Consider the following 72,089-nt stretch of genomic DNA (forward strand, 5'->3'; position numbering starts at 1 on the left):
GGTCCCCTGGAGAAGGGAATTGCAACCCACTCCAATATTCTTGCCTGGAAAATTCCATGGACAGAGGAGTCTGGCTGGCTATAGTCTATAGTGTTGCAAAGAGTCAGATGCTACTGAGCAACTAAGACACACATTGAATATGTATATATATATATATATATATATAACTGAACCACTTTGCTGTGTACATGTAACTTTATAAATCAATTATGCTTGTTAGTAAAAAAAAGAACACAGTAAAGAGATGGGTTTGGGCATAATGATGATCAGTTCAGTTTTGAACCATTTGAATTAAAATTTTGTTAAACCCAATTTATGATAGTCTTTGAAAATCAGGTTCAAAAGATTTAACTTTGATACTGTAATTAGACAAGGACAGTTGAGCAAAATTATGGAATTATAAAGATGGTATTAAAATATAATTGATTGTATATCCATGTATCACTTTTAAGAAAAAAATAGATTAAGAGAAATCTATCTTTGAGAAACTAACGATATAATCATGGTGATAGCAATAGAAAAATTTAGGAAGAGACCACAGAAGGCAGATTTGACATCATGTCATGTAAGGAAGACAGAGTCTGGGACCTATGTAACATCTCTACCTGAGTAAGAAGAAGGCCATTTCTCCAGGTAAAGCAAGTCCTTCAGGTAGAAAGTTTGGCAAGTGGACCTAATTGGCGGGGTTGGGGGCAGGGCCGGGAGGTGGGGAGGTGCCTGCCTGTGTAGTCGCTCAGCTGTGTCAGACTCTTTGCAACTCCATGGACTGTGGCCCACCAGGCTTCTCTGTCCATGAAATTCTCCAGGCAAGAATACTAGCGTGGGTTACTATGCCCTCCTCCAGGGCATCTTCCTGACCCGGATGTGGAACCTGTGTCTTCTGAATTGCAGGCGGATTCTTTACCTGAGCCATCAGGGAAGCCCTAATGCGGTGGGGGAGGGCTTCATGACAATTATAAAAGACACCCCTCCTGTGGCTGTCCACAGCTCCACGTTGGAGCTCAACACCTAGCACCGAGCCTGAAATTCAGCCTGAAATTTCAGGTTTTACTCACCTGTTTGACCTAACTACCCTTTGCAGAGCAGGTGTTGGTGCTGGAGTGAGGGTAGGTAAGCCTGGAGGCATTTGATGAGATAAGAGAAAGGGAAGGGAGCCAAGTTTTGTTTTTATTTTAAGTAGATAAAAGGAACTTCCCTGGTGGTTTAGACAGTAAAGAATCTGCCTGCAATGCTGGACACCAGAGTTTGATCCCTGCTTTGGGAAGATTCCCTGGAGAAGGAAATGGCTACCCACTCCAGTATTCTCTCCTGGAGAAGTCCATGGACAGAGGAGCCTAGAATGCTACAGTCCATCAGGTTGCAGAGTTGGACACGACTGAGCAACTAACACTTACTTAGATAAAAGACACTCTTGGGGAAGGAAGATTAGACTTTGTCAATTGGGTTTCCTGGATGTAATCATGACCAGGAGACCACTATTTTGAAATAGCAGGTAAACATTTTAAGTAAATAAAACTGCTCAGAAGCATGACTACATTTCTTTAGAGACAGTGAATTCAGTCATCGGAAGTAATAAAATGGACTCTGGATACCTAATTGATAAATATTTTATAGAGGAATTCTTCAAGAAAATTCTTTCAAGCCTGTGATTTGATGATTACTTGGGTGTTATGACCAATAAATCTGTGACCACAGAGGAAAGCTAACTGGCTGGAATGGGGGAAACCGAACTTGGTTTGGCCCTTGTAAGAGGAATATTTTCTCAAATACAAAGATTCGGGGAAGAAATAGAAGAGCCCCTTCCCCCACTCCCCAGTTATTTTGTTCATATTTGTATAGCTACATAATGTTTGCTACAGTTGACTATAATTTAACCGATCAGCTTCATCCTGAAAGTCCTGGATTGGATTGATGGATTATTCTAGTAGAAGCTGGTGTGGATGAAATCTGGATTTGGCTTTGGTTAGATTATGTGTCTGCATCCCCAGACTTTCTAATGTAGATAATTGGATAGCTAATTTTTTTTTTTTTTTTTGCTTTCTGTTTCTGTGTTCAGTTGCTTTTGTGGTATATCTCACATCTAGAGCATTAATTTTATTTCAAAAGGGAGGTCTTCATTATGATCCAGGTGTAAATAAGTATATAGGTATCATGTATTTGTATTTAACTGAAATAAGAAAGTAAGAATAATAAGTATCAAAGATTTAGTTTTCATTGAATATTAAATTAATTGACAAACTAACTTAGGGGAAATTAACTGATTTTGGGAAAAAAGTATAAGCTAATAAAAATCGAGTTTGGGGACTTTCCTAGCAGTTTGGTGGTTAAGATTCCATGCTTTCACTGCAGGGGCCAAGAGTTTGATCCCTGGTCAGGGAAATAAGATCCCACTTGCCAAACAGTATGGCCAAAAAGAAAAAAAAAAAAAAAAACTGAAAAAAATTGAGTTCTGTTCAGACTTCAGCAGTAAAGAAAGTTGAAAGAAAATAGGGAAAGGAACACAACTCACTAAGAAGGAAAACGAGGAATCTGAACCAGCAGGTTAGTTTCACAGCTAATGTTTCTGTCATTTTAAAGGATAAATAGAAGGTCAGGAAGACAAATACACAGTTTCCTGATTCAGGGGGTTACTGTACATCTTGGAACATAGTCTAACTTCCAAATAACAGTTCTCACTGGAGATTAGAAACAGGTTCTAACAGATCATTGTGTCTAAGAGTTAATAGTTTCAGTAGAGTGGAACATTGGGTCTAGTAGTTATGTAAACCAGTACTTGGATGGCATCATCCTGGTGTTTCTGTGAAGGTGCTTTGGATGAGATTAATACTTAAACTGGAGGACTCTGAGTAAAGCAGACTTCCCTCCCTGATGTAGGTAGGCCTCATCTATTTAGTTGAAGACCTGAATAGAACAAAAAGATCAGCCCACCCAGAGTAAGACAGAATTCTCCAGCTTGCTGGCTTTCAGATTGGAAAAGTGGCATTGGCTACAGTGAGTCAACAGCATACCTGTGTACCTGCAGAGTTTGAATTTTCCACCCACTACTATATAAGTCGATTATAATAAATCTCTTCATATATATTTAAATATATTTATATCTGTATCCATATTTATATACACACATCCTACTGGTTCTATTTTGCTGCAGAATACTGACTAATACACAGGTCATACTTATTTCATGAGGGTGGGCAGAACACAGAACACTGTGCCATTCTTTCTCTCACCTTGGCTCCAGGGCATAAATCCTCTCCATTCTCTTCTTGGTCTCAGTTAAACTCCTCAAGTGATTCAATATGCACATTCCTAAAGTTTATTCCTAGCTGAAGCTGAAACTCCAGGACTGTGGCCATGTGATGTGAAAAGCCAGCTCATTGAACAAGATTCTGATGATGGGAAGGCTTGAAGGCAAAGGGAGAAAGGGGTGGCAGAGGGTAAGATGGTTAGATAGCATCACCAACTCAATGGACACGAGTTTGATAGTGACGATGATCACTATCATCACCAGTAGAGAGTGAAAGACAGGGGAGCCTGGTGTGCGGTAGTCCATGGGGTTGCAGAGTCAGACACGACTTAGTGATTGAACAATGACAATAACAAAAATTCAGTATGACTGGTGTCCTTATAAAAAGTGGAAATTTGGAGAGATGTACACAGTGGAACACCATGTGAAGATGGAGACAGAAATCAGAGTGATGCTTCTCCAAGCCAAGGAATGCATGAGGTTGCCAGCAAACCACCAGAAGTCAGGTGAGAGGCGGGAAACATAATTCACTGCCTTTGGAAGGAATCAACTAGACTGACACTTTCTGATTTCTGGCTTCCAGAGCTGTGAGACAACACATTTCTGTTGTGTCACCCAGTCTGTGGTGCTTTTTGGAGGCAACCCTGGCAAAAAGGAAAAAAGACAAATATACAAAGGACAGTTGACATTGACATTGACTTTTCATTTCAAATATTCATGCATCTCAAGGATATACTGAACCTCCTCTATTTCTCAATTTTGGTATAGGTACTCAAACAGGACATTTTGAACAGCATCTGCCCTATTATGGCCAATACTCTAAAGGATAGTTCCATCTGAGTAACTTTTTATTCTGATATGTTCTTAATTTTTGTTGAGATTCATGTGATACAGGAAGCATGGGCAAGCCAATTGAACAATGAGTCTCTGGGAGAAGCTAAAAGAAAATTGAAAGGCAGTTTCACATATAAAGAGAATAGATTTTGAGTAAGAAAGATATTGGGGCTTACCTGGTGACTCGGTGGTAAAGAATCCACCCGCCAGAACAGGAGGTGTGGGTTTAATCTCTGGGTTGGGAAGATCCCTTGGAGAAGGAAATGGTAACTCACTCTAGGGTTCTTGCTTGGGAAATCCCATGGACAGAAGAGCCTGGAAGGCCACAGTCCATGAAGTCGCAAGAGTTGGACATGACTTACTGATTAAACCATCATCACCAAGAAAGATACAAATTCTAACACCTGCACTGTAACTTTGGGCAAATTAGTCACCAAACTTTGTTACTTGGGATGTTTTCTTTCACTAATCTCATCTCTAGTTTTGCTGCCCTGTATCTTCTGAGAAATCCTTAACCCACTCTGCTGGCCCTATAAATTGTGGGTCTCCACTTGAGATTATTCACCTGTGTTTTCTTCTCTAGATGATGTCTTATGTTGCAAACCTGTCTTCACCTTGCTCATATGCAAACCCCTGTTCTGACCAGAATCTATTTTCCACAGAGATAAAATAGTTTCAGGGAAACCTATGAGCTCCTTACGGGCAGAAAACATGTCCTGTGGTTTCATCCTCACTGCTTACCTTGCACAGTATCTGGCACCCTACAGGTCCTTGATGATTACCTGCTGAATGACTATTCATCTGAACTTGGACATGAGGGGTTCATGTGTTAAATCTCAAGAGTAATTTATTTTTCTCATTTCAGTGTTCTTCATTTGTTTCATTTGAAGAGACCCTACTTACCCATTAAGACTGAACCCCTATGTCACCCTTCCTGGGAGGCCTTGCACAGGTCCCTGATGAAACAAATTATTCATTTCTTCATGCTCACCAAGCACTTTGGCTATTTACTCTCATCATCTTCTCCTGAGGTATACTATGATCTCCTATTCATCATTGGATTTCCAGTGCTCAACAGATTGAAGAAAGTGTTCAATAATTGTTGAACACTTTCTTCAACAATCGAGTTGAATGGGAAGGGAGGCTATATTTAATTATTCCTATGACTTTCAGTTTCAGATTGTTTTAAGGAGAAGCTGATTTAAATAAACTTGAAGCACAGTAAGTAAAATAGGCAATGTGCAATAATTAGGGCACACAGGGGATGAAGAGAGAGACTAGGTTTGATTGGTGGTTTTGCCAACTTTTCCCTTTCTTGGCTGCCTCTGGTTTCTGCCTGGTACCAGCAGGAAAGCCACTAGAGATGGCAGCACATTCCATAAAAGTTAGCAAATTAGAAATCATGTTCTAACTTTAGAGACATCCATTGATGATGGAATTCCAGGCCGCATGGCCGACTTACGGCAGATATTTATAACTTTTCAAAACACACTTGGAAGCCTCTGAGTGGAACGGTCCTGCTGAGACAAGTCCATGGGCCTTCCTTATGTAACTCATTAAAGGAAATATGTGAGTAACCAGAGCTGCAGTGGAAGGCAGAGGGGTAAATAAGGACCAGCTTCAGAATCAAATTGGTTATCTTGAAAATCTGTCACTTCACCCTTGCAATACCTCATAACTTTCGGTTATTCGTAAATTTAATTATCATGCTTTTGATTCCACTTCTCAATCCAAAGATTGAGGTGTTTTTAAAAACACTGAACTTTAGTTTCCTAAGTTTTTTTTGGAGATATTTAACCTTTTCCTTTTCAGCATTTCTAAGAAATGTTTCATTGATCATATATGGTCTTAAACCATCACGGAATTTGCAGGCATTTTTTTCCCTTTTCACTCCTTATTTTATACTTGAATACTCTAGTGGTAAAGAATCCATCTGGCAATACAGGAGACATAAGAGACACGGGTTCTATCCCTGGGTTGGGAAGATCTCCTGGAGAAGGAAATGGCAGCCCACTCCAGTATTCTTTCTTTTTTTTCCAGTATTCTTTCTTACCTGGGAAATCTCATGGACAGAGGAGCCTGGCAGGCTATAGTCCATGGGGTTGCAAAGAGTTGAACACAAGTGATTTAGCAAGCCCGCATGCACCCATTTTCTAGTTTCTACTCTGAAACGTTGAACAAAACTAGACTCAAGAATTGGTGGATACGGTTTTTACAAGGATCACTGTCAAGAATTTCATTTTTTAAAAAAATTTATTGATTGATATTTATTTTGGCTGCATTGGATCTTAGTTGTGGTTAGTGAGACTTCTTAGCTGGGTATGTGGGATCTAGTTCTCCCATGAGGGATGGAACCTGAGCCCCCTGCGTTGAGAGCAGGAAGTCTTACCCACTGGACCACCAGAGAAGTCCCCAGGAGTTCCATTGTTAATAGAAAGACCCCTAAACTCCTCCTTCACTGTGGGGTTGAAAAGAGAAAGTAAACATTGTTGAGGAAAAAAGGATTTAGCCTTGGAAAAATTTTGTTTCTCTCTGTATGTCTGGTTTGACCTCGGGAAAAGGAGTAAATGTTATTGTTTTCAGACGTCAAGTAATCTGTGGGTTTTGAATTTTCTACCAGTGACCTATCCATGTGTGGAATCAACATATGCAGGAAAGGGAAGAATAGGAGACTGAATATTTAATTTTTTAAAATAAAACTGATGAGACAGCAAATGATATTCAACCCTATTAAAGAGACTAAGCACAGACCTTAACAAAAAAAATCCTTACATTCCTTGCATTGGGATTGTGTGATATGGTTCCACAATTCAGGGGGATTGGAAATTACAGAGCATCTGCAATGAAATTGGTTTTCTGTGGAAAACTGATGAATCACTTACTGCCAATGACTAGAAGGAAAAGCACTTGTTTATGCCCTTATGTAATGAATTTTTATGAGGTGAAGTTTGCTGTTTATAAAAAATACACTTTAAGCTGCTGTAGATGTAAAATAATAGAATTCAAAATTCGGAGCAATGCATTACTGCAAAGACAGTCACTAGCAGAATATTATCTGCTTACAAAACACCAAAACAGGGCTATTACTTCTATAATGGAATTAAAAAAAAAAAAATCTCATCTACCCAGTTGGATTCTAGAAGAAAAAGTATTTAAAGAGACATAGCTGAAATTGACAGCTCCAAAATTGCATGCATTTTCAAAGAAAAGTTATTCTCTTATTGTGCTCTTGAATTCCAACTGTTTTCCCTCAAAGCAAGAATACCACAGATTATTTTAAATTAAAAATGGTACTCCTAAGATTCACCGCAAAGACAAACTGGGGGTGCTGGCTTCTCTATGGTGTTATAGAAATGCATGTAGAAATCTTCTCACAATAATACCATTAGTTGTTCAGCTCCATGCTTGTGAAAAGCTTCATGATCCAACCCCAAAGTCTCCTGCCTCATATACTCTTCTCCCTCCTCATATACTGAGCATTTGCAACGTGCCAGTCACTATTTTTGGCTGCAGTGTCACAAAACAATGAGCAAGATACAGTCTCTATCTTCACAGCCTATCTGGACATTTGAGAGAGTCATCTGACTGAAATTGAGGACTATTCTGGTCGCTTTGAGAAGCGGTACTAAGAAATATTGCATACAATATTAGATGGGGGCTTTCCTGGTGGCTCAGATGGTAAATAACCTGCCCACAATGCAAGAGATCTGGGTTCAATCCCTGGTTTCAAAGATCCCCTGGAGGAGGACATAGCAACCCATTCCAGTATTCTTGCCTGGAAAATCCCATGGACAGAGGAACCTGGTGGGCTACAGTCCATGGGGGTCTCAAAGAGTCAGACATGACTGAGTGACTTCCACTTCTTGCTCTCAAAGAATTTATCTGCCTTTTGTATTTGGTCTGGAGCTAAGCATTTTTAAAGCAATTAACTATAATTTCCACAAGTGGAAAACAATTGTATTTTAGAATTTTGTTGACTAAAAAGGCACTCTTACAAATTGTTAGGGGTTTGAAAGAAAAGAGGCTGTTAGGAAAAGATGTTATTTCCTGAATGCTTAGGGAATATGTTTACCAGGGAACCATCCTCGACACCTTACAAGACAGTAAAGCCTCTGGGTCCACTAATTCAGGACTGTGACTATTTAGATAAAGTATCAGCTGCAGTTCATTTGTATTATTGGCAACCAGATCATAAAAATATCTTAGAAATGTCAGGATTTCTGTGTCCACATTTGGAAGGAATACAAAATCCTGGGTCAGACTCTGTCTTGACTTTTAGTTGAGGACATATGGTCATCTTCCAGGCTTAGGTGAATTGCTAATATATTTATGTCATTTGTTTTGATCTGCTGTACTAGTTCTAGATATTTTAAAGTAACTAAACCACTTTCATTTACGTTACATGAATTTATAAGTATCATACAAATACTTTTGGAAAAGGGTGTGGGGAACTTTTTACCTTTTTGTTGCCTACATATTTCTAAGTGGTTGAAAAAAAGGTATATGCTATGAGTCAGAGATTTAATATGTAATTTAAAATGCATGAAATAATTCAGACTATTTTAAGAGTTGTGGGCGGTTGGCCATAAAAAAAAAAGACTTTATTTATTGTAATGCAAAAATAGGTACTCTAAGGTTTTTAGGATCTTATATCTCCTAAATTCATATTGTTCAAGGATTTGTTTACAAGCTGTGCAGATGTTTACCTTTGAATTGAACTGAAGCAAAGCTGGCCAGGAGATTTTAAAGAAATAAGTAACTTATTTTGGTGTGATTAAAAAGTATTACATGCTCCTTGTAGAAAATATAGGAATACAGAAAAGAATTTTTAAAAAAAGGAAAACTGAATTACTTAGACACTGATTGTAAGATATATGTGCATGTTTATCTCAAAATTGAGATCACATTGTACTTTATATCCTCCTTCTTTCATTTTAATAGTATATTGTAAACATGTTCCCGTTATAAAATTATTTGTGTATATTTTTACATAAACTTTTTTCCATGGTATTTATAACACTGACTTATTAAACAGCTATACCATTTTACTCATTTCCTTATTTTTGAACATTTGTATTATTATTATCAATAGTGCTATATTGAACATCATTTCAATAAATCTCCATCTAAAATCTTACTGTTTCCTTGAGACAAATTCTTAAGGTCAATCGTATAAACATATCCACATCCATTTGATTTTAAATCCAGCTTTACTTCAATAGATTTATGTTTTATTGGTTTGGGGATTTCAGCAGTGGCATGACCCAAAACCTGTTAATGTGAAGTTACTTCACTGCTAATGAGAAGGAAAGAGTACTACCCACTGAATACTGTACACTTGGATTTCCTGGCTTCAGGAGTGACTTGGTTTAACCTCATTTGACTTGTTTTAATTGCCAGAATAACAATTCGAAGACAGGTTTCCATGAAGGCCCTTGCTCAAAATGGTGCTTCTTTTTTTAAAAATGACATTTTAAAAACCATAAGATTTTTTTTAAAAATATCAAGAAAAAATGAGATGACCTGCAAACATAAAGGCCTATTCTGTCTTGTTACATGATTTATATACTCTTTGAAGGAAAAAAAAATACACTCGAAATATTTGCCAACTTACTGGTGGCGATGAATATAAATTTACTCTTCACACTAATTTTAGCTGCAGAGAACCATGGAACATCAGTTCTATAGACAATATGGCCTATTGGCTTGGCTAAAAATCTGTTTGGAATTGTTCTGTTGCTGAAAATGTCTTTTCTTAATAGAGTAACGCTTCACTTAGGGAGTGCTGTTGGGAAAAACAGCTTTTTAAAAAGCAAATGTTTCAAATGAATCAAGTTTTTGCTTTGAGTACCAACACATTTTGAAGGCTTCCTCAAATAAAACAATGCTAATGTCACTGCCTCCTTCATCAAATGATACAGATTATATGGTAGTTTTTATTGATGAGCCAAGGTCATTTTTAAGCCACAATTTTGCCATTGTTGTCATTTAGTCTCTAAGTCATGTCCTACTCTTTTGTAAGCCCATGGACCAGGCCGCCAGGCTCCTCTGTCCATGTAATTCTGCAGGCAAGAATATTGGTGTGAGTTGCCATTCCCCTCTTCAGGTGGTCTTCCCAAACCAGGGATAGAACCCAGGTCTCCCATATTGCAGGCAGATCCTTTACTGAGCCACCAGAAAAACCACATACTTGGAATAAATTCAGGTACTTTTTCACCGTGGCCTGCATGCGCTGGCCTGGCAACCCCCCATCTCATTGCCTCATATCCCAGTCTTGTTTGCTCTGATTTCTTGCTTTCTCAGAACAGGTGATGGATGCTCATTTGAGACCTGGGACACTTGCCATTTTCTCATCCTGGCACCCCTCCTCTGCTTGGCTTTCTCTCTCTTTTCTTTCAGATCTCTAAACTTCAGCTTCTCAGAGAGGACTTCCAGGAGCATGTAATTCAATACAGCATCCCTTGTCACTCTCCATTCTCTTAGTCTATTTTATTTTTCTCAGAGTATTCTAACATTGAAACGATCTTACAACATTTGTTTATTGTCTATCACCCCTTCAAGAATGTAAACTCCATGAAAGCCAGGGTTTTGTTTTATTCATGAATGCATCTCTGAGTACCGAAGAATGCCTGTAGGGCCTCAAGAAATAAGTTTTGAAAGAATGAAATGCTATTTAATTCCCCATTACAGTCTTAGTGGAGTCACTCAGTCGTGTCTGACTCTGTGACCCCACGGACTGTAGCCCATCAGGCTCCTCCATCCATGGGATTTTCCAGACAAGGGTACTGGAGTGGGTTGCCATCACCTTCACCAGAGGATCTTCCCGACGCAGGGGTTGAACCCAGGTCTCCCGCATTTCAGGCGGACGCTTTACCGTCTGAGCCACCAGGGAAGCCTCAGTTACAGGCTTAAGAGGTCAACATTACTAAATGTCCATTTCATAGGTTGGGCAAATTGAAACTCAGGGAAGTTAAACTTGTCCAAACCCCATGGACACTAAGTACTGAAGGCAGGGGAGCTGGGAATAAGGGAACAGGTCATGGCTTGTGTTCACCTAGACTGATGTCTTTTAGACATGGTCACTGAAGCCACTTGGACACACTAAATACACAAGAAGCAAACCTGACTTGAGAACCAGGTGCACAGGAGGGAGAAGAAAAATGTTAGTGTAGAAGTTATTTTCCCAAAGGAGGACACTCAGGGTTCTGAATGCCAAAGTGGAAACATATGATGTAGCTAGATACAACCCAGTGGTCATGAACTTGGAGCCCTGCAGCCACTGGGGAGTGGGAACAGAAGCACCAGGGTTCAACCAAGTTCCCTGGCAGCCCTGGGGCAGCAGGGACTAGGTGTCGTCTGGGCCTGTCATTGCAGCTTGGCCAGCAGGCCCGTCTCTGGGCTGAGGTGAAGCTCCCTTAGGCGGCACTCAATGTTCATGTCACCCACTGATGAGAAGCTGCACACCAGCTGCCCTCAGTGTGCTCTTTGCCAAGAATCCTTACAAGCAGGAAAAACAAATGTGGAAAACTATGAAGAAAAAGAATGGAGAGACAGGGTCAGGTGTGATACCCAGCTGGCCCTTCCTTTAGGAATGGCTTTGCAGCCCAGCTGTGGGGGTAGGGGGTAGGGGATCAGGGCAGCAGGCTGCCTCAGGAACAGAGCTGCCAGGCCTGAGGTCGTGCCCTCCTGAGTGGCCACCGCCAGCATCTGACAGGTGGCGGTCAAAAGCCTGACTGCTCTGGCTCCACCTAGGACATTGGGGCCTTCAAAATGCTCCAGGGCTCTCCTCTGGGTTAGACAAGTTCCTTCAACTTATTCCTGCTTCTTCACCATTTGCTTTCACAGGCATGGGATTCCCTAATGAGTATCTTGCACTTCAAACCCTTTCCCACCACAGAACCCAATCTGTGAAGGTTTTGCCACTGGCTCACAAGCTGTCTGTGAGCAAGAGGCGGCAGGGTCTGACTATCCAGCGATGGGCAGAAGAGCTATAGTCTCTGACTCATGGGGGGATATCACTTAGTGGAGGTGGCAGATATTAAATTTAAAAATATATATTTTGTACTAAGTGCCATGAGGGTTGGTAGAAAGTATCCACCCCCATCCATAATACTGACATGTTAGCATTCGTATTGTGTTTTCATGTTAAAATTATGATAATGTGGGCACCTGCTCAGAAACTGCTATCAAAATAACACTGTAAAAAAATTGTTGGTAGAACAAAATCTTGTTGACCTTATTTCATCCTTTCAAATCTGCAATCTAAGATGACCATTCAGTTGCTAACGTACTTGTCAGACTAGATGACTGGTAAAATCAGAGGCGGGTGTAGACCTCCCGGATAGAGGGCAAACGGAGACTGGTCAAGATCTACTGCTTCTCCCTTGCCCAGTGGCCACCATGCTCCTAACTAGCGCCTGAGGCCAACTGCTTCCTGTCCTGTATTAGGTTCCTGGGGTGTTTGTGATGGTGCATCGTCCACAGTTGACGGATTGGGAACAGTATTTCTCCAGCATGGTTTAGGAATGTGCACACAATTTCAGGCTGACCAATGACTGTGGGCTCCTGGACTCTGCCAGACTATTAGGTGAGAAGCTCTTTGGCCAGTGGGATCAGGAAGATGGTAGGATGGAAATCTTGGCCTCTGGTGTTTGTCATTAGCTCTGAGAATGAAGCAGACAGAACCCCTTAAAAGCTGGCTTCAGAGAAAAGCTTACAATTACAATCGGGACATTGGGTCTGAAAGTTTCAAACAACAGGTCTTACTCTTTGTTATTGTATAATTTTCTGGTGTCATTTCTGAAAAAAAAATGTACAATCAACCTAGAGTCTCCATCTTTTATTTTTAGTCTCACTTCTTTCCAGGAAGTGGCAGAATGAAGGCACAGTCTTAGTGGTCATTTGTTTAAAAAAAAAAAAAAAAAAAAAAAACCCAAAAAACTGCCCATTATTCTTGACATTAAAAATTAAACACAATGATAAAAAAAATAGCATGTAACCATTTATATCACATATTTAGGATCATGTGGTTTCCAGTGTGAGTAGAATGTAGTTGTGCCTGCGAAGGAACAGAAGGCAGTGGCTGAGAAGCACATGTCCTCATAAAACATATCTAAGTAGTACACTCAGGATGACTCATGCTAAGGATTTAGACATAATACCCCAGTCCAGTACTCTTGCCTGGAAAATCCCATGGATGGAAGAGCCTAGTAGGCTGTAGTCCATGGGGTTACGAAGAGTCGGACACGACTGGGTGACTTCACTTTCACTTTTCACTTTCATGCATTGGAGAAGGAAATGGCAGCCCACTCCAGTGTTTTTGCCTGGAGAATCCCAGGGACGGGGGAGCCTGGTGGGCTGGCGTCTACGGGGTCGCAGAGAGTCAGACACGACTGAAGTGACTTAGCAGCAGCAGTTCTTCTCAGAGGAAACAATTTTAGTTTCTAAGGGACACTCACTTCTGCCATCTCAATGCCTGATTTCAAAGGTTGCAGGCTATGGACTTCTGTGCCACACTTAGGACAGGTGAAGGACACATCAAATAAGAAGCTACTTTTCACGCAGTAGTAACAAAAGACATGCTCGCAGCCAATGGTGTGAGGCATGGTGGGCCACTCCCCACACAGAGAACACTGTCTGCCACTGGTTGCCAGCGTGCTGTCACTGCCTGGGGCTCCGGTCAGCGGGACACACCATGAAGAGAGCTTGGCTCTCAACTTCTGGACATTGATTAGGGGGAGGAGAAAAATTAGAAACTCGGCAAAGCCGTGCCAGAGGAGTTCCCTATTCATATAATCAAAGCCCACTTCTCGGACACTTTGGGGCTTGTGAAAGACAGAATGGATGCCCAGCAGACGTTCAGTCAAAGTTGCAAACTTGCCCCTTTGGAGGAAGATCAAGAAATTAATCAACCCGCCTAACTTCAGAAGTCCGACCACCAGATTCACGCACTGCCTGGCTTTCCTGAAGGATGCGATGTGACGGTTCCGAAACAAATCGTAGCATCGTTCTTCTAACCACTTGCCACCAATTGTACAGACAGCATACCAGAGCTTCTGATTTCTGCTTGGTGGCTGGTAGCTCAGGTTTGGGGAAAGATCGTTCTGGTACTGAATATTCAACACTGACTGTCCCACTGTGGCATTTTTAGAGTAGATGGTGAATCTCCACAAGAAAAGCCACAAGAATGCTTTCACCTCTGGTTCAAAGTGGGCTAACAGCCCTGGCTTAAATCCATGAAAGCACTGAGTAAACTGGGACCAAACGAGCTGCTCCAGGGCCTTGTTTAGTTCAAGTGCATCCAACTGGCTGATTCTTAGCACTCTGTTTGTCCGCTCTGCATTCTCGTCTCTGGAAGCCATGTCTTCTCTGAAGGTCTCTAGGAAGAAGTACAATAAGAAACCATCACTGACGGAGCAGTTTCTCAGAGCTATCTAAAATGCTGTCTCCCCGGCTGCAATCCTCATTTTGCCCCAAAACTCCACCACCCACCCCCCCGCCACACACACACAAAGAAAACATCATCAAACAGTCGCAATCTTGTACTGTCTTCCCAACTTAGAGCTGGAAAACTGTGACACACAAGTGACAATGGACAGAGGAGACAGGAATTCTGTGAAATCCTTGCCTCACGCTAGCCAAGAGCTGTAGGGAAAGGAATGGGTCAGGACAGAGTTCCCCTTCTTTTATCCATTCATGACTCTATCCCCTCCCAGCCTTTTCTCATTCTGGCTGCTCTGAGCTCCCCACTGGATGGTATCTAATGTTTGTCTTCCCTTCTGCCTCCTTCAGTGCCTATCCCACACTGCAATACTGTGAAAACACGAGCTTTCCCAAGTGGACCCCCAAGGCTGCTTTCCTCATGCTTCACCCTCTAGTTACAAAGTGCTCCCTTCTCTTGTTCACTCCTGGACATTTGTTGTCTGTTCCCTTCATCTGGAACAATCTGCTCCCATTCTCTAAATGGAAAACTCACATTGCCTGGAAACCCCATAGACAGAGGAGTCTGGTGGGCTATAGTCCATGGGGCTGCAAAAGAGGCGGCGGATATGACTTAGTGACTAAACCACTAAGGTTTTGAGTACTAGCTTAGGGACCACTTCTTCTAATTTAGTTGCCTCTCTAGCTGTTTTTTTAGCTCTCTGTCCTTCCTCTTTCATGACGTCCCTACTGTATATAAACTACTTTTCAATTGTCTATTTCCTCCACTGAAGGATAAACCCTATAGCAAAGACTGAGTCTTCTTACAGTTGATTCTTAGCAAATAGTCCAGTGCTTGGTATAGAGAATGCTTCCCACAAATTCAAGATGAGTGGAACAAGAAACAGGATGAAAGTCTGGAGTGGGGGAGTGGTAGAAAATACAAATTTCCACCCAATAACGTTTCAAACGATTTTGAGTTACCATATCTCGACTGCTGATTGCCACATCTTTCAACATATGTTTGTTGCTCACCAGCTTTTTCCCAATGAATGTGTCAGAAGCCCATGATAAAACAGGAGAACACAGTCCCAACCCTTGTGGAGATCATAATCAAGTGACTGGGAAGAGGGATGAAGCAAGAGTGTACTGCAGAAAATAATAAATAGGCAATTACAAGATGTGAAAGGTGATGTGCAAGGGGAACTTAAGAACATCGTGCTTACAACTAGACCGCAGAAGGGCCAAGAAGGCTTCATGGAAGAGGCAAGATCTTCTGAAGGTAGGCACCTGAAGGATTGGCAGTGTCAGGAGGGTAAAGATAGGCAAGAAAACCACTCCTACAGAGGGAACAGAGGGTGCTAAGGATGGGAGGAGCCAGGACAAAAGATCAGGCTGGAAAGGAAAGACCGATGCTAAGAGCCACCTTTGAGGAGGCTGCATTTTATCAAGAAGGTAATGGGGAGACACCACATAGCTGTAAGGAAAGAATTGATCAACTCTGCATTTTAAACAGCGTGTTCTGGCCACACAGAGAATGGATTACAGGCTGAAAGACTGGAGGCAGAGAGACCAATTAAGATGACTGTTAACATGATTTAGTGAGAAACTAATGATAGTCTAAATTAGAAGGGTATCAGTGGGGATGGAGAAAAATAGGTACCTTTGAAAGCTACGAAGTGGAAGGATGCACACGACTCAGTGAGAAGTAAGCCAAGAATAACTGACTTGAGTAATGGAGTGGATGGTAGTCCAATTCTCTGAAATAGGAAACATATGTAGAGATATAGGCTTGAAGAGAAGATAATAAATCTGGGCAGTTTTAGAGAGCTGAGGCCCCTATGAGACAGCCAAGTGGAAAAGCTCAGTAGGAAGTTCCGAGGATATATGGGAGAGAGATTTGGGGAGGAGATTTTGTGTGAGCCCCTCTGATGGGACTGATCTATTTTAAATCTACTTGATCTATTTAAATGCTAAGATCAGGAAGACAGTCGTCTAAAGATACGGTAGGTCCTGCCCATTCACAGCACATCCAACTTTTTTTGTACAATATAAGCTTATTCCCTTGGTTTCCTTCTCCAGTCACTGTAGCGTTTCATGGGTCACGATCACTGCCATCACCAACCTTTGGCCTTTCAAAGCTTTCTCTGCTGGGGTCTGTGTATCACAGTCCTGTTGTCTCTCTGCTTGTAGTCTAGTGGCCTTCACACCTGAGCACTAATCACCATCACATGCAGGACTTGTCAGACCTGTCGCCCACACGGCTCAATGCTGCATGCCAGTCCTTCTGTCTTTTTTGCTTGGTTTTTGTCCACAGATCTGCAGAGGCTCTTACAGATCTCACTCTGATTCAGTTTTCTCTTTCTGCTACTATGTAGTCCTTGTGAGACTGAGACCACTCACAGATTTCACAAAGTCTATGAGCATCAATGTATCCTAGCTAGCTCTGCAGGTGCTTGGGATGCAAATGAAGACGCCAACCTGAGTCTGCACAAGGAAGCAGGCAAATCGATGGACAAGTCGGGCAGCAGCAGAATTACATGGTATTGCAAGATTCTTAAAGACAACTGCATAAAATCTCAGAACTGTCTCAACAGAAAAAGACTTTCAATCTTTATGCAAAAAAATCATTAGTGATTATTTTTCTCACATTTTATGCAATTTAAAATCTTCTTTAAATATGTCATTTATGTAATTAAATAAAGGTCCATACAGTCAAAGCTACATTTTTACCAGTAGTCATGTACAGATGTGAGAGCTGGATCATAATCAAGGCTGAGCACCAAAGAACTGACACTTTCGAAACTGTGGTGCTGGAGAAGACTCCTGAGAGTTCCCTAAACAGCAAGGAGATCAAACCAGTCAATTCTAAAGGAAATCAACCCAGAATATTCATCGGAAGGACTGATGCTGAAGCTGAAGCTCCAGTACTTTGGCTACCTGATGCAAAGAGCCAACTTACTGAAAGAAACCCTGATGTATTTAAGAAATATAATTAAGAAAAAAAGAAAAAAAAAAACACTAAAACATTATTTAAAAAAACCTCATAGGCAAATCAAAATCTAGAAAATTTTTTGTTCAGATTTACCAAATCATTTCTTACCTCACTGACCCCAGGATAAAGTACAAACTTTTTAGATTCTAGCCCTCTGTGTCCTTCTTTTTAAACAGTTATTCACTGAAGAGTCTTTATTTTACTTTTAAAAGACTTTTTTGATGTGGACAATTTTTTAAAGTCTTTATTGAGTTTGTTACATTATTGCTTCTGTTTTATGTTTTTTGTTTTGTTTTTGTTTTTTTTTTTTGCTGAGAGGCCTGTGGGATCTTAGCTTCCTGACCAGGGATGGAACTGCACTGTCTGGGTTGGACAACAGCAAAGTTTTAACCACTGGATCACCAGGGAAAACCAAAGAAATTTTAACTGACTCTCTTTTGGTCCTGCCTCTATGCCTTTTCTCACGTACCCGGAATACTTACCTTCTCTACCATCTCCTCCTGCCACCCTTAAGTACACTGCAACCCTATTTCAACATTCTGCTTCACAATTCTCTCTCCAATTCCCACTGTCACCATCTTTAACTAGCACAGCAACTGTCTGTGCCGTGTGCTTGGGTCCTCACTCCAGTCGTCTGAATACACCTTTCCCTAACTTAACCATAAACTAGTCAAGGGAAACTGCCTCATAGCTGCTTCTCAAGGTACCTGCCATCCACAGAGACTGATACCTAACTCACTTTTCCTCATGCAAAATTCTATAATCGCTCAGGATAGGTGAAAATATGGTATATACAATCCCTCTACTGTGACAGTCTGGACAACTTGGCATGTTTCCCAGGTTTTGTATCCTGTGGTAAACAAGATAAAGGAAGTTTTCTTATTTGTCAAAGTACTCTTGAAAAGCTCAGGTTGTACTGGACATCAACTCCAGCACTTTAGCCTTCTTCCGTCACGCCAGCCCTGCCCCCAGTACTGAACCGGATGGACTGGTAATTTTTTTCAGTTGCGTGCTCAGTTTCTCAGTAGTGTTCGACTCTTTGCGAGCCCATGGACTCCCATCGGGCTCTTCTGTGGAATTTTCCAGGCAGGAATACTAGAGTGGGCTGCCATTTCCTTCATTTCAGTTGAGTAGCAGATGAAATTTATGGCATGTGTTAAGAGGGCCTGTTGTGCCAACTTACGTATCTTCAGATATTAGAGTCACAATCAGTTCTTGGTAATCTTTACAGAACTTACTGCAAAGATGGGCCAGCTGTAGTAGTTGCTCAGTAAAGATCTGTTGAACTCATACGTGGTGGAGTGAGCAGTTTGGTAGTCAATCAATGTTCAGATTGAACACTGCTGATAAACTGGAGTCTGAGGGCAGCTCTCTCTTCTCAGGTTCCTTACTTGTATGCAGGAAGAAACTGGTCAGAGACTGGCTTCTGACAGGAATCACTGATCTCAAATCCCTCATTTCTGGAGGAATCATACTTAAGTACAGTTAGTAAAGACAGGAATTTTTAATGGCTGCCAGGAAAGAAGACTTAACACACTCTCTAACCAATCCAATATTCAACAATCCTTATCATCAGAAAATTCTTTCTTATACCTTCTGTTACAGTTTAACTTTTCTCTTGTTTCTTTCCTCTTCTTCACCCCAGGCCTGGCTTCAGTGAAGATTAAGAACAGCTGGGCCCGATCTCCTCTCTACAGAAGACTTTACTAGAGCAAAAGACTATTATTAAACTGTTCTTCCAGATGAATAATTTGTTTCTTTTTTTTTGTTTTGTTTTAGGTTTCAGTATCCAACATTTTAGTCATTTTTGTGACTTTGTTTAATTGTAAACATAGAACAGGTATTGTCTATTATGCATCACAGTGTGTTAAAGTAGGAGCTGCTGCTGCTAGGTCACTTCAGTCGTGTCCGACTCTGTGCGACCCCATAGACAGCAGCCCACCAGGCTCCCCCGTCCCTGGGATTCTCCAGGCAAGAACACTGGAGTGGGCTGCCATTTCCTTCTCCAATGCATGAAAGTGAAAAGTGAGAGTGAAGTCACTCAGTCATGTCTGACTCTTACGACCCTATGGACTGCAGCCCACCAGGCTCCTCTGCCCAAGGGATTTTCCAGGCAAGAGTACTGGAGTGGGTTGCCATTGCCTTTCTATTGCTCTGTCATCCTGTTCAGGTGACTGGGACAGAGTAGAAAGACCAGGTTTAAAATCTGATAGACTCAGGCTCAACCTCCAGCTTGGTCTCTTGGCTGCTAAGTCATCTTAAAAAAATCACTAGCAGCAGATTCTTCTAAGAGTTGGAAATGAATGGCTACCTCAAGATGTTGCTGAGATTAAAGCAGACAATGTTGTGTAAGTGGTTTGGAAACGGGCAGGCAGTATTACTATTACATTACTGCTACTTTGGCTAGGGATGAGCTTTAGAAGAAAAAGACTCAGCTGATTTTGCCAAATCTCATTTTAAAAGACTGAAATCTTCATTATTATTCATCTAATGCCTCAAGCTGGGCTGGAAGAAGCACAAGCTGGAATCAAGATTGCCGGGAGAAATATCAATAACCTCAGATATGCAGATGACACCACCCTTAAGGCAGAAAGTGAAGAGGAACTAAAAAGTCTCTTGATGAAAGTGAAACAGGGGAGTGAAAAAGTTGGCTTAAAGTTCAACATTCAGAAAACTAAGATCATGGCATCTGGTCCCATCACTTCATGGGAAATTGATGGGGAAACAGTGGAAACAGTGTCAGACTTTATTTTGGGGGGCTCCAAAATCACTGCAGGTAGTGATTGAAGCCATGAAATTAAAAGATGCTTACTCCTTGGAAGGAAAGTTATGACCAACCTAGATAGCATTCAAAAAAAGAGACATTACTTTGCCAACAAAGGTCCGTCTAGTCAAGGCTATGGTTTTCCCAGTGGTCATGTATGGATGTGAGAGTTGGACTGTGAAGAAAGCTGAGTGCTGAAGACTTGATGCTTTAGAACTGCGGTGTTGGAGAAGACTCTTGAGAGTCCCTTGGACTGCAAGGAGATCCAACCAGTCCATTCTAAAGGAGATCAGTCCTGGGTGTTCTTTGGAAGCAGTGATGCTGAAGCTGAAACTCCAGTACTTTGGCCATCTCATATGAAGAGTTGACTCATTGGAAAAGACTCTGATGCTGGGAGGGATTGGGGGCAGGAGGAGAAGGGGACGACCGAGGATGAGATGGCTGGATGGCATCACCGACTTGATGCACATGAGTTTGTGTGAATTCTGGGAGTTGGTGATGGACAGGGAGGCCTGGCATGCTGCAATTCATGGGGTCGCAAAGAGTCGGACACAAATGAGCAACTGAACTGAACTGAACTGAATGCCTCAACCAACCTGCGGTAAAAGGATTCCCACCACCGTCCCTCCAGGAAATACTGACTACACCATTAAAATATAAACTGTGGCAGTTACACAGTGAACATTATGTCACCGTGATGTGGGCATGTGTGGGGGTCAGATAAGAAGGGGCAGAAACGTGGTCCAGTGGAACTCATGAATCATATCAGAGGAGATGCTGGGGTGAGAATCCTGAGAGGATGGGGGGTCCCAGCGTGACCTGCTCTCTCGGTTGTCTCACCTCCATCCACATGGCTGTGCCTGTTTATCTGGAAGCAAAGAAACCTCTCCGGAATGCACACTGACAGCATCTAACTCGAGGGTGCTTCACCAAACAGGGCCTGGTACAGGCAGTCCAAGATAAGCATCCAACCTTGGTTTATCATCAACACGCTCCGTTCAGTTCCTCCTCCTCTCCCCTCCTCTTTCTAGAAGGTACAGTTATTCTAGGATATTGGCTTTAGAGAAGGGCACTGCTCAGGAGTAGAAGAAACTGATGAGATTAAAAAAAAACTACAAGTTTAATTCATCTGATTATGGAACTTTTCCCCTCCACTGCTGGACAATAATATCTGGCTGAAGTAGGTGTAGGACACAGAAAAAAATGCCATAAGTGCCTTTAGATCACATAAAGTTATTCTCAATCTAACGGAGAAGTTTGTGTTTCGGTGAATTCTAAATCTCTGACAAATTGCTACTCAATATTTATTGAGCGCCCACAAAATGCCAGGCATTCTCCTACATTTCAGGGGTTCGATCCAAATAGTTAACTCTTAGTTAACTTCCTTTTAGTAAGGCATTTCTGAAGAAATAGGACGTTGCAATAATCAAGACTAGCCACTTATCTCTGAAGAAAAGAATGGATCTCAAAATATGAAAACACTACGAAGGATTACAAAACTCCTGGGGCTGAAAAGAGAAAACTTGGATTTTACTGTACAAATTGCAGAAATATGCAAGCACTGACCCCAGCCATGGTCCACCTGGGAAACACGGGGAGATGGGTTTCAGCGGGAGCCACATCCTTATGAATCCCCACTAACCTGGCTGCACTTGTTTGGAAGTAAAGAAAGAAGTTGTCTGCTGTGACCAGAGCACAACGGCTTGGCAGGAAAGACTGGCTGAAGAGTTGCTGCTGTAAAGTCGCTTCAGTTGAGTTAACCCCCTGCAAAAAAGACTCAGTTTTAAGGAAACTGCATTGGTTTTGTAGCCATGAGTAATCACTGAACAGAAGGGACTTAACAGGATATAAATTTTAAAAGATTAACCTGATTGCAGAGTTTAAGAAAAGGAAAACTGCAATTCTGAAGGACCAGTTCCAGCAGTTGGCCCCCAACCTTTCTGGCACAAAGGACCAGTTATGTAGAAGAGAGTTTTTCCATGGATGGGAGTGAGGATGGTTCAGGTGGTAATGCAAGTGATGGGGAAGGATGAGGAGCAGCGGCAGATGAAGCCTCACTGTTCACCCCTCTGCTCACCTCTTGCTGTGCAGCTGGGTTCCTAACAGGCCACAGACTGGTACCAGTTGGTGGCCTTGGAACTGGGGACTCCTGAGTCATACGACTCCTGCGACCGTTCAAGGACCTTAACTGAGGTGCTGATTAATAACATTCTGAACAAGTCTTAGTAAGTTGACCTGCTTCACTGACAACTATGAAATTAAGAAAGATTACAGCATGCTCATGTTTTTGAATCAAAAATCTCCAACTCTTCTGGAAACCAGTGCTTTCCTGACTCTGCTACACTTATTGCTATCCAAGGCCTACTACTGGTTGGTCTACTTCTACTTTCAAAAATTTTAATATTAAAAATTGTATTATTATTGGTTCTTGTAGGTTGGTATCTAGTTTCACAAATGCAGCTCAAACTTAAATGGTTTAAAAAAATACAAACTAATTTTTTTTTAAAGCTGGGATTGTTTTGAATTGAAACAAATACCATCGGACTTAATTCAAATTGATTTTTCCAGAAAGACAAAATCTGGTGATGCTTTATCCTGTTCTGCAATGAGATCTCCTTCTTTTAATGCACAATCCTATCAACCTCTCCCTCTCCATCCCCCGTTTGCCAAACTATACTAAGATTCTGAAAAGCTAACCCAGGTAAAACATTTATGGCCATGCAAAGAGACTTATAAAAACAATTAAAAGTACAATTGGCACTAAGTTAATTCACGTTCAGTGAAGGATACTACTATGTTAAGGACATGTGAAGAAGATCCTTAAGGCAAAATCAAGACCAGATAAAAAGTATAGCATCTACGAGGGTTACTGTGATTAACTTGTCACATAAATATGTTTAAGACAAAATGATTGAGCACTATAAAACTATTAAAAAGGTCTCCTGCTGACATTTTATCACTAGACATGTCACACTGCTTTTCTTTCACAGGGCAAAAACAACTGAAAATTCGTTTACTGAGAGCAGCAATATATAACCTTATCCCTTAAATAACTCATGCTTTTCTTTTAAGCTTTTCATTCCCCAAATAAAACTTTGTCATCTATATTGCATTCCAAAATGAAGGACTTTTTATCTCACTACAGTGGGAAGAATTTCTCAGGACGTCTTCCAGCGCTTTTATTGAGTATCGTGCAAATTATGAATGAATATATTTTATTTAAAAACATGTTATTGACAGAAATCTATCAATAATAATGTGGGTATTGTCAAGGGCCTGTCAATATTAATGTAATTATGATTAAGGGCATAACATGGATTTTTAGCTATAATACCAAGTAACATCTCCAGCATTACTGCTATCAATAAACACATTATTATTGACCTGTTTCAAGATGCTCAGTACTAGATGTATTACCATTAGGCATGTTTGTCAATGCATACTGCTGACAAAAATTCTACATTTAAATTTACAGTCTTTGCAAACTTTGTCAGCAGAAACATGTGATTCCCAAGCAATCACTAAGGTTTCAAATCCATCCACACACTCTCTGCCAGGCTATTCTTTTCCAGACCCACAATCATCGACTGATTTTCAGTATGACAATGTTGCTGCCTCACTGTCTTAAGGGTTCTGGTGATGTAAATGGATGAGACCACTTCTGCCTTTTTTTTTTTTTTTTTTAATCTTAACTGGCTTTTCACATTAGGAGGTTATATGAATAAAGTTCTACAACCTGAGATCTTAAGCTTTGAACCTCTACCCTATTATTTTACTTCCTTTGTGTAGTCAGATAGATTTACTGTCCATTGTATTGAAATCAATAATAATAAATGGGACATGCATCAAAGAAAGATTTTAACAGGGCGTTGATTCCCAGAACGCACTGCAAACATGAGCAAAAGAGGAAAAAACCTATGGCTGGGACCCATTACACCCTTGTGACCTCTGGCACTGTGAACAGGCCTAGAAATCAACAACTATAAGTTCAAATCCCACTTCTGCCACAGCCTTGCTAAGTGACATGTCACTGCTGTTTCGTTCATCAAATATAAATGAAGTCCTGATAGCTTATAGCTATCTGATGATAAAAACTCCAACTGCGCTCATTTGACGGAGAAGGCAATGGCACCCCACTCTTGTACTCTTGCCTGAAAAATCGCATGGATGGAGGAGCCTGGTAGGCTGCAGTCCATGTGGTCGCTGAGTCGGGCACGACTGAGCAACTTCACTTTCACTTTTCACTTTCATGCATTGGAGAAGGAAATGGCAACCCACTCCAGTGTTCTTGCCTGGAAAATCCCAGGGGTGGGGGAGCGTGGTGGGCTGCTGTCTCTGGGGTCGCACAGAGTCGGACAGGACTGAAGCGACTTAGCAGCAGCAGCAGCAGTGGGTATGTAACAGAATGTCTCTACAATGTATCTGAAGGATAAACTTCCAAATAGCACACATTTTTCAAACACATGAACGATAAGTTATTCTTTTTATTTGGAGAGAATTGGGAATTCAACTCAAAGACTAAAATTTTTACCACTATAATCAGTCTTACACAACTGAGCACCTTACCTATTTCACTTATGATATATTTACTCAAGTATCTAAAAGTAACACAAACTTTTTTTCTTAAACCTGGGGACAAATCTCCCATTACTTTGGCCTTTCTTCACAAATACATTTTAAGCATGGCACTCAACTTTTCTCTCAGAAAACTGATACTTCTGAGTCTTTGAGGGAGAAAGCACACTGTGGAAATAAAGAGCCAATGTCTGGGTGAACACGGTGCAGGAGACTTAAACTGGTTCTGATTAGTTCTGTATTCTAGCCCAGGTTCACCAACAGGCTGTGTGACTCTGGACAAGTCATTTCACCATACTATACTCTACAGCAGTTAAAAAAAAGTCTTATAAAAAGTCTACCTCTCTAGAATCATCATGGGAATTATTTTAGAAAACCCTGGAAGAGAAGATAAAAAGTAAAAGTACAGTCATTTCCAACTGTAGTAAGGGTTAATGTCAAACATGAGTAAGGAAAAGGCTAAAGTAGAGAAATCAGAACAGTAACACCCCTGAGACAGACTCAATCCTCACAGAAAAAATACAGTGAAGCCTGATGGAAGACAAACCAAAACGATTTGCGAGTTTACAACTGAAGTAAACCTATACTACTTACTTCCTGGATATGGAGTTGCTAATAAGTGACCACTACAGCTAAGTGCCCTTTGCAAAAAAATCAAATATTAAATTATTTAATCTTACAATATTATGAAAGAGGTTCTTTTGGTATTTTGTTTTAAAGCAAGACAATTGAAGCACAGGGAGATAACTTGTGTGAAATAACACGAGGAGGAATGGTGGGGCCTGCACCAGACAAGGTGATGGCTGACCTAATAGCTGAACATAAACACCTTAGGATGTCACTGCAGGACATGCAGATGGGGCTGTTTAAGAACTAAGTACAAAGTGATGAAGAGTACCGGTATGAACTTCAGCAAAAACTGCAATCCAAGGATGAACAAACAAAAGACATGTGAAACTTAGAGAGCGACTAGACCTTTAAGTACTCTATAAATCTGGAAAAAGATTTTAGGATCTAACTGCCTAAGAAGAGAATTCTAAATGACTTCAAGTTTATTGGAATACAGGTTTAATTGCACATTTTATGGAACACAAGAGAATATGAAAACAGCCACAAGGGAACAGAGGTATCAGCAATGAAGAGGAGGAAGTACCACGGGATACATACTACGAAGAAGGCACTAGATGTTTTCTTTACAGTTTCATGACATAGTTAATGTTATGTCCACTTTAAGAAGTCAAAAATTAAGAGGGGTCTGATAACATGCTTAAGGTCAAGCTGGCAATTTAGTAAATGCTAGAAAAATGGTGGAACATACAAAAGGAAGTCAGTATAGGTATTTGCTAAGCTTGGATCAAATTCAACATCACAGAGCTCAAAACAAAATTTTTTCTCTCAAGATAATTCTGAAGACCAGACTGCCAGTCAAGCTCTCAGGACTGCAGATGGGAGGAAGAAATTCAAGGAAGCTGGTAAAGTTGCCCACGTTGCCTGGAATTCACCGTATCTACTTTCCCTGCTTTTCCATGTGGTCAGAGAACCATTTGAAGAAACTGAATGTCAAAAATGAACCAAAGGAATATGGGGGTGAGAAAAGGAGGTGCAAACAAATATTATGAACACATGTAATATGGGAAGTAAAGGCAATGCCAACTCACGTGACCCTGGAAAGGAACAGGTGTGCATAATCAAAATGGAATTATTCTAGAGCTCCTTTTTTTTTAAGATTTTAATAGTTAAAAAGAAAGAAAAGATAACTGGGATGAAATTTTATCCCATGTTATTGACAAACAGGTAAAAAGGAAGAGCTCTGCAAAAAAAAAAAAAAAGGAAAATAGATAAAAAGCAATCTAGAAAAGGACATTTTGATTCCAGAGATGAGAAAAGATGTGAGAAATTTACAGTACACAATGGGAAGGCCTCTTGGGTGGCTCAAGTGGTAAAGAATCCACCTGCCAGTGCAGGAGATGGGTTTCATCCCTGGGTTGAGAAGATCCCCTGGAGAGGAAATAACAACCCATTCCAGTATTCTTGCCTGGAGAATCCCACAGAGGAGCCTGAAGGACCACAGCCCATGGGGTCGCAGGGAGTCGAGCATGACTTAGCAACTGAACATACACACAGACACACACACACAGGGTAGGACAGAGGGTGCTAGACACCCTCTTTCCTGCTCCCACGTACAGAAATTAGTGCCAGGATTACAGATGTGGGGCAAGTGGGACAGTCGGGGCTTTTCTCCTGAGGTTTCTTCCACATTCCAAAGGAACTGAAGAGGAACATGGAATGTGTGAAAATGCTGTCATTTCACAGCAAAGAGAAAAGAGAACGTCCAATTTGCTTCTAGGTTGTTCAACTCAGATAATAAAGTGAAGAAAGAAAGAGGCCAGTGACTCAGAGCAGAACTTCAGTCTGTGAATAAAGACTGCCTTGTCTTGTGCTACAGGAACCAGAGCACGGTGGAGTGCAAAAGGCAAAGAAACTAAAAATTTACTTTATGCTTTGAGGAAAACGTGAGGCTAGGACTTGGAACTTTACTAGTAAAATGATGTTAGGTAAAACTGCTAACATCTTTAAAAGGTTCAGCTGCCAAAAATGGAAAATATCTGCCCTCCCTATTGCAAAGACTGCTATGAGCATCAAAAATAAGCAAAAATTCTATGATTAAAATTAAAAAGTAGGGGGAAAAGAGAAAAAAACTGTGATCAAAAACAAAGTATTAAACTTAAAATTTGTATCTATTAAATAAGGTTGAATATGGACAGGTTTGTGGCTTTTGGTAATGAATTAACTGCGCACACATGCATTTTATTGTTTAAAAACCTGTAACAAATGAATGCAAGTTGAATACAAATGAATAATTAATCTACAAAAAAATTTAAGGCTAGTAGGAAATATATCAGCTAGTCTAAGATACACATTTAATTTTCTTAACAGGACTACTGTTTTTCAAGCAGAACAAAAAAGAATAGTTGTTCTTGTAAAATACTGCTGAGGGTCAGCTTGCTTTGTCTCTCCTCTGCATGACTCCAGGACATTTCTACAGGAATTCTACCACAGAACAGTTTTAAAACCACAGATTGAGTGCTCCTCCTCATTTCTAAAAATGAGGAGAATAAGGCCAAGAGGTAGAGCTGGTCAGGAGCAGAAACTCAACTCTCTTGACTCAGTCTAGCATGCTCGTTGCTATGTCCTCTTACTTCTATCCCCGCCACCCCCCCCCCCCCCCACCGCCCCCATTGCTAAGGAAAACAAAATAAGAGGTTCTTTTTCACTTGTATAAAGAATTCCTAACTCCACTCTTTCTTTTCTTCCAAATCTCTTTCTGGCTCAAGACTACTCAACTTTAATGTTTCTGGATACAAGAAATGGATAATATGGGCAAGATGAGGGAGAAGATACAGTCATCCTGAGATATTCTGCCAAGGCTTAACTAAGGTAACTCATTAGGGGAAGGCGTTCAGACTGTAAACTGGTGTGGATGGAACCTCAGCCTACCTGTAATTTCTACTGTTCAGATATAGTGTTCCAGGGACATCACAGAATACCAATACCATTAGATGTGAACAGTCTACAACTTAGTCTCATTCCGTGAACAGCCCTTTCACTAAATGTAGTATTTTCGGAAAACGGGACCTAACGATAATAAGTAAACAGTGAGTTTTAAGGCCTCACAAGAAAAATGACTTTTATATTCTATTTATCAGGTATCAATGTTAAATGTAACTGACTCATTGTAAGCAATTTTCTAAAAAAATTCTCAGTAGTTTTTTCTCTCCAAGAAAATTAAAACTGCTTTTGAGTTTATAGGCTTTTAAAAATATTGGAAAGTTAAGCCTACTCAACTTTTTGGTACCAAACAACGCTATACACGAACCATCAGATATCAAGAAAAGTTTGGACCCTCAGTAATTCTTAAGCCGTTCGAAAGGGTTAAATCTCACCACCGCCAAGTGACAGGAAACGATTTCCAAGTATGTTCCAGAAAATCACTTCCCAGAACACAAAGGAAGCTCAAATCTAGCTGTCCTTTTTTTCTTTTTTTTAATAATGCCATCCTAAGACTATTTTTAGGCCTTTAGGTTTGCTCCACTGCCTTTCCCAAAATCAGACTTTGCCTCTTCCAGGAAGACAGGAAGCCAATTAAACAGGGAAACAAGCAAAGGGCGACAATTACAAGGTCGTGAAACTCCACGCCCTCCCAGTTGTAAGCAAGACCGCAGGTCCACACTCCGACTCTCTCGGGCGACACTGACCTTAGGAGTCTGCGAAACGCCCCGCTCCAAGTAACTGTTTCTGAAACATCTCTGGGAAGCTTGGCTTTTCCAAGCCGAGCCTGCGGTGCCCCAGCTTCCGGAGTTTGCGGAGTGACGCAGCACCCGGAAGTGCCTGAAAAAAAAAAAAAAAGTGGAACTAAACCAACGAGAACCACGCTTTAACGCTCTGCGAAACGCCGAACTCTGACGAGCCGAAGGGCCGAAGAGCCGAGGAGCCGAAGGGCCGAAGAGGACACCCGCGCGCTGATTGGTCTGCTGGCCATGGGGGAAATCCGCATCTGATTGGCAGGAAAGGCGCGAACCCGGCAGCCCGGGTCCTGGGGGCGCGCGTGGAGAGGCTACCGGGTCAAGGGGCCGCGGGGAAGCCAGGGCTCTGGAGGGCCGGGCTTTCCCTGCCTTCGGACAGCGGCAGCCGGCCTCTGAACGAGTGCCGCCGAGTGGCGGCGGGGTGCCTCCGCGTCTTGGGGGCTCTTCGCTCGCCAGGTTGGAGGCCCCACTGCGAGATGGCCGGGTGGGGATGGTAGCCTCCGGCTGCAGCTGCAGCATCCGGGCTGGGGCAATTTTTGCAGCGCGTGGCTGCCGTGGCGGGAGGGGCGGATGGCTGGTTGGCCTGTGCGGGCTCAGGGAGGCAGGTGCCCTTCAAAGCCTCGGCCCAGGAGGCCTTGCCGTACGAATTGGACCCTCTCTCGCTCGCACAAATCAGAGTCGTGAGCTCCTTGCCGCGTGGTCGGTGTGAATCATCCCAGACCTTCAGAAACGCGGACAGTAGGGTCCCCTAACCCTGGGGAGCTGAGGCAGGATTTCTAGTACTAAGGCCCCAAGGGAAGGTATTTTTTGAGCGTTGATCAGGCAATTATGTGTAGCCGGCGTTGAGAATCGCCTCTGCCTATAATAAAGGGATGGCCTTATCTGTCTGGCTTGTTTGCTCAAAGGTTTGAATGAAGTCATGTGGTTACAAGCTCTCTGCACTCAGTAGGTCTTAAAAACGTTTGAGCGCATGTCTCCCCCGCTGCGCCTTCTCAGAACCCAGGAGCACGCAGACCTGCAATAAATGTGTTGACACACATTGGAGAGCTCATGCTGTAGAAGCAGCGTTTGATGAATTATCCCGTGGAACAGTTGTTATTAAGAATTTGAAACATTATGGACAAGATAAAAGAACATTTATCAATGAAGTCTTACATTGTTCAAATTTGTTTTTACATTGAAGGTACACAATTAGCATCACTTATACCTGGAATTTTGTCCTCTTCCATATATTGAGATCAGAAAGATCAGGCCTAAAAGAAAATGGTGATGTTTTCTCGAATTAATGAAATTCCCACTACAGAAACCAATAGTATAAATGAGATTGGCTTTCCTGATGGGTCAGAATGCGCCTGCCAGTGCAGGAGATGCAATTTCCATTTCTAGGTGGGAAAGATCCTCTGGAGAAGGGCATGGGAACCCACTCCAGTATTCTTGCCTGAGAAATCCCATGGACAGAAGGAGCCTGATGGACACTCCATGAGGTCGCAAAAAAGTCGGACACCTGGTAGCGACTGAACAGCAAAGGAGCTCCAAGTTGAAAGGATATGTAGTTCTCTTAGGTACAGAAGGGAAGGTGTCTCCAGAGCGTCGGCCAACTAGTTGCCACTAGCCGCCTGAAGCGTGGATAGGCTGGATTGATGTCTGCTCTAAGTGTAAGATGCACACTGTATTTCTAAGATAAAAGGTGTGAAAAGAAAAGAATGAAAACTACCTCATTTGTTGCATTGGCTACATGTCAACATGAGAATGTTTCAGAAAATGTAAAATTATATATATGGCTCCTGTTACATTTATGTTGGGTAGGGCTCTTCTAGAGGGTAAGAAAAGCTCTTTGAAGAAGACCAAATCTTTCATGTAGCAATTGTAAAGGAAGATAACCATGTTGAGCCTACATCTGTGCTTCACTTAATTTTTATGAAAAGGAGAAAATAGGAGCCCTCCCCCCGCCCCCCCCCCCCCCTCACTCCGCCACCCCCCACCCCCCCCACCGCCAAAAAAAACCAAAGACTAACATAGGGGACATTTTCAGAATGCAAGTTCTAATTCATGGAGCCTATGTATGTCACATGAAAATATCGTGATATCAGTTGATAATGAAAAGATACCAAGTTATCAAGAAATATGAATTATGTTTTAAGGAGTCTGATTATTAGGGCAAAACGTATAGAACATTTAAGATTTCTATTGAAAATGTTTCAGATAGCTTCTGGGTTTTATCATTTAACCTCTAGATATGGTGAACTTTTTTCAGTTTTCCAGCAAGGTTTTAGGTAAGCTTTTCCAATACATTTATTTTTCATTCATTTATTTAACAAAAGCCTGCTGAGGGCTCTGGGTATTGCAAGGCAGTGTTATAAAGGTGAACACTCAGACATGGCCCTTACTCTCTCATAACTAATTAGTATCAATTCAGAAACAGTGAAAAAGTACATAATAACCAAGGCATAGTGTCTTTTGTCTTTGAGTGAGTGATTTACCTTGGTAAATTCAACACATTAATTGTCTTCAACCCAGTATTTATATATTACTGCTCATGTATTAATGAAGAGTCTTATAAGGACTAGATATGGGCTTAAAATATGTTGGTAAAAAAATCAAAGTATACTTAATTCATCTGTTAATTGTCAGAACTTAAAAAAGAAAAAAAATTAAATTTGAGTATTCACCTTTAAATAGAAAAGATGAAAAAATTACAATGCCATCTTATTTATGATACCTTCTTTTAGCCTTTCAGCAACTTTTAGGTTATAAGGAATTTAATAATAGAAATGTAAAAGAGACATTGATTTATGCCCCTAACATAGTTTAAAATTGCTGACTTAAAAAAGCTAAATTTATTTTAGCATATTACAAAGTTCTTAAATCAATATATTTGAGTCTTTTAGGAAAAAGGTAAACATAAATCTTATGTTAGTTTACTACTGCTGCTGTAACGAATTATTGCCAATTTAGTGGCTCAAAACAACACCAGTGTATTATCTTACAGTTCTGTGACCCCAAGTCCAAATGGGGTCACCCTGGGCTAAAATCAAAGTGTCCATGGGTCTGTGTTCCTTTCTAGAGCATCTGGGTAAGAATCAGGTTTTTTTGTTTATTCAGATTGTTGACCAGATTCAGTTGCTTGCTATGGTACTATTGAGGTCCCTGGTTCCTTGCCAGCTATTAGCTGAGAGATATTCCCAGCTTCTAGAAGCCATTCACATTCCTTGGGTTGTGGCCCTACTGCTCTCTCTTCAGAGCCACCTGTGGTAGGTTGAGATCCTCTCATCTTTCTGATTTCTCTTACCTTTTATTTAATTTCAGTCTTTTAAACCTCCTGTTAGGTTGAGCCTACCTAGAAAATCCAGGATAATCTCTCCATGTCAAGGTCTGTAACCTCAACCACATCCTTCAAGTCCCATTTGCTATAGTGAAGTGACATATTCATGGGTTCCAGGGATTAAGGCATGGACATTTTTAGGGGTCATTATTCTGCCTACCATAGACCTTAATTGGGTCCATGCAGTATAACCATAATTTCTTTTTTTTTTTTTCTAGAAATATTTTGAAATTTTATTAAGGTACATATACAAATACAGGGTATCCATGAGAGTAAAAGCAGCAGGGAAACTGCTATTCTTGTCATTCTGCCTACCACAGATCTAAATCGGGTCCATCCAGTATAGCCATAATTTCTCATCAGTACTCTCGGTACTTTAGGATAGAATAACAATGTTTATAATAACAGGTAGACTGATGCTGAAGCTGAAGCTCTAATACTTTGGCCACCTGATGTGAAGATCTGACTCACTGGAAAAGACCCTGAAAGATTGAGGGCAGGAGGAGAAGGCGGCGATAAAGGATGAGATGGTTGGATGGCATCACCAACTCAACGGACATGAGTTTGAGCAAACTCCAGAGGATAATGAAGGACAGGAAAGCCTGGAGTGCTGCACTTATGGGGTCACAAAGAGTTGGACATGACAGTAACTAAACAACAACAAACTTTACTGGATGTTTGATATATTCCAGGCACTATTCTAAACCCTTTTTCTGCATTTACTCTTAGTCCTCAGAAATGCCCCAGGAGACAAGCGCTGTTGTTGTCCCCACTTACAGATAAGCAAACAGGTACCGAGTAGGAAAGTGACTTGCCTACTTCTCGCGGCTGTTAAGTGGTGGGATGAGGATTTGAATCTACATGGTCTGTCTGATTCCAGGGCCTCTGCAGGCTCTGACCCACAACATAGAAGAAATAATTTTGAACATTTGGATTTACTAAACATGCTTTAGAGATATAGTGACTATGAGTTCAGGCTCTAGTATCACAATGTGTGGATTTATATTCTATCTTTACCAGTTACTTGATGACCTGGAAAAGTTACCTAACCTCCCTGGCTCTCAATTAACAACAAACTGAATTCATAGTAACACTTGAGGATTAAATGAGACACTATAAAAGTATGTACTTATAACAGTGCCTCTGCATGAGCTATTGCTAGCTATAATTATTGATGACAATTCAACTTCTAAAAACAGCAGTTTATTGTAAAAAAGAATGTTTCCTTTATGAAAATTCAGTCGCTTTATGAAATAAAAACTGAAAGTTAATCTTTTTCCTTTTCAAAGACCACACTGTTTTCTCCTTCCCCAGTCGCTAGTTACTCTCCACTCCAACCCAGCTGCCATCCTTCTGGCAATGTTACTTTCTCCAATCAGGTGTTAGGCTATTGTACACTTTAGACACTTTGTCCAGACTCTAATTCTCCCAGGTTAACATCCAAATTCCTTAGAAAGGCACCAGGACTCAAACTCCAAGTACCCTGTGCTGCCTGATATTTACACAGCCCCCATTTCTAACTTCGACTTTCTTTTGCAATTATTGTTCCTGGAGGAGACATAGTGCTAATATACCACTCCAAACCTACTCCCTCTTCCAATAATCTTTGCTACCATTGTTTCAATTCAAACCGTCATGCTCTCTGCACTTTAAGTCATCCCCAACAAATTCATGGCCTCCAATCTTACCACCCTTCAAACTTTTACTTGCCTCCCTGTTCACCAGAATAGTCTTTCTAACATACAAAACTCCACATTACTGTCCTCCTTCAAATCCTTCATTGTCTTTTCCAGACCCCATTCCTGCAAATGTTATTCCTTTCCTTATGTCTCTTAACACTGACTAAATGCTTCTACTGTTGCATTCAAGGTATGCTTATTTAAGAACTTTCTTGCCTTCTAAATCATGAACACATTGATAGGGATTAAGAGATGCTTTTGCTTGCATGAATTTATTACATTATTTTGTTACTGCCTACGTACATGTCTGTCTGTCGTCTCTGAACTGTGAACTCTTTGAGGGGAGGCTTGTGGTATTATTTCTCTTTACCTCTGTGCCCAAGAAGTAGAAGGTGCTTAGTCATTGTGAATGAATGAATAAAGAAAAATAACCCCACACACATACAATTGAAAAAATGCTGCTTAAATCCCCAAATGTGTTTATTGAGACTATATAAGGTCCTGATTTTTAAAGCTACATAACTGGTGGTTATGTAGCATGGACTCTGCATGGACTCTGGAGTCAGAGTGTTTGGCTTTGAATTCTGGCTCTGCCACTTACTACCTGTTCACTATGAACCTTGAGTCTATTCTTTGTAAAACAAGGATGATAATAGTATAACTATCTCTTTGGGTTAATAGAGCCAAATGACTTCATATTTATGAAGTGTTTACAATAGCATCTACCACATAGTAAATATTTTGTAAGTGTTGGTTAAGTAAAAATATGATAGTTTATTTATTACTCTTGTAGCCCACCAGGATCCTCTGTCCATGGGGTTCTCCAAGCTAGAATACTTGAGTGGGTTGCCATTTCCTTCTGCAGGGAATCTTCCCAACCCAGGAATCAAACCTCGATCTCCTGCATCGCAGGTAGATTCTTTACCAACTGAGCTACAAGGGAAACCCTAATAATAGCTAATGTCCTTATAATACAGTGATAAAAAACACCACAGTGTTTTGTAACTGTGATATTTAACTAGAGATTTTTAAACTTTCAAAGATTTTTAATATCTTAAAAATATATAAAATATATTTTGATGAGTAAAGTTGTGATGTTGTATGTTGCCCTGTAAAGAGGCCAAGGAACTGAGGGCAGCACCCGGCCAAAAGCCAGAAAAGAACCAAGGTCCTGAGTCCAGTAGCTTGCTAGGAACTGAGTCCTAACAAAGACCAAATCTTGTACTTAGAAGTGGACCTGTCTCTGGTTGAGCTTTGAGACACCTGCAGCCCCAGTGAACACCTTGATCACAGCCTTGTGAGAGATCCTGAGCCAAAGGACACTGCTAAACCTCACCCAGATTCCTGATCCATAGAATTATGAGATAATAATTTTTAAAGCCATTACATTTGGAGGTAACTTGTTACACAGCAGTAGATAGCTAACGTGTGTCTGTGTGCGTACTCAGTTGTGACCCCATGGACTGTAGCCTGCCAGGCTCCTCTGTCCATGGGATTCTCCAGGAAAGAATATTGGAGTGGGTTGCCATTCCCTTCTCTAGGGGATCTTCCTGACCCAGAGATCAAACCGGGGTCTCCTGCATTGCAGGCAGATTCTTTACCGTCTGAGCTACCAAGGACTAATATATTAATGCTGTTTCAGTACAGATATGTAATAAAAAACACTTGGAATGAAAAGGCAACTTTGTATGTTTCCCAGTTATTAATCAAAGCTCTTTCTACTGAAAACAATGATAATAATAATACTAAAATTAGAATATTGGTAGTAATTAACATTTTTTGAATGCCTACAAGGATATAAGGTACCTTTCCAAATTATATTTATATATATCAGTTCAGTTCAGTAGTTCAGTCATGTCAAACTCTTTGCAAACCCATGGACTGCAGCACGCCAGGCCTCCCTGTCCATCATCAACTCCCAGAGTTTCTCAAACTCATGTCCATTGAGTTGGTGAGCCAACCAACCATCTCATCCGCTGTTGTCCCCTTGTCCTCCTGCCTTTAATCTTTCCCAGCATCATGGTCTTTTCAAATGAGTCAGTTCTTCACATCAGGTGGCCAAAGTATTGGAGTTTTAGCTTCAGCATCAGTCCTTCCAGTGAATATTCAGGACTAATTTCCTTTAGGATTGACTGGTTGGATCTCCTTGCAGTCCAAGGGACTCTCAAGAGTCTTCTCCAACACCACAGTTCAAAAGCATCAATTCTTCGGTGCTCAGCTTTCTTCACAGTCCAACTCTCACATCCATACATGACTAATGGAAAAACCACACCTTTGACCAGATGGACCTTTGTTGGCAAAGTAATGTCTCTGCTTTTTATATGCTGTTTAGGTTGGTCATAACTTTTCTTCCAAGGAGAAAGCATCTTTTAATTTCATAGCTGCAGTCATCATCTGCAGTGATTTTGGAGCCCTCAAAAATAAAGTCTGACACTGTTTCCACTGTTTCCCCATCTATTTGCGATGAAGTGATGGGACTGGATGCCATGATCTTAGTTTTCTGAATGTTGAGTTTTAGCCAACTTTTTCACTCTCCTCTTTCACTTTCATCAAGAGGCTCTTTAGTTCTTCTTCACTTTCTGCCATAAGAGTGGTGTCATCTGCATATCTGAGGTTATTGATATTTCTCCCAGCAATCTTGATTCCAGCTTGTACTTCTTCCAGCCCAGCATTTCTCATGATGTACTCTGCATATAAGTTAAATAAGCAGGGTGACAATATACCGCCTTGACTTACTCCTTTCCCTATTTGGAACCAGTCTGTCATGCCATGTCCCATTCTAGCTATTGTTTCCTGACCTGCATACAGATTTCTCAAGAGGCAGGTAAAGTGGTCTGGTATTCTCATCTCTTGAAGAATTTTCCACAGTTTGTTGTGATCAACACAGTCAAAGGCTTTGGCATAGTCAATAAAACAGAAGTAGATGTTTTTCTGGAACTCTGTTGCTTTTTTGATGACCTAACGGATGTTGGCAATTTGATCTCTGTTTCCTCTGTCTTTTCTAAATCCAGCTTAAACATCTTGAGGTTCATGGTTCATGTACTGTTGAAGGCTGGCTTAGAGAATTTTGAGCATTACCTGCATGTGAGATGAGTGCAATTGTGTGGTAGTTTGAGCATTCTTTGGCATTGTCTTTCTTTGGGATTGGAATGAAAACTGACCTTTTCCAGTCTTGTGGTCACTACTGAGTGTTTTTTAATGCAACAGCTTGTAAGATTATTGTTTTTTGTTGTTTAATTGCTAAGTTGTCTCCGACTCTCGCGACCTCATGGACTGTAGCATGCCAGATTCCTCTGTTCATGGGATTTCCCAGGGAAGAATACTAGAGTGAGCTGTCATTTCCTTACCCAGGGGATCTTCCTGACCTACCCGAAGTTCCTCTTGTGTCTCCTGCACTGTAGGTGGACTCTTTACCACTGAGTCACCAGGGAAACCCCATAAGATAGGTATTAATTATAATTATCTCCATTTTATAAGTAATGGAGTTAGAGCTAAGAGAGGTTAAATAAAGGACATGCCCAAGATCCCCAGTTGAATAACAACATATTGGCAAGATTTGAACCCAGGCTGTGTGACTAGAGTTTTCTCTCTGAACCACTATAATAAATTGTTCCCTAAAGATCCATGATCTAAGGCAAAGGTGATGGGTGTGGCAGGAAGAAAGGTCAGCACTCTGAGTTCACAGCGAAATGAGCTTAATCCTGATCTAGGAAATGCTGGGGTGCCAGGGAGGCATCTGATCTGACTTTCAAATGCTGGGTGGAATTTAGGTGCGTGGCTCTTAGAGGAAGGAGTCTATCAGCTGAGCAAAAAGTTGGAAAAGCATGAGACACAGACAAGAAAATATCACCTCGCAAGGTGTCTGGAGGTCAGCTAGTGGGAGATAAGCTTATGTAGTTTGGAACTTGGTTATAATTCAGTGAAAATTTTTGAATATTTTTAATATTAAAAAAACTAGCTCTTTTTTTTAATAGTAGTTTAAATCAAGTACCTCTTAGTTTAAACTATACTGCAAAACTGTTAGAGAGAGGATATTCTGGTGAATTTGAAATAGAGAATCTGATTATATAGGTTGTATGAAAATATGAAATTTAATTACCATAAAGTGCAAAAGAAAAATAGAAATATACACAGAACATTTCATGTGGTTAAATTTTTTAACACATTCAAAGATGTGTTCAGTTTGTATTTAGTTTCAGTAAAACTGCAAGGATATCAAAATTTGTAGACCTTTTTATTTCCTTGTAAAAACAATACTATTGGTGGTTACATTCAAAGCACATTAAGTATTTCACTAAAAAACTGAGCCTAGAGAAATTAAAAAATGTTATGATTGTGTTTTTAGTTACCTGGGAGTGGACCTTGAAAACAGTACTATGTAAGGCATTCATATGAGCAGGGCTTAAAATATTATCCTTTTTCTCAAAACATCATTCAAGTGCACTAGATGGAAATTTAATTTTGTAAGATGTCTGTACTGTTCAAATTTGTTTATGGTGTGAGCTTTCAATTTAGACAATTTATCATTACTTGGAGAGGAACTTTTTCTCTTAAGCCAGATTGAGTTTCCTTTCCAGGGAATAGATGAATCCAGGAAAAATGTTTCCACAGCTCGTACCTAGCCAAAATCCATGGCCATGGAGGAATGGAGAGCTCATTGAATAATGACAAAAGGAAAATATGTAATCCCCTTTCCCGTAGCCTCTCGTGCCCTTGACTTGTCTCAAAACACTCGAGCCATAGATTCAAGTAGTGTCTGTTTTGATTTTCAAATTTAGGGGTTGAACTTCTGCTTCACAACAGTATTAAGCGGACGATTACAAATATGATATACCTACAGAGGTCTGACTCTAGTTTTTCTGACAATCGTATAATCTTTGGAAGGTCTCTTTATAACATTTGGAAGGTCTCTTAACTGTCATGAACATTGATTTCTTATTCTCTCATCTGTTTGACATATCCTCAAAGATTCCTTTTGGTTTTAATGGATTAAGCTTCTAAAGGCCAATTTTGCATGACTGCAGTTTCACCCCAATGCTACATTTAAGCACTTGTGTTTCCATGCTGTCTCCATATATTTTTGAAGTCATCTTTTCTGTGTCTGTGTTTTTCTGTAGTAACATAATTACATGCATAAGAGAGGCTAAGTCCTAAATTTGTCTCCTTTTCTGGTTATTTTTGATCTCATAATTTAGGAGATGATACTCCTTTCATCTCGAGGGCTACCAGTGCTACAGAAATAAGTTGTAAGTCATTTCCTTGTAAAATATCTCTCTTTTCTGTATGTATTTACATATTTGTACTGTATATCTTGGCTTCGCAGGAGGCGCTAGTGGTAGAGAACCCTCCTGCCAGTGCCAGAGATCTAAGAGAGATGTGAAGTTTGATCCCAGGGTTGGGAAGCTTCCCTGGAGAATGGAATGGCAACCCACTCCAATATTCTTGCCTGGAGAATCCCATGGACAGAGGACCCTGGAGGGCTATGGCCCATAGGGTTGCAAAGAGTCAGACATGACTGGAGCAACTTAGCATGCACCATCTTACTGTTATAACAGAAGAAGTCTGTGAGGAAAAGAGAAAAAAAAATATGGCAATAATTTACCCTGACACCATTCATCTTAGCAAACTCAGCATCCATTCAGCCCTCCAGCTTCCAACCCAAAAGGTTTGCAGTGAGTCTGAGAGGCAGGGAATTTCTTCCAAAAGAAGTCTCTGAAACCATGATAAGCTGTTCCGAACAAGAGCTATGTACTCATTACATGAGAAATTTGGACTGGCCTGCAGGCAATATTCTTGTCTCCCTCAAAAATGTAGGGAGAAGGTTTATATAGGTGAGTTGAAATTTCACATAGTTTCTAAGAAGTCTGGAAAGCATCCTAAAGTCCCAATTTTTCTTGAATTTCTGGATTAGGGCATTGTCCTTTCTGTGACTCATTTTTGAAGGCTCTAATAACTAAACATTTCTCCTGATTGTCTCTGGGTCATAGGAATCCCCTATATGTTGGGTAAAGGTGAGCTGTAGAATTACAATAACTGAATTTAGTGTTAAGGAGACAAGATTGCTTATGTCCACCATGTATATTGAGCTGAGTGCTCTTAGGCAAATGGCAGTATTCTTGATGATCTCAGTGATGTTGAAGAGTATGGGTAAGATAACTTTTGAGGATTATTTTAGTTCTAAATTTCTACGGTGCTCAGAGTAAATTGCCACATGCTTGTAGATATTTTCAATTAGACCCAACACCAAGGCAAATAAATGTCGAAAGTTAGTGCTACTTAGCTGGACTTTGATATTACCCAGAATTGTAGAAGCTTAGGTTTATCTACTTTGATTCCAAGAACTGCTGAAGAGAAAAGTAGCCCAGAGTGAATGTAGGGCTTGCTCTTGCTGTAGTCAAATTTAATAACTTTGAGGTGTTCTTTTTAGCCATCATTACAGAACAACAATGTAAAGTATATGACTTTTATATTTACTCCTTTTAAATCCCATCATTTAAAAATTATCCTTGTTATCTTTAGTAAAATTGTACCAAGTTTCCCTAATCCAGTGACAATCAGTGACACAAGATTTTTACTGTATATACAATATGTTAGTCACTCTGGAAGGATAAAAACACCTGTGACAAAGCACTTGCCTTTAGGTGCTAGGAGAGGAGAAAAACCATTAAGAAACAAACATATGAACAGGAGTGAACGAATAAAAAAATCCCAGGACATTCTGCAGGAGAATGGATTTAACCAAAAAGAGAAAATGTATGCTTTGGTTTTCTAATAAAATAATTTTGTGAGCACTTTGTTCAATTAAAGATTATTATCCTTAGAAGCAGGTTGAAATCTTTTTCTTCCCAGCACGCAAAGCTTTCTTTAAAGATAAAGATTGTCGTGGTATTTTTAATTATTGAGGTTGGGTACTTATTTCCTTCTCACATTCATGTGCTTCCAAAGGGATTTGGAACATGAAAGAGTTTCATAGCTATTTAGAGAAATGAGAATTTAGGCCTTTATAATTATAGACATTACTTTCCAGTTCTATCCAAGTTCAGACTCTATTCTCTGTAGTATTGAGCCTTCCAAGTTGTGTTACACCAATATAATGTACGATCTGTGTGCCTGGAACATCCAAACACTGGTGAGTTTCTAGAAGACATTAAGGCAAATTTGTTTCAGCTAGCTTTGTCCTTCGGAGAAGGCAATGGCAACCCACTCTAATACTCTTGCCTGGAAAATCCCATGGATGGAGGAGCCTGGTAGGCTGCAGTCCATGGGGTCACAAAGAGTGGGACACGATTGAGCGACTTCACTTTCACTTTTCACTTTCATGCATTGGAGAAGGAAATGGCAACCCACTCCAGTATTCTTGCCTGGAGAATCCCAGGGACAGGGGAGCCTGGTGGGCTGCCGCCTATGGGGTCGCACAGAGTCGGACACGACTGAAGCAACTTAGCAGCAGCAGCAGCAGCTTTGTCCTGAGTGACTTTTTTCTATGTGGTTTGTGAATTATCAAATAAACATATCATTTAGGAAATACAATTTTATAATGTCCTTCTTATTCCCAGTAATTGTAGCTCAAACACAATATAGCAATAATGCAATTTGGCTGTCATGGGCTGACTACCTGAAGCAGTGTCTCAGCATGTTATTCATGAGCTTAAGATGACTAGAAAATGATAATTTGGGGGGTAATTTTGATGGATCCCTGCTCACCTATCAAAATCTTATACTATAACCATGTATGTTCGAGTAGTGTTTAGTGAAGGTAAATATTTCTGTCTTGTCATGTATAATTTTTTTTAAATAATGCTGATCTATCATAAGGGCTTTCTAGGTGTCTCATTGGAAAAGAATTTGCTGGGGAGTGCAGGACACATGAGAAAATGGGCTTGATCCCTGGTCAGGAAGATCCCCTGGAAAAGGAAATGGCAACCCTCTCCACCATTCTTGCCTGGAAAATTCCATAGACAGAGGGGCGTGGTGTGCTACAGTCCACGAGGTTGCAAAGATTCGGACACAACTGAACAACTGAGCAAGCAAGCAAGGCATATCTATAATAAAGTACTAATTTATTATAAAGTATTGGTGGTTTTATTTCTGATTAAGGTTAGACTGTTTCCCTCTGTTTTATGAAATAATATTAATGGCTAATGCTTATATAGTACCCACTATTTGCCAGACACTGTGTTTTATAGGTATTGGTCCACTCCATGTCCACAACAACACCCTGTGTGTAGTAGGCATTGTGATGATCACAGTCCCATTTTACAGATGAAGAAAATGAGGCAGAGTGATTAAGTAAATTTTCCCAGATCATAAAGCCACCAGGTCTGAATTTGCACTCAGGCACCCTGACTCCTGACTCTGGCATCAGTGCTCTTTATTATCATGCTGTACTTCCTCTCCACAAGTCAGCTTGTACCTCAGCAGCCCTTAATTTTGAGGTCTGGAGCCATAGTTTGGGACTTGAGCAACTGTAGCCAAATCCTGTTTTTCACTTAATCACTCAACAATAAATGAGTGAGATGGGAAGAACTAGCTTGCAGCCAGCTCTGGCTCCATAATTCATAGAACTCAGTCCAAAAAATGTGGGGCCTCTTGTTCAAAAAGTAGGAAAAAAATAGGATTAACGATTCTAAAATATAAAGCCTCTCCCTTCTTTCATGGTTTCCCTCTTGTCATGGAATTTTTCATCTGCTGTTGAATGTTGTTCTAAGTAAAGAAAAATTAAAAATTGAAGTTATTAGCATGAATTTGCCATTCATCTTTGTGTTGTGCAATGTCTATTTTCAGGGCAAATAGAAAAGCATTTAACTTTTATGTGGAATCACCAAAATCATACAGTGATTTTTTATAACTTGTACCTGAATATCTTTTTTCTTTTTCTTTCTTACCAGAACAGTGGAAACTGCATAAAACAAACTCAACTGTTTTTATTTCACTGCTTGACATGCACATTTCACCAACACTTTCTCCTTCTGGCTTACTGATGAATAGGAAGGACTGAAGGGAATGTGAGTTGTCCCATTTTTTTTTTCTCATTCCTTCTGTGTTATAATTTTCAACGTAAAATAGTTCATCAATAGGAAGTAAGTAGGCTGCTCGGTCGTGTCTGACTTTGCGACCCCATCAGGATCCTCTCTCCATGGAATTCTCTAGGCAAGAATACTGTAGTGGTAACCTAGCCCTTCTCTAGGAGATCCTCCCGATCCAGGAATGGAACTGGGGTCTCCTGAAATGCAGGTGGACTCTCTTCCAGCTGAGCTACCAGGGAAGCCCAAGTTCATTAATAACTGGAACTAATATGAGTAAGAAAGGATATGATAAAATTCCTCGGTTGTTCCTGTTTCTTATAACACTGTTGCTTTTCTATCTTTTAGAAGCAATTCTGTTTCAAATAGGAAGCCTATCCTCTTTGGGTTCAGTTGTAGAAGCAACAAACTTACTGTGCCCTTGATTTGCATCTCTCTCAACTTTCACTTATGGTGGGTCCCCTGGAATCCAGTGCACATGGACACACAAACACTATGTGTGAATTGGGAGGTAAGGGACTGTGCAAATTGACATGCATTTTGCTTGTATCTCCTTTGCTCATGTGTGTGTTCCATTGTACCACGGGACTTTGCTTAAAAAACACAAGTGCAAAAATGAGATTTTGGAGAATTTCGTGATGGCAATAGCAGAGTTTCTTGAGGGCAAGGCTCTGCACAGGTTGTATGCCTGAAGTAAGCCTAGCTTTGGGCCATTAGATGAGATGGAAGCTGAGTTGAACTAAAACCACTTTTTCAAGTTAACCCCAAACATCCCAAACATCATGCTAAAGATTAGGATAGATGTTTGTGCATGGTCATGTATAAAATAGATGGCTAGTGTGAATCTGCTGTACAGCAGAGGGGACTCAGCTCAGTGCTCTATGGTGACCTAGAGGGGTAGGATGTAGGAGAGAGGGGATATATGTATACATATAGCTGATTCACTTCATAGTACAGCAGAAACTAACCCAACATTGTTAAAGCAGCAGCTGCTGTTGCTGCTGCTAAGTCGCTTCAGTCGTGTCCAACTCTGTGCGACCCCATAGACCGCAGCCCACCAGGCTCCCCCATCCCTGGGATTCTCCAGGCAAGAACACTGGAGTGCGTTGCTATTTCCTTCTCCAATGCATGAAAGTGAAAAGTGAAAGTGAAGTTGCTCAGTCGTGTCTGACTCTTAGCGACCCCATGGACCTCAGCCTACCAGGCTCTTCCGTCCATGGGATTTTCCAGGCAAGAGTACTAGAGTGGGGTGCCATTGCCTTCTCCCATTAAAGCAGCTATACCTCAATAAATAAATAAGTAATAATAAATAATAATAATATATATATTTAAATGTAAGAGATTGGCCTGGGACTGTTAAGTGTAGTCACAAGTGATCAAAACAGGCCACCGTGCCTACAAAGGCAGTGGAGTTGGCTGACCACTGCTTTATTGAAATGAAGCCCTGCTGAATGATGATGAAAAATGGCCTACCATTAACAAATGGTTAAGTGCTAAGTGTAAAAACTGGAAAGCCTGGGTGGTTTCAGTATAGTTAAAAGGCAGGCATAGTCAAATGGTAGAGAGGAGAATTAATTAGGAGGGTTGCTGAGATGTTTGGACCCTTGGCCGAAGCAGATCTGCCCTGCAAAGGTCAGAGCCCTAGAAGGAAAAACTAGGAATTCTGAGCAGTGGGACAGGGCTCTCTGGCTGTCCCTGAGGATATTGACTCTACAGCCCCTCTGAAGCCTCCAGATATGCAGAGGTGGCCACTCTGCTCTTCTATACAAAGAGCTGGCACTCCAGCTGTGCTGGAAGATGCTACAGACTCTACCCTCAGATCAATTGGTACCCTGGTCAGATTCAGCCCTCATTCATCTCTTCTGGCTGCCAAGCCAACAACTACAGATTGGATTTTTAAGACTGCTTGGTCAACAGACCAAAATGTAAGCCTGAATAAGCAAGAATGTATTAACCTAGGGTCACTTTCTTGGGAAATAAGGATTAACACCCTAGCAAAGACTCTAGTCATGGAGCACATATGCTGCTGTGGTGGCTTTTGGAAACCTAGAAAAACAGTGTCCAACTCTCAGTAAGTTAGGAATGCCTGAGTTGACCTGGCTAATGGTGGGTGAAGGGAAAAATTATGCTTGAGAGAAGTGGGCATGTTGGAGTGGATATATTAAGGAAAACCCACAAAACCCATCATGAGATTATATCCCATGAGAGAGCCGAGAGAGGACTGACCATATGTTAAAATCGCCAGGAATGTACTGGAGAGAGATGCAGGCCAGGGATGATGACCATTATCAGGCTCCATTTCAAGGTAGTTGGAAAAAGAATATAGTTGGTTAGTCACCTGGGTTCTAGCCCTCATTCTAAAATAACTGGGTGATGCAGGATAGTTGTAAAACTATCTAGGCAAATCATTCAGAAAATTTCATTTTGGAAAAGAGAAGTCTTTATGGTTTCCTCAGATCCATATACGTTTATGCCTTACTGCTCTCGGCTATTAACACTTTTCTGTGGCTGTGTTGAGTCTTTGTTGAGGTGTGTGGATTTTCTCTACATGCAGTGCTCAGGCCTCCTTTTGTGGTGGCTTCCCTAGTTGCAGAGCACAGGCTCTAGAGAGTGAGACTCAGTAGTCGGGGGCTTAGATGCCCCTAGGCATGTCCCCAACCAGGGATCGAATCTGTGTCCCCTGTGTTACTGGCAGATTCTTAACGACTGGATCACCAAGGAAGTCCCACATTTTTATTTTTAAACTGACTTATTCTTCCCTTATGTCTGAAGAGGTAGATAATATCGTTTAAGTTTTAGGGATTAGGAAACAAAAGTTAAGAGAGCCTAGATGATTTAGCATGTTTTAAAGTTGACAAGAGAGAGATAATTACTTACTATTGCAAATCATGAGGCAAAGTGGTCTATGTTTGAATCAAGGCTCTGTAGCTAACTAACCCTGTGATGTTGGGCAGTAACCTAAATTTTAAACTTAGTTACTTTAACTGCAAAATGAGGTTAAGGCTAAAATTTGAATTATAGATTATTTGGAATATTACCTGTGAAAATCCAAGCAAAATGCATGTAGCATATATTTCATAAGTATTAACTCAAAATACATTTCCTTTACTGTTACTGTTGGGCTTGTCACTTGCATCTGAAACATAGACCAATTGCCTGCCTGATCTTTCAAACTCCATTTTTATTTTGGAATTCCAGGTACAGGAAGATATGACAAAACTCTGTTTTTATTTAAAAAACAAACTAGTATACAAGTAAGAGGTATTTATCACTCTCTCATTTCCAATATCAAAATTTACAAATCGATAGAGCCCAAATTTGAAAATGTGGAGTTCACCATTAAATCACTTCACTTATTTTCTCTTTTCAAAAAAAAAATATATATATATTTAAAACAGCAGGATAAAAAAAGAAAATCATGTTCAAGAGAGGGCTGTTACCCTACTACATTTCTTCAATGATTGATTGTATTTTCTCCCAGGACTCAAAGAAAAGAAGAGAACATGAGGGTTGATTGCATCAAAAGTGTGTCACGAATAAAGGAATCAAGAAATCACATATGTCTGCACAGAAGTCAACTAATAAATCAAAAGCATGTTCTTAGCTAAGTCAGATGTTTCTTTGAAACAGCATATGGCGCAATTCTAACATACTCTAGATTCAGCTACCTAACAGGCTGTTGCTTTCAACTAGTGAAAAATCTAGCAGTGCAAATGTTTATAAGGCTGGTAAAACATTTTAACTTTATTTTATGCCCTGATTAGCTATTACTGGTCTGATGATTACATTGTAAAACCTAAAATCATAAATGGAGAAAATAACCTTTTGGCAAGAGTGAACCCTAATTGTTACAACATCCTATATTATGTGTTCATCATTTCTCTTTAGCAGTTATTTTGATGTAAAATTTAACAAGTTTTCTTTCATCCCATATCAAGTCTATATTTTTCTTTAAATTGTGGATTTAAATTTCCACATCACTCTTTTAGAGTTGAGAGTCATAAAATTAACATATGTCATAATCATTTTAATCAAATCCTCATGATAGTATCGTGTCCTAATCAGGGAACAATAAAAATTATAACCTTTAAAAATGTTAAGATGACTGTATCTTACAACAAAGAATAAGCCAATCACATTATAGTGGAAGAAAACTAGTTCACATAGAGTTTTAAACTTTCAATATTAAAAAGTCCCTGACTATGTGAAGGTTGCTGTGGGTGTGTGTAACTTTGTAGCAAAGGAGGAACTTCTTAGACTATTATTAATTGACAGAGGCAGGAGGAATTTGGCTCAATTGATCATTATTCTAGTTTTCAATGATATTTAATTGCTATTATATTGTAATGTCAATGGTAGTCAATGTCAGATCTGAAAACTATATTCTACCCCCATTCATCCTTTGACCAAAAAATTGCAGCTACATGTGTTTGTTGGTTACTGATACCAAGGAAGGACAGTCGTCCAGAGGAAATTATTGAACACTGTATTTTATCAGATTTAAAAAGGAAGGAGGGTCAGGGGATATTAGTGAAATATTGGGGAATAGAAAACTAAGAGAGGAATCATTGGTTTAATTTTCTAACCAGTAATCAGCTAATTATTCTGAATGGAAACCAGTCTTTCATCTTGAGTGACCAAATTCAGCAGCAATGAGAAGGAAGAATGGCTCCCTTCCTATATGTGGAGCTACTTAAGTGCAATGAGAGGGCCCTGGAGTTGCTTTGCCAGAATTCTGAAATTCAGGGTCTTTTTTTTGCCTATTTCTTCCTTTCATTAAATCTACTCATTATTTTCCAAGGCTGCCAATTCTGTGTGTAGTGTCTATTCACAGCACTTAATATTTCATCAGAGCCTAGTGCTATCATTAGGAGCCAAACAAATAATGGAAAAGCTAGGCTACAAAGCCAAGTGGTCAAATGGGAGGGAATGGCTATATGGTGCCGAAGTACAGCGGCTGTTTCAGTTGTGTGATTTTTTCCCCATCTGGCTCCCAAATCAAATAATTGAAGAACATAAAAAGGGAAATGGCACTAGTGAAATGTTCCCTCTCTGATAGACACTTGGCACCCACGGTCTTCATCATGCTTACACTGATCCAGGCCCAAGACCAATTCTGTTCATAGTTAAGAAATATTAATGAGGCTTGCAACAGTAACTTGCTGACTTAGTGTCAGGCCATCCCATATGGAAGAACTGGCCCTTTGCTTGTGCCCCAGTTGCAATAAGGGGTGTCGTAAAGCCTTTGAACACAAATGTGACCTTTCCCAGTCTCCTGCTTAATTTCTCCAATACTTGTTCTTCTCCCTGAATCTTACCCAATTCTACCTAATACCAGGCTTCTGGATCTCTCTGTCTCCTTTCCCGTTTGCTTGCTTATTCAGACTTCTAATTGCCTGCATGTGCTTCCAACTAATAATCATGCCCCACATTTAGCTGTTGGGATCTTCCTGCCATGTATTGCCTGATCACTTAGATTTGCTGTTAATCCCCTGACATACCACATGTAGAATCAGAATTACTCCCTTTTCCTACTTCGGCATCCATCTTCATTTGCCTCCTCTTTTCATTCAGGTCAGCCTGGTTGTCTGATATGCCCTGTGTGCTCTCGTTCTTTGATTATGGGAAACAGGAAGAAAAATATGGGCAGAGGGCCTAGAAACAGGGCGGCAGTGAGAAATCTAAACTTCAGAGTTGTCTCTGCCTTGCTGCTATCTTGGATAATTTTTTCTATCCTTTGTTCCTTTCGCATTGTACAGAGAAGGCTTTTGTGAAGTCTTGATTAATCTGAAACTACAGTGTGTGACAGCTCACAGGTAGTGATTTTGGCAGCTATTTTGAGTTTATCCACATGTCAGTAGTGGTAATTGCAAGCTTCTTTTCTTGTTAATTCCTGCAATTGCCACTCTCCTTCCCCTGCTGTGAAATTTTGTCCCTCTCCCAAACAGAACACACTTTTTTTTTTCCTGATATGCAGAGCACACTCATTAATTTCTCACTTAGTGATGATTCATTAATCATGGAAGGGCATGTGAGCTGCAGTTAAAGCAACTCCTTTAATTTAATTTAACAAACATTTATTGAGTGTTTAATGTGCAGAGCAAAGTGCTAAGCATGAGACCCGAGGATAACCAGTTTGTAGGATATGTAAATTATCTTTTCATCAGGATAAGTGTTTAACAAACTTGTCTGAATGAAAATCTAATTGGTATATACTTTATTATGATTTCACATTTAGATAAAAATTTAAAATAAACTTTAGTTATAAAGAAACATACTTGGATTATTTCTATAGAGAATGAGTGTGTTTTATTTAAGTAACTTACCTACAGTTCATAGTCTTATAAAAACAGTGCCAAGTCAAAAACTAAATCCTTCAAAATATCACAGCTTATGCTTCCCTTTTGTACACCATTTCTTTTCTTCTCTGTTGATTCCATTGTGTAGAAATAATACAGAGACAGAATGAGGAAAATGGTTACAAAAGAAATGATCTTTGAGCAAAACTAGGATACAGTGTGAAACAGTCATTTTATATAATCAAATTATAGAATCATGGAATGTTAGAATAGATAAGATCCAGTCATCAATTTTACTTCAATCATTTTACAGGTAAGGAGGCTCAGACCCAGGAAAGAAGGAATGGTTTGCCCATGATTGCTCAACTAGTTGGAATCAGAAACCATCTTTTGATCCAGGTCTGAAGTATTAATCATGACTCTCTGAATGGTAAGAAGCAGAAAACAAACTAACTTGGGAAATTGTTGGTCATGCATTTGAGAGGTGGGTGGTTTGCAGTTGTGGCTTGATCTAAGCATTCCAGCTGTTTTAGTTTCATTCATTCTCCAACTCCAGAATCGGTTTCTGTCTTTGGTGGACTCAGTTCCTCCTAGTGGGGACAGGCTTCATCCATGCTACTGGTGAAGATGTTCATAAGTAGCCACAGGATAAAGTGTTCCTGGCTTACTGACTTAATAGAAAACATGAAAAGAGAGTTATTTCTATTATTTGAACATCACTCAGGATCCTGATTGCCTCTTCTTGGTTCATGTGGGCACCACCATGACTCCCCAAATGTGGGGGATTGTGACTGGCCAGACATGGCTCACATATCCATTGTCTTTGGTCAGAGAAGCCCAACTGTTATCAAAATAAGGGCAATGCTAGGAAAATATTCTGGACAGACAAAAACAATGGCTTCATAGCCCATTACATTAAAAAAATCTTAAAGGATTTAAAATGGCTCATAATTAAAAGAAAACAAAGTAGAAACCTAATTTTATATTTTTGGAATATTGAAGAAAGTTGGAGATATTGATTAGGACATTGTTTGCTCTATTAGAGATTATTGCAAACAATGAATAATTGTTATCAGCATAGTTCACTCTCCTTTTTCCATAATCTTCCCTTTTTCCATGGGTAGGTTCCCCCCTCTCCCATGATCCAAACCTATCCACTAATAATTAGCAACCCCCACCTTTACATTCTCTCTTTATCTCTCTTATTTTTAACTGTAAAACTCCAGGTAGACATCAGAGAAAATTCTTATAAAAAAAGCATTTAAGAGTTCTTGTTCATATTTTTGCTCATAATATGTTCATAATTGTTCAATATTGCTCATAAGTTATTGTTCATAATATTGTTCATATTATTTTTATTCTTTGATACTCATTATGCCTATTACATTGTAGTGAATACTAATGAATTAATGAAGAAGAGTAATTTACTTAGGACATTGCTACATGCAGAGAAAGTGCTATAAGGTTTTGTTTTTAGACAAATTAAAGCTTTTTGAAAGTTTATCCATCTGAATATAATTATTTCTGTGCCTGTGCATTATCAAAGTCAGTCACTGTAAGTCAGTGTGCTCAGACTCATACAACATACATATTCATTCAACACTCAGGAAGTTCTTTCTAGAATGAATTAGCTAATAAATGACTATTTATAAACACACACACACACACACATTTATAGACACCTGACCTCAAGGCAAAGGGGATTAACAACGCTCAACCACTTCTAGACTTTACAGATCTGTAATTCCACTTCTGTTACATAGATGTTATTCCTATTTAAATGATTAAGTAATTAGCCCAGTATAATATTAAGAGTAGCGGTTTTGTCAGATCCTATGGGTTTTAGTTCCAGCTTTGTTTCTTACTAATTTACTTGCCTTTGCTAAGTCTTCGTTTCCTCACTGGAAAAATGGTGAGAAAAAATAGTTATGGGTTTGTCTTCAAGATTTTTTGAAGAAAATAAAGTTAGTAAATGATTCCTGTGTTAAAAATCAAGTGAAACATAGATAAGTTATGGCTTCCCAGTTCTCTTTTACCCCAGTTCCTCCCATTAAGTTGGGTGTTGTAGACAGATTTAGACTTTCAGTTCCTTGAGTTCCTTATTTCTAGTTATTTTCCCTTTTACTTCATCATGGTCATCCCACACTGCAGAAATTCTCTGAGCCTGTGCAAATTTTGAATTCCTCTACCTCTGAAAGGCTCCCTAATAATATTCCATTGTCACTGCTATCTCTTACTTTCCTAACACACATTGAGAACTCCGGGTCTAGAAATCTCTTCTCTCTCCCTATTAGCTTCCTTGCCTACTGCCAATGCTTTAGGCTTATTTTCTCTGAAAGTAGACACTGTCAATATACCCAATTCTCTTTTCCTATTATCTGTTACTCTCTGTGCTCTGTGACCTTCAATCTCTCTCCATCTCCCCAAACTCTATACTCCAGCAGAACAAAAAGTACTGGAAGTTCCTTAAATGTGCCCTGCTGTTACGGGTTTTTGTTCCTTTGCTCGTACCACTCTCTACTTGAAATACCTGTCATACAAAGATACATTTAATTTTAAAGTCTTTCTGGGGAAAAAAAAAAATCTCTGTAAAGATTTTCGTGATCACCCATCCTAGGTTAAATCTATTACTCACCCATTTGGGTTCCCCACAGTGTTCTGTATCCATACAGGAAGACACATGTTCTACTCATTTGCACTTATTTGATTTTTATATCCACCTTCCATGGCTGCTTAATTTTGGTATGCTCAACATTGGTGTAGTGCCTCACATGTAGTAGGCTATTAATAACTATTTATTGGATGAATTTATTAAGTGAATTAAGCAAGGGGAAATACTGTCTCCCTGGAAAAATTAAAGTTTTTATTTTTCCAGTACTAAGGCACATACAACTCTCCCTGCCTTTCTCTGCAGTTATTGGGAAGTACAGGGTCAAGTGCGTGAACAAAAATTATTAGCTATGTTAACCCTCATTTTTGGTGTATTTGAATACTTTCTTTTACTTTATGTAGAGTTTCACATGAGTAACTTCAGATTACATGATTTAAAAAAGTAAGGGATGTGTGTGCCTCTGTGTGTAGAAAGGTAGGTAAATAAATAATTTCAACAAGTTCTATTTCAGAAAATAACAGTATTTTCCTTGACACATTTTGATACTTATATGTGCACCAGATTAACAGAGTTTTTCAACTTGCTGTAAAATAAATAAGATGAATATTTTGCATGAAGAAAATCGTATTCCAGCACCAACAGTAAATCTCCCCTTTTTGAAATTTATAGTCAATGCACAGAAATGTTAATATTTTGAATAAATCTACCACTTAAATCTGTAAATTTCAAATAATTTCCTCGACACAAACATTATCTATGGCTCCTGAAAATATCTAGCCAAATGTTAAGATCAAATCCATAAATGGTATTGGGCTGAACACTGAAGTCTTAAGTTTGTGATCTAGATTTCTGAGAAATATAGGGGAAAACATTGAGATATACAAATTCATTATCGTATAAAAGAAGAATAACTAGAAAACCACATGCCAAACCACTCAAAAAAGTCCTCAAGTTTGGTAAACTGGTTTTCACACCAAAGGTATTTAGTTAATGTCAAATATTGGAATGCATAATCTAACAATGTAGTTAAGATATGTATTCCCAAGTGGCGCTAGAGGTAAAGAACCCACTTGCCATGCAGAAGAGGTTAGAGACATGGGTTCCATCCCTAAGTTAGAAAGATCCCCAGAACAGGAAATGGCAATCCACCCCAGTATTCTTGCTTGGAGAATCCCATGGACAGACAGAGGAGCCTAGAGGGCTACAGTCTATAGGGTCTCCAAAGAGTCAGACATGACTGAAGCAACTTAGCATGTACATCACTGTAGCAGAATTTGCAGTCACTATCTTAAACTAATAAAATGTGTGTACATGTAATTTGGGCGGAACTTTTGGAATGACTGAATTCATAATTTATTATACAATTCATTTATCAAACAGAGCATAATTTATAATTATTGATATTGACATTGTTGTGTTTTGCATAATCCACAGAGGTATGCTGGTATACGTTTAGTAACTATTCTGTGAGGAAACAAAGTCCTGATTTGCAATGTTTGCCAATTTCCATGGTATAAATTCTCCTACTGCAGCCAACTTAAAGCCACCAATGTGAGGTTACCTAACACAGTGTTAGGAAGAGAAGCACACAATTGACTCTCCTGAGGCATACAAGCCAGCTCCAGCACACCAGTGCCAAACTTTTCTGTAGGTTTTGGTAGAAGCTCACTGTTTCTATGTAGATACATGTTTAATTGAATGATAAAGGAAGCCATACCAATGAGGCAGATACTTGGAATAGCTGTACTCAAGAATTCCTTTTGTTTCTCTGAATTCCTTCAAACAATTAAAGGCAATAGAGTTCAAGGTGTTTTTTTTTTTTGTTTGTTTCCTAATTAAGCCTGGGGTGATAATTTTCTAAGAATTGTATTGAAAATTTCAAATGCAGGAAGGCTTTACCCATCCATTCTGTTGTTTGGACGGCTTGAATGTTGCTCTTAAATTGGGCCCAGAGTCTGTTGTTGATAGGTCTCAGAAAATGAGCAAATATCAGCTTCCAAGCATGTTCTGTTTGAATGTTACATCTATAATTGATGATGTATTTGCACATTGGCGTTCGCTTTTCTTTCTTCAGTTTTTGAAAATTTTCTAGATGCCACTATGGGTTAGTTGTTAAAGATTAGGTCTCTAAAGTGGGTTTACATAGAAAGAATATGAAATCTCTTTTTCTGTAAGTTGGAAACAACATAATATCATGGAGGAAAATAAGTTAGATCACTGTCTGAGTGAGTGAGTGAAAGTCACTCAGTCTTGTCCAACTCTTTGCAACGCCATGGACTATTGCCCACCAGGCTCCTCTGTCCATGGAATTCTCCAGGCCAGAATACTTGAGTGAGTTGCCTTTTCCTTCTCCAGGTGATCTTCCCAACTCAAGGATCAAACCCAGGTCTCCTGCACTGCAGACAGATTCTTTATCTGCTGAGCCACAAGGGAAGCCCACGGTCACTCTCTATTGTGTAGAAAATACACCCTGCTTAAATAAGCGATATTTTGGGTAATATAAGTAAAAACTCTACACTAGTTACTTAAAACAAAACTTATTCAAATGTTTGTTTTTAATATTCAAATTGTTGCAGCTTTATCCTTTATATATACTTAGTGTCTTTGGGATTTTTAAGAGTGATGTACTGGCCAAAGTATGAGTGTGAAAAACATCTGAATCAAATAAAACCAAATGTCTTTCTGAGCCATTGGAGTTCATATAGTTTTAATGTATTTTAATGGGTTTTCTAGAAAGGATTGTCTTCCAGAACACTCTAGTTTCATCAATACTGAAAATATTTCTGCAATAATAACCTTGCCCTTCAGATTTCTTCAGATCTCATTCCCAAATTGTGTACTAGAGCACACAAGTCCCATGGGAAGGTCCTTGAAAAAAAAGAGGAAAATTTGCAGTCAAGTATGAAAATGGTTATATTCACTGACTCCCTTTAAAGTCAAGATATACATAAGAATATTAAGGACTCTGAGAAGTGCTGCAGAGAAAGATATCATATTTATTCTAAATCATTTCCCAATTATATTGATCCTAGACCCTCTTTTTATGTTATCTTGAAACAGGGGGGAAGGGAGAATGGCACAGTCTTTAAAAGAATGATATAGCCATACAATATTGGTGAAAACTGGTTAGAATCAAATAGGTCCAGGATGGCAGAATATTCAACTTCCAGTGAACCTTGAGATGCATCATACAGTTCATCGTAATACATAAGCTGAGTGACACACCCCCCAGCGCCATGACAATTCTGAAGCTGACCATCAAAGAGCAAAAAGTGGGCCATGATCCAATTCAGGGAAACCTCTGCCCCATCCCCCAAATAATTGGAATAATCCTCCCATTCATTAGCCAATGAAATTACCCAGTCCATAGAACCTAACCCCATGATATCTCGAAGCCTCCCTCTCTCTCTCTTCCTCACTCTCTCTCATCGTCTGAGATGGACAATACTCTTGTCTGTGGAATGTGTTTCTTTCTAAATAAATCCATTTCTTAATATCACTTCATCTCTGAATTCTTTTGCAATGAAGCGAGAACCTTAAATTCACCAGCAACAATGCTATTAACATACATGAAACATACTTTTGGCAATATCTTCTTTACAAAATCTTTTTGAAAAATATTGAATTTATACTTTTTTTTTATCAATATTATACAATACACAGGTAACTTCAGAAACAAGTTTATCAATTTTCTAGAAATTGGAAATAACAAAAATTGACTCAAGAGATACAGATACACTAAACCAAACAATGATCATGGAAGGAATTCATTATGTTGTTAAATCAGAGCCTGGCCTATAAAAATACCAAAGAATTTCATGGATGAATGTTTTCAAACCTTCAAAGAACAGGTAATTCCTATGCAATTTAAACTGTTTCAGGCATAGAAAATAAAGCATTCCAATTCATTTAAAAAAAAAAAGCCCAACTACTATGACACTGACTCCAAAATCTGATAAAGACACCACAAAAAAGAAAGTGATAAACCATCATATTTATAAATATTAGTGAACGACAATAAATAAAATCCAGAAAATAAAATCCAGCACTACATTAAAAGAGTAATATGCCATGACCAAGTGGGGATTATTTCAGGAATGCAAGACTGTTTTAACAATATGAAATCTTCTAGTACAATTGACTACAGATCAAAGAAGAAAAATCTTTCATAAACTAGTAGGAGAGTAATACTTCATAAATAAAATGATATGAATATCTCAAGCCAGTTTCTAGAATTGTTCTTGCTGATGAAACACTTCAAGCTTCTTCCCTGAAGTCAGAAATAAGTCAGGTGTCTGTTGCTTTCCCATTATTATTTACTAATTATCTGGAAATGTTCTAGACAATGAAATTAGACATACGGGTGAAATAATGATGATAAACATTGGAAGAGAAGGGGCAAGATTGTCATTATTTACATATAATATGATTTTATATATTTGAAAAACTCAAGAGAATCAATAAGAAAAAGTACTATTAGAATGAATAGAGGAATCCAATAATGTGGTCAAAAAATATTAATATATAGAATGGGTTTGATACAACCATAAGGAAGAAAATTATTTTGGGAATATATTCCACTTATAACTACAAATAATAAAAATAGTAATAACAAGCTAAACACCTCAGAATAAGTATAGCAAAGAATATGTAGATGCTAAATGAAGAATGATATTTGAATAAATGGACACATATACCCTTGATAACAATATGCAATATTAAACTATGAAATAATTATTCTAATTAATATATATATCCATTGTAATTCTAATTAAAATTCCAACAGAAGAACTCTGAAGTTCACTTAGAATAATAAATATGTAAGAATAGGCAATATCTTTTAGTATTATTCAAGCTTCTATAATAAATAATATGGAGAAGGCAATGGCACCCCACTCCAGCACTCTTGTCTAAGAATCCCATGGACGGAGGAGCCTGGTGGGCCTCAGTCCATGGGGTCGCTAAGAGTCGGACACGACTGAGCGACTTCTTCCCTTTTCACTTTCATGCATTGGAGAAGGAAATGGCAACCCACTCCAGTGTTCTTGCCTGGAGAATCCCAGGGACGGGGGAGCCTCAAGGGCTGCCGTCTATGGGGTCACACAGAGTCGGACATGACTGAAGCGACTTAGCAACCTAATAAATAATATGATAGGAAATAACATTAGTCAAGCAGCAGAATATTCCTATGATCTCACTGACTTAATGGAATAGGAATTTTTATGTCATTTAAGTCAGTCAGTGGAAGTTTGCCTTGTTGGAGGTGCCTCTTTGTTATTGTTCAGGGGTCCAAGCTTCTGTTATCTTGTGGCTCCACCTTTGTTTAAGTCTTTTGGATTCTACTTCTTAAGAGTTGCTTCTTGATGTTTTTGCCCATAAATGTGCATCTCTTCCTGGCCAGATCTCAGACACATAGTCTTAACTGTTTGTGGAGCTAAGAAATGAAATCTAGCTGTGTATCCTTAACGATAATAAAATGTGTTTTGAATGAGACAGAGCAATCTGACAATGCTTTTATAATCAGAAACCCAAAAGCAGATTCTAAAATACATAATGTGCATTACTGTGTCTGTCTTAAAGAAATATTGACGATCCAAGTAACTAAGGGTATCAATACTTTTTAAAATAGAGATTTTCCTTCTTAGATTGAATAATACTATCATTTAAAAAAATTTTATTCGTTTATTTATTGCTGCCTGGGCTTTTCTCTAGCTGCAGTGAGCAGGGGCTTTTTACTTGTGGTATATGGGCCTCCCATTGTGGTGGCTTCTGCTGTTGCAGAGCATGGGCTCTAGGGCACACAGGCTTTGGTAGGTGTGGCATATGGACCCAGTAGCTGCGGCTCTTGGGCTCTAGAGCACAGGCTCAGTAGTTGTGGAGCACAGGCTTAATGGCTCCAGGGTGAGTGAGAGTCTCCTAAATCCAGGATCGAACCCCTGTCTCCTGCATTGGCAGGCTCTTTGTCACTGAGCCACCAGGAAAACCCCAAACAATGCTGTCTTGCAAAGAGAAACTAATTGTTTTTAGCCTTCTAGTGTGTAGAAACATGCTTTATCATTTGTGCACAGCTGGGCTACTTGGAGAAGCTAAGTGGGTGGATTTTCTTGTAGTTCTCAGTGCTTCCTACTGTTTAGGAAACAAAACTTCACTGAAAATTTGTGTGGGCTTGGTGCTTGCTCCTACATCTGGAACATAGAATGAACAAAGCAGATGAAACTCAATCTGGCGAACGCGTAGTACTGAAGACATCTTGAGAACATGGGTGTGTTTCAACAATTATTACAGTCTGTGAACATTGATTTTATGTTGTGTGAGCTATGAGCTTGGAAAATCATATAAGGATGTTTCTGAAACATATTCTACGTGTAGCCATTTCAAATTATTTTCATGAGAATCAATTGTAATGATATGTGCAAAATTACTGTTTTATTTAAGAAATGTGGGCTTCACTGGTGGCTCAGAGATAAAGAATCTGCCTGCCAATGCAGGAGACATTGGTTCAATCCTTGGTTTGAGAACATCCCCTAGAGGACAAAATAGCAACCCACTCCAGTATTCTGATGCCTGGGAAATCTATAGACAGAGGAAACCAGAGGACTACAGTACAAGAGATCGCAAAAGAGTTGGACATGACTTAGCAGCTAAACAACAAAAACAGTAAGAAATGTACAATATGGTAGCTCTTTTAGATCTTTATTCTTTCCTTATTATAAACTGAGCACTTACAGCACCCTGACCCTGTTCAAGGCACCAAGGATAGTAGCCTTGATGAAAATGGACCAACTTCCTGCTTTCAAAGAGCTTTGAGTTTAGGGTGGATTGCAAGCAGGAGACATGAAATGAATATATAAGCAAGTAGAAAAGATCATTTCAAATAGCAATGTGTTACAAGTGACATTAAACAGCCTAATGACATGGAGGCTGGAAGAGAGCAAGGGCTGACCATAGAGCTATGCAGAAGTGAAAGTGAAAGTCGCTCAGTCGTGTTCAACTTTTTGCGACCCCATGGACTGTCCATGGAATTCTCTAGGCCAGAATACTGGAGTGGGTAGCCTTTCCCTTCTCCAGAGGATCATCTCAACCCAGGGATCAAACCCAGGTCTCCTGCATTGCAGGCAGATTCTTTAACAGCTGAGCCACAAGGGAAGCCCAAGAGCCAGGTAGGCATGGTGTATTTCAGAAGGCAGCACTTGAGATGACACCTATATTATGAGAGAGGCAAGTTTTGCAAAAAAATACACTCAGCAAATATTTGCTGAATGAATGCATCTATCTATTTATTTTTGGTTCATCTTTAAATTCATTTTACACCATGAAGTAAAAAGTAAAATATTTTCAGCAGCTTAAAGAACTCTACAGTCAGTTCAGTTCAGTTGCTCAGTCGTGTCCGACTCTTTGCGATCCCATGAACCTCAGCACGCCAGGCCTCCCTGTCCATCACCAACTCCCGGAGTTCACCCAAACTCATGTCCATTGAGTCAGTGATGCCATCCAACCATCTCATCCTCTGTCATCCCCTTCTCCTCCTGCCCTCAATCTTCCCCGGCATCAGGGTCTTTTCAAATGAGTCAGCTCTTTGCATCAGGTGGCCAAAGTTCTGGAGTTGAAGCTTCAACATCAGTCCTACCAATGAACACCCAGGACTGATCTCCTTTAAGGTGGACTGGTTGGATCTCCTAGCAATCCAAGGGACTCTCAAGAGTCTTCTCCAACATCACAGTTCAAAAGCATCAATTCTTCAGCGCTCAGCTTTCTTTATAGTCCAACTCTCACATCCATACATGACTACTGGAAAAACCATAACTTGTACTAGATGGACCTTTGTTGGCAAAGTAATGTCTCTGCTCTTTAATATGCTGTCTAGGTTGGTCATAACTTTCCTTCCAAGGAGTAAGCGTCTTTTAATTTCATGGCTGCAATCACCATCTGCAGTGATTTTGGAGCCCAGAAAAATAAAGTGTCACTGTTTGCACTATTTCCCCATCTATTTGCCATGAAGTGATGGGACTGGATGCCATGATTTTAGTTTTCTGAATGTTGAGCTTTAAGCCAACTTTTTCACTCTCCTCTTTCACTTTCATCAAGAGAACTCTACATCTGCATATAAATGCTTTTCCTGGCCTAATGAAGTTATGGGTTTGGACATTAAGCAGGATAATAGTTCAATCTGTCAGCTTTAAAAAAAATGGGATATAGTTGCTTTACAATAGTATTAGTTTCTGGTGTATAACAAAGTGAATCATCTATGTGTTTACATATATCCCCTCCCTCTTGAACCTCCCGTACCTCCACCATCCCATCCCTCTAGATCACCACAGTGCACCAAACTGAGCTCCCAGTGCTTTATAGCAGCTTCCTACTAGTTATCTGAGTGAGTGTATAATAGTGAGTATATGTCAATGCTACTCTCCCAATGCATCCTCCCTCCCCCCCCCATCCACATGTCCATACTCTACATCTACATCTCCATTTCTGCCCTGCAGATAGTTTCAACAGTACCATTTTTCTAGATTACACATATTTGAAATGAACTAGACATTTTAAAAGGAAATAGAATTTTGGAAGGAATGTAGCACTTAAAATTAGCTACATTAGACAGATGTAAGTGTTACAGCTTCTGCTTCTACTTTTAACCACTCTCCCCCATCTTTGCTTCTACACGTGTCCTGTTCTCTTTCTTTCCAATATTGTTAGTGTCATTATTCTTGGTTATTTTATTCCTGTAGCTCCTCACCATGCTGGCAATTAAACAGCTATACCTGTCTCTTCATCTATAAACTTGGACTAATTATTCCTATCTAGTCACTCAGAGGGCTGAAGTAATAATTGATTGTCATGACTTATGTGAAAATACTATGTTATCATAAAACATTATTTTATATTTTCTATGCTTATAGACCATTTTAATGCATCAGTGCCATCATTTATTAAATGGGTATGTTGTTGACTTTCTCCACTGTTTCCTTCATAGGGAAGAAAATAAAAACACTTCTTTAAAACAGTGTGTTAGTGAATACGAATGATAATTCTCAGATTTTTGTCCCCTCAGCTGATTATCATCACTTTGTCTGGCTTGTCTTTCATGGGAGTGTTTTAGGAAATTTTGATGATTATCATCCACTTCATGAATATGAATTCTTGGGGTTGAAAAGATCACAAAGCAAAGAAAAGCAAATAGAAAAGAAACAAAGCCTATCTTTGTGTTAAGAATTCCATCATAGAAGGGGATAAGCTGATCAAAGAGCACCCTAAAATACTGTTCTGTAAGTAGCTTACATAACTTGATTTTATAGATAGAACATTCCAGAAGTTGAGTGATAAGGATCTTGGCTACCCTCAATAGACCTTTTAAATGTGCTGTTGGTTTAGTGTTTAATATACTGTACAGGGCAATTTAGTCAGGTAACATGAAGTTACTTTTGGTAAGGTTTTTTTGGCAGCGTTAATGGTAACTTTGTTAGGAAAACCTCGTTAATTTCTCAATCCCGCTCTCAATTATACCAGAAATTGCTGATTTTCCACCAAAAGCTATTTAAAGAACCACTGGTGAAAGATTCTAGCATGGATGGAGAACTCTTATCCGAAATTAAGTCTTATGTCCAACATTAATATGGATTTATTTTAACCGAGGCTCCTTATTTCCTAGGAAATGGGACTGTGCGCATTTCCATTCTTTCCAAGTGGGTGTCAATTTTGGACTTGTAAGCACAAATCTGGGCCAATTCCTGGATGTGCTGTCTGCAAGGTACCTATGTGTCAACAGCCCTCTGGAAGAGTGGTTCAATTTCCCCCAGAAGAAGCATTCTTTTTAGGGAGAAAATTTATGTTGATGATTTTCAAATTATTGGAACTCCTCAGGCAACTTTCCAGCTGGCCAACCCCTATACACTGACTTGAGAAGAAGTGCCAATTTTGGATTTTTGGCAGTCGCTAGCATGACCTGGTCAACTTCAAGAGGCAGCTCAGGGAAAGATTTCAGCATCCACATTTTAACACAATTACCGGTTTACTTCTGGATGGAATCCAGCACTTTATTTCTTAATATTTGAAGCTCAATCTCTCTTTTTTTAGTGTGCAGGAATTTATTTTTTAAAGAAATGCTGTTTATTAGATGGTTAATTTTAGAGATCTCTCTTAGAATATGGAAACCATTATACTATGAAAGGAGTGAACATTTCCCAGTTAGTAAATTACATTTTTTAAAACTATGTTCTTAATTTATTTTAAAAAATATAAAAACTGCACTGAAAATGGTAACAATATAGGCACATACATATTTATCTATAGATTATTTCTGAAACCAAAATGTTGCTTGCCTTTTTTTAAAACAACATAATATTTCTTTATATTCTCAGAATTGGATTAGAAGTTTCAAGCCCCATTCAATTTTTTTTAAAAAATCACTAAAATAATAAGTTTTCTAGACTTTAAGCAGTAATACTAGATGCCAGAATAAATGGAACAATATCAAAGTTTTAAGTGAATATAAATCAGAAATCTAGCATTCTGTTCATACTTAGTCAAACAAATGGAACCAAAATGTCATAAATTTTTTAGCTAAGCAAAAATTCCATAAGTTTCTAATATATATATTATACATACAGTATATATTATATTTATATGTATAGATACATGTATAAAACTTTTCTACTATACTAGGTAAAGGCTTGAGAAAGAACAATAACAGGAATAGAGACTGAGAAACTGGAAAACATAAACTAAATGAAATGGGAGCACTAGATATGAAATACAAAAAATGAAGCAAACAAGATAATAACAAGAGATTATCATACAGTCTAGTTATTTTTAAACATGGCTGCTCATCAGAATCACATCTGGAAATTTGGAGAAAAAAATAATACCTGGGCATTAGTGTTTTTCAAAAAATTCCAAGATAATTCTAATGTACACCTGGATTTTAAAAAAAGTGAGTGGAGGCTTTTCTATGAAATGGTAGTTGTAATAATATCAGTTCAGTTCAGTTGCTCAGTTGTGTCCAACTCTTTGTGACCCCATGGACTGCAGCACGCCAGGGTTCCCTGTCCATAAACAATTTCTGGGGTTTATTCAAACTCATGTCCATCGAGTCAGTGATGCCATCTAACCATCTCATCCTCTGTCATCTCCTTCTCCTCCTGCCTTCAATCTTTCCCAGCGTCAGGGTCTTTTCCAATGAGTCGGTTCTTTGCATCAGGTGGCCAAAGTATTGGAGTTTCAGCTTCAACATCAGTCCTTCCAATGAATATTCAGAACTGACTTTCTTTAGGATTGACTGGTTGGATTTCCTTGCAGTCCAAAGGATTCTCAAGAGTCTTCTCCAACACTGTAGTTCAAAAGCATCCGTTCTTCCACACTCAGCTTTCTTTATAGTCCAACTCACATTCATACATGACTACTGGAAAAACAATAGCCTTGACTAGAAGGAACTTTGTTGGCAAAGTAATGTCTCTACTTTTTAATATGTTGTCAAGGTTGATAATAGCTTTTCTTTCAAGGAACAAGTGTCTTTTAATTTCATGGCTGCAGTCATTATTTGCAGTGATTTTGGAGCCCCCTGAAATAAAGTCTGTCACTGTTTCAATTGTTTACCCATCTATTTGCCATGAAGAGATGGGACCAGATGCCATGATCTTAGTTTTCTAAACGTTGAGTTTTAAACCAACTTTTTTCACTCTCCTTTTTCACTTTCATCAAGAGGCTCTTTAGTTCTTCTTTGCTTTCTGCCATAAGGGTGGTGTCATCTGCATAGGTGAGGCTATTGATATTTCTCCCGGCAATCTTGATTCCAGCTTGTGCTTCATCCAGCCCAGTGTTTTGCATGGTATACTCTGCATATAAGTTAAATGAGCAAGGGACAATATATAGCCTTGACGTACTCCTTTCCCGATTTGGAACCAGTCTGTTGTTCCATGTCCTGTTCTAACTGTTGCTTCTTGACCTGCATACAGATTTTGCAGGAGGCAGATAGGTGGTCTGGTATTCCCATCTCTTTAAGAATTTTCCACAGTTTTTTGTGATCCACACAGTCAAAGGCTTTGGCATAGTCAATAAAGCAGAAGTAGATTTTTTTCTGGAACTTGCTTGCTTTTCTGATGATCCAGCGGATGCTGGCAATTTGATCTCTGGTTCCTCTGTCTTTTCTAAATCCAGCTTGAATATCTGGAAATTCATGGTTCACATACTGTTGAAGGCTGGCTTGGAGAATTTTGAGCATTACTTTACTAGCATGTGAGATGAGTGCAATTGTGCTGTAGTTTGAGCATTCTTTGGCATTGACTTTCTTTGGGATTGGAATGAAACCCGACCTTTTCCAGTCCTGTGGCCACTGCTGTTTTCCAAATTTGGTGGCATATTGAATGCAGCATTTTAACATATATTACGTAGTTATATTATCTAATAATATAAAACCCTATTATTTTCTATTGACCAATCATGATATTAAAATGAATAATCACAATAACAAAATAATCACAATAGTAAAAGATGTTTATCAGTTTTCACAATCAATAGCCAGACATAAGATAAAAGATAATTACAACTGCAAGCCATAATAGAACCAAGATTAACCTAACAATATAAAATAATGACATACAGTTTGATTGGCTAAGTAGAGTGATATGGGAAGTGGAAGTGCATCCATGCACATATTGTTATCCAGCCAGCCAGTCTATGTTTTTTGGTTGGAGCATTCAATCATTACATTTTAGGTAATTATCAATACTTATGATCCTATTATCATTTTCTTAATTGCTTTTGGTTTATTTTTTGCAGGTTTTTCCCTTCTCTTGTGTTGCCTGCCTAGAGAGGTTTCTTTAGCATCTGTCATAAAGCTGGTTTGATGGTGCTGAATTCTCTTAACTTTTGCTTGTCTGTAAAGCTTTTGATTTCTCCTTCAAATCTGAATGAAAGTCTTGCTGGGTAGAGTTTTCTTGGTTGTATGTTCTTCTCATTCATCACTTTAAATATATCGTGTATTTCCCTTCTGGTTTGAAGAGTTTCTGTTGAGAAATCAGTTGATAACCTATGAGAGTTCCCTTGTTATTTGTCATTTTCCCCCTGTTGCTTTTAATATTTTATCTTTGTCTTTAATTTTTTTTTTCACTTTGACTTCTATGTGTCTCAGGTAGGTCTTGTTCAGTCTCCTGCAGGTGACTGCTCCTTTCCCCTGGGTCCTGGTGCATGCCAGGTTTTGTTTGTGTCCTCCAAGAGTGGAGTCTCTTTCCCCCAGGCCTGTGGAAGTCCTGTAATCAAATACTGCTGGCCTGTAAAGTCAGATTCCTTGGGGAAACCTAGTGCCTTTGCCAATATCCCAGTCTAGGAAGCCTGAGGTGGTGCTTGGAAACTTCACAACAGTAGGAGAACTTCTTTGGTATTATTATTCTCCAGTTTGTGGATCATATACTGGGTGGGTATGGGATTTGATTTTATCATGATCACATCCCTCCAATTGTCTTGTTGAAGCTTCTCCTTTGTCTTTGACCGTGGGGTATCCTTTTTTTGGTGGGTTACAGCATCCTCTCTTCAATGGTTGTTCAATAGCTAGTTGCATTTGGTGTTCTCACAGGAGGGAATGAGCACATGTTTTTCTACTCCACCATCTTGAACTAATTCTGAAATTGAATATCTCTTTAAAATCATTTTCTGTTTATGTTCTACTTGTAAGAAATTGAACAGAAAATGATTTTTATATAGGAAAAATCTAAAACAAATATTTCTTAATTTATGGATTTTAAACTTAATTTCCTTGACATGTTTGTTTACTCTTGGAGGTTCAAATATTCTCTCTTAGGCTATTGATGTGTGTATGTTTAGAATGTTAATATTCAATGTTCAGAAAACTGAAAAGATGGAGATTATTCTTACAGTATTTATACAAAATGTGGAATAAAGTTTAAATATCTACTAATTTAAAGATGGTAACATATTTCCACTCATTAGGTGATCATTTTGTATTCTTAGTGGAATTATTTATGGACTCAGTAATAATAGTGATTATCTTTAAACTCTTGAATAGTCTATAAATACTATTACAAAAGAATGAAATGATGTATTTCTGAAAGAGAACTGTGTTTTCTCTACATTTTTAGTGGCTAACTTTGAAACACCTCCCCCTCACACATGAAGCCACATTTTCACAATCCATGTTCAACTTCTGGGAACAATAAACATTTACTACTGATCATGATAGAATTTAGGTGGGATTGAAAAATTCTAAATTGATGGGGAATTCTAAATTGCTTACTGATGCCAAAGAAAAGAGGGATATAAATAACTTTTGAAAGTGTGAACATGAGTAGGTTCCCTAACTTATCCAAGTCTTAGTTTCCATATCTGCAAAATGAGGCTAGTACTACTCAGTGTATATGATAATTATGAGTATTAATCAAGCACTGTGCCTAGTACCTAGTAAATATATAATAAATAATAATGCTTCTGAGAATCAATATGGGCTCTGGAGTCAAAATGTACTAGGTCTGAGTTCTGGCTCAATCATTTACTAGTTGTATGATGACTGGGTAAATTAATGAACTGGGCCTCATTTCATCTACTGCTAGATGGATAAATGAAATAAAATATATAAAGTGTGCAGCCCAGATGTCAATAAATGTTGTTTTTATGATTAATAAAACATGACCAGTTGGAAGATGCCCCAATGGTAAAATTGGGTGGCACCAGCTGGCTCAGTGCTTTCCAATTTGCCTCCCATGGTGCTTGATTATTGGATGGACACTCTCTCTACTATGTTTATGTAAAGTGTAAAATATATTGCTTTTCCACATGGATTTTCATTTGAAGAAAGAGTTGTGTCGCTAAAAGAAGCTTGAAAAACATCCACTCAGTCCAAAGTCATTAATTTACAGATGCAGTGGTTAAAACTCAGGAAAATTAATAATGGAGCAGTCAGGACTGGAATTCAGGTCAGCAAAATTCTGACTTGGAGTTATATGATATTTCCACTATTTCATTCTCAGTGGTACTTTAGTTTTTACTTTAATTAAATAGCTTCAGGAATTGAGATGTCTGCAATTTTTTCTTGAACTATGCACTAATTAAAAAGAACCATCTATTAATTAAAAAGAAATGTTTCTAAAATTTGTTTTAAAGATTTGCTAAAAAGGAAATGAGGGGGAAAAAGTGTATTAGTTTAGATTCTACAGAGATCCAATAGGACATATGTAGCCCTATCTATCTATCTGTCTAACTGTCTAGCTATCTATCTACCTATCTATCTGGAGAGACCTATTATAAAGAATTGGCTTATGTGCTCATGGAGGCAAAGATGCTGGAATCCCAGGAGTTGCAATGGTATAACTTCAGTCTGAGTCTGGGGGCCTAAGAACCAGGAGAGCCTATCTTGTTAATTTTTGTCCAAGTTTGAGCCTGAAGGCAAGAGAAAACTCAGGTCTCAGCTCCAAGACCATCAGGCAGAGAGCAATTTCTCTTGCTTGACTTTTTACTCTATTCAGCCTTCAGTGTATGGGATAAGGACCACCCATATCAAGGAAGACAGACTGCTTTATAAAGTCTACAAATTAAAATGTTAATCTCATTTGGAAATATGCTCATAGATACACACAGAATAACGTTTAACTTAACATCTGGGCACCCCATGGCTCAGGTGATACATCAAATTAATCATCACACTAGGTAAAATACGTTTTTACACTGATTCCAAGTACAAGGGTACCTAGTTTTACTGCATTTAACTTTATCAAGCTTTGAAGACTTTATTTTATTTTTTTTTTTAACAAATTGAAGGTTTGTGACAACCTTCCATGGAGCAAGTCTACTAGCATTATTTTTCCAGCAGCATTTTCTCACTTCATGTCTCTGTGTCGCATTTTGGTAATTCTCAAAATATTTCAACCCCTCCACTGGCAAAATGATGAGTACTTGCTGATGGCTCAGATGATGGTTAGGATTTTTTAGCAATAAGTATTTTTTAAATTAGTGCATATACCTCATTTTTTTTTAAGATCAGTGCTATTGCACATATAATAGACTACAGTCTAGTGTAAATATAATTTTCACATGCACTGGGAAACCAAAAACATTGTGTAATATTTATTGTAATATTTATTTCATTGCAGTGGTCTGGAATTAAACCCACAATATCTCCAAGATAGATTTTTAAGATATGCATATATTCTCCAATATCAATATTCACTCATTCTCCATACATGAAAATTCAGTTTTCATATGTTTAAAGTAAATTTTCTACATAGTATTCTAATGTGTTCTTTCCCCACATATAATACTTGTATAACATTGTTGAGGCTTTCTGTTTTATAATAATTTATTGCTTAAGTTGGGCTTCTCAAGTGGTTCAGTGGTCAAGAATCTACCTGCCAAGCAGGAGACGTGGGTTTGACCCCTGGGTCAGGAAGATCCCCTGGAGAGGGAAACAGCAACCAGCTCCAGTATTTTTGCCTGGGAAATCCCATGGACAGAGGAGCCTGGCAGGCTATAGTCCATGGGCTTGCAAAAGAGTTGAACATGACTTAGTGATTAAACAACAACAACAATTGCTTAAGTAATTTGTTTGTCAATTTGGTTAACACTATTTTGTTATGTTTCAAATTCTTGTTATTCTGATATTAGTTCAGGGTATTTGATAGTAGTTCCTTCCCTTAGGTCTTGAATTTGCCTTAAGTCTTCTAAGTATACACAAATATTCTGAAGAAACCCAAATGATTTATTTTGAGTACAGAAGAAAAATAATATTGTGACAATTATAAGAAATAAAACAATGACGGAGATTTGCTGTGGTCATTCATACATAGCAAAATATGAAAGTGTGAATTAATCAGATCATCTGTCTATACTATCTGACTCCTCTAGATGCCCTCAAGATACTCAAGACTCCTCTTCCTCTGGAAGAGAAGGGGAAAAGCAATACTTTCTTTCCTCTCTCTTCAATATTTGATACTTTATGGAATTATGAAAACAATTAGGAGGCATGTCATTCAGTTTTCACTTGATGGTATTTGATAGCATATTTCATCCCATAGTTGATATATTCTGACACCTATTAATTAAGATGTATATAAAATTTTCCAAGAAAATTGAAAGGTAGCATGTTAATAGATGTATTTCTACCTTTAAACTGTCTAAATATTGAAATTATTACTCAATTAAAACTCCTCTGATGTTATGCTGCATTTCTGTTTGAGACAATTATTATTAATTTCCACATTACCAAGTCAGCATTTTTGAGTATTTGACCAGGACTTGGATGAGGTTAGCAAAGGGTTTGTGGATAGTAAAAATTGCATCATGATAGAATTTTAATAGAACAAATTTGGAATAATTTGGAAGCACTTTTCTATATATAATACTTTTGCTTAGAAGGATGACCACTGGATTATCTTCCTTTATTTCCTTAAGTCATTAACATTATTAAAGACTTCTCTTAAGCACTAAACTCTTCTGGACTCAATGGTACCATGTTGTTATCTGCAGGACTAAAAATCTACTCTTGCCTCTCAGAGGGTATATACACAACCAAGCCTCAAGACTGTCTTATGGTATCTCACATCCACTGGTTCATCTCCTTGATTATGACTTTTTCAGTTTTATCACGCAGTAAATGACTTCTACATTGCTCTCAGAAGTTTTGTTATGGTGCCTGCTGTCTAGCGGGACAAGCCTTTTCTCACCTCATGCTGTAGCTCCAGAGGGTGCAAGATAATACATTTCCTCTGGTTTTATGTCTTCTTTTGGTGCCCTGCTGTCTCCACTGGCTCTCCTGTCGGTTTCATTGTTTTTGTTCAGTTGGTAAGTTGTGTCTGACTCTTTGCAACTTCATGAACTGCAGCATATCAGGCTTCCTTGTCCTTCACTATCTCCTGGAGTTTGTTCAAACTCATGTCCATTGAGTCGATGATGCCATCCAACCATCTCATCCTCTGTCGCCCCTTTCTCCTCCTGCATAAGTTTGACTAATGCACTTATTTATTTTTTTCCTTTATCACATCACCATCGCTCACAGCCTCAGGTGCCTCCTTGCAACTGAATCCATATCAGCTTTGGTCTATCTCCTGGGCTTCCACCCAACATTTAAAATCACTTAGATATTTTGGAGGTGTTTTTTTCTCACCCCAAATTAACAAGTTTCCCTTCCCTTCCACTCTTCTGTATCACAGTCAACGGCAATAGCACCAGCTTTGTAATCTCTCTTACAAAGATTACAAAGCTGTTCTCTTTCTTGTTCCACATTAAGACTGTTACTAGTATACTCCTTTTCATTACATTTCTTAGATGTGACGTTTCTTAATTCTCGCTCTTTTGACCTCATCCATTGACTGTTAATTCTAATTCACCAACAATTTACCAAATGAAGACTCTCTTCTCAGGTCCAGGTAATTCAGTTAAATCACTCCTCCTAAAACATCGCTCTGTGTTTATCACTGTCTGGATCAAAGCCTCTGCCCAATGAATTGGAGTCCACACTCTTTACACATCATTTAAAATCTCCTATATTTTGGCCCCATCCCAACTTTTCCCACATATCATAAATGACTCCCTCTTTTCAAGGACAATTTATTTGTAATGCTCCAATATGCCTCACACGTTATTCTTTTCACACTTGCACACAAGATCTGCATCCTTATCAGCATTGCTCTGAATTTTGGTCATTCTTTATTTCCCTTGTGGCTCAGCTGGTAAAAAATCCACCTGCAGTGTGGGAGATCTGGGTTTGATCCCTGAATTGGGAAGATTCCCTGGAGAAGGGAAAGGCTACCCACTCTAGTATTCTGGCCTGGAGAATTCTGTGCACAGTGTAGTTCATGGGGTTGCAAAGAGTCAGACATGACTGAACGCCTTTCACTTTCACTTTAATCATTCTTCAGTCCAACTAAAGTTACCCCTCCTTCATGAAATTTCTGACAGGTAGCTTTTTAAAACTTTTTATTTTATATTTATCACAACAATGTTGTGATAATTTCAAGTGCGCAGCAGAGCCACTCAGCCATCCATATACAGGCATCCATTCTCCCCCAAGCGCCCCTCCCCTCCAGGCTGCCACATAACATTGAGCAGAATTCCCTGTGCCATACAGGCCCACGTTGGTTATCTATTTTAAGTACAGCAGCGTATACATGTCGATCTCAAACCCCCTAAGTATCCCTTCCCCCAACCCTTCCCTTCTAGTAACCATAAGTTTGTTCTCTAAGTCATGACAAATGATTTTTTTTTTTTGAACCTCTGAAGAACTCCTTGCACTCATTTGCCATAACTGTTAACACACAATACTAATATACACTATCTTAGAGGCATATATTCTTTCTTTTAAAAATAAAGTAAATTCCTTAGGTGAAGTGTCTTAGGAGTTTCATATTCCTGTTGTCTACATTAATTTGCATAGTTTATTTTGAGGTAATGAATAAATCTGCTGTTGTATTTTAGTCAAACATTATTTTTCAAAAATTTGATTTCTGTTTCCTGAAGTACTACACACTAGTTCAGGATTGGGTGCACGAGTGTCCAGGTAGGGAGAGATCAACTAGAGAAGCATGTGTCCTTCCTCAGTTTCTTTTTTTTTTTTTTACTTTAAAATACTGTATTGGTTTGCCATACATCAACATTAATCTGCCATGGGTGTACATAAGTTCCCACTCCTGAACCCCCCTCCCACCTCCCTTCCCATACCATCCCTCTGGGTCATCCCAGTGCACTAGCCCCAAGCATCCTGTATCCTGTATCGAACCGAGACTGGCGATTCATTTCTTATATGATATTATACATGTTTCAATGCCATTCTCCCAAATATTTAAAAAACCTATATTGGGGGTACTCCCCTGGTGGTCCAGTGGTTAAGACTTGACCTTCCAATAAAGGGGATGAAGGTTCAGTCCCTGGTTGAGAAGCTAAGATCCCGCATGTCTGGGGGCCAAAAAAAAACCCCCACCAAAACATAAAACAGAAGCAATATTGGAATGAATTCAATAAAGACCTTAAAAATAGTCCACATCAAAAAATATTTTTAAGAATCTATATTAAGGGGTTTCATTTTATG

At 39.2% G+C, this 72,089-nt stretch overlaps 1 protein-coding gene across 3 annotated transcripts; it reads right to left on the reverse strand.

Moving 5' to 3' along the window:
• Window positions 1-12,903: 12,903 nt before the first annotated feature.
• Window positions 12,904-29,235, reverse strand: PEX2 (peroxisomal biogenesis factor 2). Of its 3 annotated transcripts, XM_040261820.1 has the most exons (3): window positions 29,088-29,235; window positions 21,899-22,020; window positions 12,904-14,456 (listed from the first exon to the last, which is right to left on the reverse strand). In XM_040261820.1, the coding sequence occupies exon 3, from the start codon at window positions 14,437-14,439 to the stop codon at window positions 13,522-13,524; it is 918 nt and encodes a 305-aa protein (XP_040117754.1). In that variant the 5' UTR covers window positions 14,440-14,456; window positions 21,899-22,020; window positions 29,088-29,235; the 3' UTR covers window positions 12,904-13,521. The 3 variants fall into 3 exon arrangements, with proteins under 3 accessions (XP_040117754.1, XP_040117755.1, XP_040117756.1); XM_040261821.1 differs by lacking the exon at window positions 21,899-22,020 and having other exon boundaries at window positions 12,904-14,454; XM_040261822.1 differs by lacking the exons at window positions 21,899-22,020; window positions 29,088-29,235 and adding an exon at window positions 15,460-15,608.
• Between the last annotated feature and the right edge of the window lie 42,854 nt (window positions 29,236-72,089).

Source organism: Oryx dammah, unplaced genomic scaffold (assembly GCF_014754425.2).
Source record: "Oryx dammah isolate SB20612 unplaced genomic scaffold, SCBI_Odam_1.1 HiC_scaffold_19, whole genome shotgun sequence".
Classification (NCBI taxonomy): Eukaryota; Metazoa; Chordata; class Mammalia; order Artiodactyla; family Bovidae; genus Oryx; species Oryx dammah.

Excerpts from the sequence above, each read along its gene's own strand:
- PEX2 (XM_040261822.1), bottom strand. The coding sequence starts at position 15,517 with ATGTTGAAAGATGTGGCAATCAGCAGTCGAGATATGGTAACTCAAAAT. Across the intron at positions 14,457-15,459 it reads AACTCAAAATCGTTTGAAAC|AGACCTTCAGAGAAGACATG; the intron begins GTTATTGGGTGG and ends ACTTCTTCCTAG.